Genomic DNA, 72,089 nt, shown 5'->3' with positions numbered 1-72,089 from the left:
ATGTGGCATAATTGCGAAACGTGTTTAGTCCCTTATTTGAGCCGAATCTGGGTTTAACATGATTTGTGGAGCTCCCTCTGGTGTTGTGATCGTGGTATTCACTGACCTTTGGGAAGTATTTTGCCATGTACATGGGTACCTTGGTGTGTGTGTGTGTGTGTGTGTGTGTGTGTGTGTGTGTGTGTGTGTGTGTGTGTGTGTGTGTGTGTGTGTGTGTGTGTGTGTGTGTGTGTGTGTGTGTGTGTGTGTGTGTGTGTGTGTGTGTGTGTGTGTGAGTGAGTGAGTGAGTCTCCATGTGTGAGAGTGTGTGTTTGTGTGGTTCATTCATCTTTGGGATGTCACTCAAATGTTAATTACATTAGAACTGGTGTGTGACCTGACTGTTAGGGTCTCCATGATGAAATCAGGTCCCTTCGTGGTCAGCCAGTATTGATTGGTGTGAGATTCCTTGGTCGTTGTGAAGTCTGGTGATCTTTGTAATCTACATGTTTGTCTTAGGGCTGTTCTGCTTCTTTAACTTTAGTAATTAGTTTATGCTATAATAATTAGCTGTTAATGTCTAATAACCATCAAAAATATACTACACAGGTTCTCAGACAGTTGAAGGGTCGGGCACACAGCGGGATCTCCTTCCAAAAACATTCATACACAGCATTGGGTCACACAGACGACAATCTTCTCCTCTTCTCTCTATCTCTCCTCTTCACTTACTCCTGTCTCCTTCTTCCTCTCACAGGTTTTACCATATCTACTTCCAATATTCTCCCACTCTGTCTTGCTTTTCTATGGCCCTTAATTATGCTCTGATTGCGCTCACCTGTCCCATGCACATCTAGCACAGGTGTCAGCATCGGGCTGACACGCTCTGCTCACCAGAGTCTCATCCAACCAGGAGGGGTGACCCAGGATGCCAGCGCAGCTTTCCGGGAGAGCTCATCCGCATTTCCATGCATGGCTCTGGACCTGTGGACGACATTAAATGTATGGTTGGAGTGAGAGAAACCAGTGGGTGACCCTTGCATTGTTTTCCTTGTTGCATGACATCCATACTAGTGGTGCATGGTCCGTTACCAGGGTGAAGTGCCATCCCAACAAATAATATTTCAGCTCTTCCAAGGCCCATTTGATCGCCAGGCTTTCCTTCTCGACTGTGGAATACTTTTGTTCTCTGTGCAGCAGCTTCTGGCTGATATATGTAATGGGATGTTCCTCACCTTCTTGTAGTTGTGACAGGATGGCACCCACCCCAGTTTCTGAGGCATCGGTCTGCACAACTAGTGATTTGGTGAAGTCGGGAGCCACCAACAAGAGGTCGGAACAGAGCACCGCCTTCAGCTCCACAAATGCCTTTTCCGTCTCGGTTGTCCACAGGATCCGGTCTGGCAGCCGGCTCCATGTCAGGTCCGTTAGAGGCGCTGCTATGGCAGAGAAGTGGGGGACAAATCGGTGGTAGTAGCTGGAAAGCACTATAAATGTTTGTACCTGTTTCTTGGGGACGAGGCCAACTCTGGATCACCTCAACTCTGGATTTCCTACCTGGGGTCTGACATGACCGTGGCCAATGGTGTACCCCAGGTAGTCTGCATCTCGGAGGCCAAATTAAATAAAATGTAACTTCCTGAAGTCGTTACAGAAACGTATCAAACCGTCTGGTTTTGGGACTAGCATGATTGGGCTTGACCACTCACTGTGGGATTCTTCAATAATGCCAGCGCTCAGCATGGCCTTTACCTCATTCGCGATGGCATCTTGTCGTGCCGCCAGAAACCGGTACGGTCACAGCTTCAACTTTTTCTCTGGTTCAGTGATTATCTGGTGTTGGGCCATCGTGGTGTGTCCTGGTTCGGTGGAGAACACGTCCCGGTATCTCTGGACCAACTCTTTCAGCTCTCGCTTCTGGTAATAAAATAATTTTTGTGCCTTTTCTCCCTTCCCCCAATTTAGTCGTTATGCCAATTCCCCCCTGGTCGTTACTGTCAGCACGGGCGCCTGAGCAATGGAGCAAATGGAGCAGGTGCATCCCCACAATTGAACTTGGGGGAGCAAACGTGTGCTTTTGCACCCCCACTTTTTGATCATATGAAAAATATGATATGTCCCCCCCCAATATATAACTGTAAACATAACTACGTAATTTCAATCAAATTAATAATACGCAATGACACTTAATAGCGAGTTTTTAAGTTTCCAATGATTGTGACCCCCCTGCCCCCCACATTTGAATGGTTTGATCAACTACCTCCCACGGTCCCTCCCCCCAGCAGTCAGTGGCGCATGCTGCTGCAGGTACAGGCTGAGTGCGTGTGTGTCACAGGCGACCGAGTCTGTCATTGGTGGCAGACTTTTCCAGTAAGTTGTTCAAACAAAGGATTATGTTAGACATGTCTTTACTTCTACCATGCACTCAATACAATAAAACACATTTATAATCATCACCTTCTCTTTTTCCGCTGCATTGAATTACAAATCACTATTTATGTTAGCTAGCTGTTACCTGACGTTTGCTAGCTAGCTACTGTAGTAACATCAACCAGTGTGTGTGTGGTTGACTAGCTAAGCTAGCTACCTGGTAGATCGAAGCCCATTAGAGTTTGAGTTTATTAGGATCCCCATTAGCTGTTGCATGACAACAACTAGTCTTCCTGGGGTCCAAACATTACATTCGACAATACTTTTACAGAACTGTAAATAAAAAACTTATTTCCGAAGTCCATTTTCCTTCAAGCATTGCCTTTCATATTTTCCATCAAATACCACTTATTTTCTGATTTTCATTTAATTGGAAAGAAAATAATGATAATAATAATAATGATAATAAAATAAGAATAAAGTACTTATATCTGCATATACAGATGCCAGCCTTCAATTATCTTAAGGTACAATACCTGAAATGAAAATAAAAGAAGAATGAATTATAGAATGATAGAAGATAATATGATAGAAGCCCATCTCCTGTAAATAACCTGCACAATAACCAGGTAACATGGCAGAAAAAAGAAAGAATACAGACATCAGAGCATTTTTCAGTACACCAAAAAGAACCCTAGTAGCCTAATATCTCAAAGACTTAAAGGGCGGGATCCACAAATAATGGATTGCACAGTGTTAATTTAACCCTTACTTACAATTCATTATGAATTGAAAATGGGGGACCCTGATGTAAACAAGACAAACGTCTTTCTCTGGTCTGCATCCCCTTAACAATTGTGTGTATTGAGCCGTACTGTATTGTACCCATTCTGCAATATGTTAATAACATTTTTAATCAATCAATAACAGATTGCAGAATGGGTGCAGTACAGTACGGCTCAATACACACAATTGTTAAGGGGATGCAGACCAGAGAAAGACTTTCGTCTTGTTTACATCAGGGTCCCCCATTTTCAATTCATAGTGACATTTATGACATACATGAATTGTAAGTAAGGGTGCAATTAGCACTGTGCAATCCATTCTTTGTGGATCCTGCCCTTAGACTAGTTGAAAAATGTTCATAAGAAAGAGGTGAAATGCTAATAGAAATGTTTCATAATGATGTTCAGTGTATTCATAAGTGTATTGCTCTCCTTAAGTGGAGATGGTCAACAAGCCATTTCTATAGTCTATTGTTGTTGAGTTTCGGCCTGTTGTTGTGTTCTATGTGCTAATCCAAACTATATCCCCTCCCCTCCCCCTCTGCAGGAGAAGGGTGGAGACCCTCGTGGACTAGAATGTATGTTGTAATGCTTTACCCTGTTCACCAACGATGCCTGGCGGACGACAGCTCCTGTACATGTATACATTTTGCTTGGGAATCTACCACACATCCTTTGCTAATTTGTTGAAATATCTTCACCATGTAGTGCTTCCTATACAAGGATGTTGTTGATGGCTGGATCCCTGACTCTTTGTTGAAAACAATTCCATGATTGGACAGCAAGATTGTCACAATGATAAATAACTTATGTAGCAGGGTGGATTATCCCTGCTTTATGAGAGTAGATGTACGCTGTCACCAGGTAGTGGGAACGCAGCAGATTTGAGTCCGGCTGAATCCCCCACTGTAGTGTAGTAGTATTAGAGTGGAGCTTTAGCAGAGGGAGTGGATGGGGCCTAGGATTTACTAACCTAGGGGTGGTGCGCTAGTACTTCTTGCCCTCCAGGGCGACTCGCAGTAATTCCCCACACACCCACACTCTTCTCCTAATACTTCCCGCACCCTCCCACACCCGGTGGCAGTAGTGATAGATGATATACTTCCTCCCCAAAGCAGTACCTTTCCTTGCTGATGAGCAGAGACCTGTCCCAATGATGCTTAGGCAGGGGGTGGGGAAAGGGTTAAACAATAAAATGCATTACCCGGGCAGAAAGGGGTTAATACAACAGACACAGTAACCGACACACACACAGTGCTCCCATTCAGTGTTCTTTACTGAAGAAATTGTATGGTTCTTTACACAAGGCACAATGAGCAAAGCTCTTCCCGCTTACACAAGGCACAAGGACTAAAGCTCTTCCCGCTTACGCAACCCAATGAATAAAGCGCTTCCCGCTTACACAACACCATGAATAAAGCTCTTCCCACACCGGTCAATACACAGTAATGGAACCCGTCCCTTTAAGGGTTGAAATGCTAGGCACCTAGTGCTCTCACTCTATGGTAGGGAACCAAAGCTCTTCCCAAACTAGTCAAGACACAGTAATGACACCCGTCCCTTTAAGGGTTAAAATACCTGTTCATGCACCCGTAGGTGGGGAGAGAGGGGAGAAAGAGGGAGAGGGGTAAGGGGCTACTGAATGGGATTTTATAAAGGAACACACGTTATCACACCACACATTTAACCAAAAGACAGTGGGCCCACGTTGAAAACAAAAGTCCTATCTATAGCCGGCTCCCCAAAATAATAAATGTCGGGGCGCCCCTAAACACTGTTACCAGCATCAGTTCAATGTACTGCTTCTCTTCGCCCTTAAAGGGCCCGTGCCGCACAAAGAGAAAGTTTACCGATAAAGTTCCAGCACTCGGAGCACTCACGGTAACAGGCTGGAGAGTACTTAACCAAAGCTTGGCCCGCTCCCACTGTTACGTCTGGTACTCTAGCGAGTGCCAGCACTTTAACTAGTGTTCTAACTATTGCGACAGTGTTGTGTTATTCTGTTGAGTTTCACGTTACGGCATATGGCCGTACGTGACGTAGACGTTGATGTTCTGACTTACAATGCATGTGTCTTGAGTTCAGTAAACACCGACATGCTGAAACTACGTGTTGTCTGATTCTTCCAACATAACATTGGCGACGAGAGATGGCTGAATTTTCTATCCCACCCCCTCCACCCTTCCTACCGCTGCCCGGTGAGCCGCCCGTCCCGTGGGCGCGTTGGATTTCCTCGCTCGAGACGTATATCCTGGCAAACGGTTTGGAATTGTCAGTGGTGAGAAAACGTGCATTACTACAGCACTGTTTAGGCGTGGAGGGACAGCGTGTGTGTGAAACACTCTGCACATTAGACAGTGACACATATACGTCAGTGGTGGCGCTCCTAAAGGGACATTTCGCCACTCCACAGACTGCACTCCTGCGTCGAGTTGTGTTCCGACGGAGGCATCAACGTACTGGCGAGTCAATAACGCAGTACGTCGCGGACCTACGGGGCTTGGCTAGCTCATGCAAATTCGGGGCATTACAGGATGAAATAAACTCAACTCATATTGAACACTGACAGTGATAAAATCAGGGAAAGACTACTGTTGGAAAATGACGAGCTGACATTAGCAGTAGCTATTAGACTAGCAGTGCAGGTGGAATCTGCTATGAACTGTGCAGCTAGTTTGTCTACCTCCCCCAGCCCCAACACACACATGCCAGTAGAGGCTGCGAGCACGCTCAGCTCAAGGGTGTCCCTCCTCAACGTGAGTGCTGACGACGGCAGGGACAATATACTCTTAGCATCCCAGTCACGTGACCGCTCACGCCAGCCGTGTGGGAATTGTGGCTCCCTTTCACACAACTCCAGAGCCCAGACCTGCCCTGCCCGTGGCAAAGCCTGCTCCAACTGCGGGAGGCTAAACCACTTCCACAAGGTCTGCAGGTCAGCCCCAGCTAGCGCTTCCAAGCCACCGACCACTATCATCCATAATGTCAGCTCAGGACGAGTGCCATTCAAAACATGCTCATTGGTGGTTGGTGACATCACACTGCCCCTCCTTCTCGACACTGGAGCCACAGTGTCTCTATTGAATTGGGCGACATACTCTAAATTCTTCTCCCACAAACCACTGGGCCCGCCCACCACCACCCTGCGAGGCTACGCCGACTCCAAGATTGACATCGTTGGCTCCCTCCAGCTGCCGGTGAGGTACGGAGAAAAGACACTGACTGCCTTCAATTTCAACATTGCACGCCGAGGGACCAACCTCCTCGGCCTCGACATCTTCAGTGGCCTTGGTTTCTCTCTGCTGGACACCACAGGCTCAGAGATCCACACCGTCACCGCTGTCTCCTGGCAGCAACAGTGGCCTGCACTGTTCAACGGCGTGGGCTGCCTCCAGGTCTTCGCTCACCAGCCCCTGCTAGACCAAAAAGTGACTCCGGTCATCCAGCCCCTTCGCCGCTCCCCCCTGGCTCTCCATGAGGACATTGCCACAGAGTTACAGAAGATGCTGGACGACGACATCATCGAACAGGTGAACGCTTCACCCTGGATCTCCAACTTGGTGGTAGCAAAGAAGAAGTTAGGGGGGCTGCGACTCTGCGTGGACATGAGAGCGGTAAACAAGGCCATCGTCCCTGATAAATACCCCCTGCCAACCACAGAGGAGCTCACCGCCCAGTTCCATGGGTCCAAGGTGTTCTCTAAGCTGGACCTTCGTCAGGGGTACCTCCAGGTGCCACTACACCCAGAGAGCCGCAACCTCACCGCGTTCATCACCCACAGGGGGGTCTTCCGTTACAAACGCATGGCTTTTGGCTTAAGCTCCGCCCCCAGCTGCTTCCAAAAGATCATGGCCTCCATCTTCGCCGGGATCCCCGGGGTGGCCATCTACCTCGATGACATCGCGGTGCACGGGGCCAACGCCGAGAGTCACGATGCAAGCCTTCACAGTGTCTTAAGTGCGATGGCGAAGCACCGCCTCACACTCAAGGGCGAGAATTGTGTCTTTGCCACCACGACCATTGACTTTGTTGGGTTCCGCCTCTCGGCCGACGGCATGTACCCGCTCCAGTCAAACACAGAGGCCATACACAGTGTCCCAGAGCCCACCTCAGCGGCTCAGGTGGCCTCTTTCCTGGGCATGACGGCGTACTACCTCCGCTTCCTGCCACACTACTCCGACACAACTGCACCGCTGCGGAAGCTGTTGAAGCAGGATAAGCCCTAGCTCTGGACGCCTGTCAGGCACTGGCCACAAACCGCTCCGCCTACACCGCTGGGCTGACCGCCTGCAGCAGTACAACTTCTATTTGCAATTCACGCCGGGCCGGGACAACGTAGTAGCTGACCTACTGTCACGCGCCATCCCCAGTCCCCCCACGGCCCCGCCCTCGACTCCCGATCGGGATCAGGCTGAGCATGACCTGGTCCAGCTCCTCCACACTCCCCTCCAAGAGACAGGAGCTCCAGGACGCCTCGTCTTCTGACCCTGTCCTCTCTGCGCTCTCAACCTACATCAGGCAGGGTTGGCCGGCGAGGACACCTGATGAGCTGCTTCCCTATAGCAGACTCCAAGACGAGTTGTCATGCTGGAATGACTACTGCGTCGCTCGTGGGCTCTGTACTGTGGTCCTGAGTGTCCTTCGGGCGAGTGTCCTTGCTATGGCGCACGAGGGCCACTTGGGCCACTTGGTCAGGCACAAACAGCGGTGTCGTGACTTGTTGTGGTGGCCAGGCATCGACAGGGAAATCGAGACCCTGGTCAAGGACTGTACTGCAGCACCTGCAGCTCGACGTCTGTGGTGAACTGCACGGGGTACCGCATCACCAGCGTTTCCTCATTGTGGTCTACGACCTCCACTCCAAGTGGCCTGAGGTGGCGCCCGCGGGCTCGGTCACAGCCGGGGTGCTAATTGAGATTCTCGAGTCCCTGTTCACACGCTGGGGCCTGCCCAAGAGGATCACGACAGACAATGGCCCCCAAATGATCTCCCACAAACTGGCCTCCTACCTGGGGGGTAAGGGGATACGTCATATCCGCACGTCGTTCTACAACCCGGCTGCGAACGGGGGGTGGAACGGCTGAACCAATCCCTGAAGAATGGCATCAGGGCCCACCTGGCACAAGGGTGCACATTCATCAACGGTCTCCAACAGACGCTCCTGCACTACAGGGCTACTCAACACGCCACCACAGGCGTCTCCCCAGCCTCCCTCATGCTAGGGTGCGAGTTTCAGCTGCCCCTGGTCAGGCTGCGCCCTACTCTGGCTCAGGCTCCAGCCCAACCGCTTCAAGCCACAGTCACCACCGCCAGCGGCGGATGAAGGACCGTTTCGACAGGACCCGACATGCGAGACCACCTACCATCGCCGTCTCAGACTGGGTCAGGATTCGGCGACCCCACCGGGACAACAAGCTCCGGTCATTCTGGTCAGACCCGGTCCAGGTCAGACAGCAGCTTGGCCTGGCCTTATTCAGGCTGGCTGATGGCACGCGTTGGCATGCTGGCCGACTGCACAGGGTGCAGGCTCCCGCTGGCCCGGGACAGGGTGTGCCCGCGGGTATAGCGCTGCAGGACAGACGATTCAATGATGTTGCAGCCCCAGCACCCGCGGCTATAGCTCTGCAGGACAGACAATTTGATGATGTTTCAGCCCCAGCACCCGCGGCTCAGCCTGAGGCTGCAGGACCTCCGCCGTTGGCTGTTGCAGTGCCCGGGCCCCGCCCACTCCGAGCGCGCAACAGGCCTGCACACCTGAATGACTTTGAGACTGAGTATCACTCCTAGGTTGAGTGAAGGGGGGGGAAATGTTACGTCTGGTACTCTAGCGAGTGCCAGCACTTTAACTAGTGTTCTAACTATTGCAACAGTGTCGTGTTATTCTGTTGAGTTTCACGTTACGCCGTACGTGACGTAGATGTTGATGTTCTGACTTACGTTACAATGCATGTGTCTTGAGTTCAGTAAACACCGACATGCTGAAACTACGTGTTGTCTGATTCTTCCAACATAACACCCACCACCGACCGTCCGTGTGGTGAGATGGCCGTCGAGAAGTCCCGTGGTACCAGGAGGCAGGGCTGGGTGGACATTAGGCAGGTGACTGCTGCAGGTGCGTGCAGTGCCGCGACATCCGTTGAGTGATCCACTGCTCGGCTGGAGAGGTGAAGCGACATGCGGACTAAACTGTGCCCTAGGCCTAACTGAAGCTAAGCTGTGGATCAAGCGATCCCCTGTCCAGGCACCTATACTTTAAATAAAACGCAACGTGTGCAATATCTAACACACTCTTCGGCAGTAGCTCGTCTGCTTCTTCGTTCCCAATGTCTCCTTTAGCATTAACTGAAAGCTAAGCTATCGCGTATTCCATTAATAACCCGCTTCGTAACTGGGTTTATATCCCGCATGCTTGATGTCCGGAACTCCTGCTCCACGCGACCTCTTCCGTCTCTGGAAAACGACGAAGAGGGTCAGCACCGCACCTCCAGTCCATCCTTCTTCACCTGATGTCCCCCCTTGCCCAACATCTCACCAGCTCCCCCTGGCGGCACTCCAGTGCATGCTCCACTGTTAAGTGTAAATGTTAGAATATGGAGGATCAACAGGAGTCAGTGGGCACAGTAGAGTAAAAGGAATTAGGTTAGACACATTGAATTATTGTTAGACATATTCAGGTGTCTACACTTATACATAGGATAAATAAAGAACATTTGGGGCTATTCAAATAAAAAAATAAATCCTGTTGAGGCATTTCTGTTGTTGATAAAAGGTTATTGGTAGGGGCTGGAGATTGACCAAAAAACCTCTGTGACACCAATGTAACCAGTGATTTTGAACCTGGGACCATAGGAGCCACAGGCGGCTGCACCAACCAGCTGAGCTACAGAGTCTGACCCGTTAGCAAGTGCTGGTTAACTGCAATTGACTGCTCTGTAGTTTACAGTCATCCTCTCCTCGAGAAGCCGCTCCTCGTATATTCTTTCATCCACGTGTGCACTTTCCTGGGGTTAAGGCACCATTGCTAGGTAAACCTGGATACAGATTCACAGGGCAATGAGATCCCACCGCTGTCACCAATGTAACTGAGTGGATTTGAACCTGGGACCAAGAATCAAGATGCAAGAGGTTTATTCATCATATACATACACAAGACATATAGTGAAATGAAGGTGGCCATTGCCCACTTCGATTGTGCAAAAAATACAAATAATAATAATAATAGAATAAAATATAATAGAAATAAAATAGACATGATAAAGATACTAAGATAAAATACAAAAGGCAATGAGTCCTATGTACACTTCTATACAATACAGTTCTACCCTATGTCACTATGCTATCCTAACTACAGTATACTATACAAAAACATCCAGTTATGTTTATGTTACTTTTTTCTTTCCTTTAAACTGACATGTGGTGTGTTTGTGTGTGAGAGAGTGCAGAATGTGTGTGTGTGTGTTCATGTGTGCTTCTGTGTGGAGAGATCAGTGTTCAATGTTCTGATGGCCTGGGGGAAGAAGCTGAGCCTGAGTCTCTCTGTATGCAGAGGCGCTTGCCTGACCGCAGCAGCTTGAACAGGCTATTTGGGTGGTGAGGGTCCTTCATTATTCTGCAGGCTCTGGATTTGCACCTCCTATTGTATAAGTACTGCAGGGGTGGTAGTGCAATACCCGTAGTATGCTCTGCTGAGCGCACCACTCTCTGTAGGGCCTCCTGCCCTGGGCAGTGCAGTTTCCAAACCAGGCAGTGATGTTCTCAGTCAGGATGCACTCTACAGCCCTGGAGTAGAATGAGTGGAGTATCTTCCCCGATACTCTGTGTACTTCCTTAATTGTCTCAGGTGATAGGGCACTGCTTTGCCTTTTTTACCACAGTGTCTATGTGTGTTGTCAGGTCCTCTGTGATGCATCATGCGGACCATAGTAGCCACAGGTGGCGGCTGCACCAACCACTTGAGCTAAAGAGTCCGTCCCGTTAGCAGGTGCTGGTTGAGTAGTTTACACCAGTATCTTTCTCTAAATCTAAACATCTAAATATTTATTCTATTCTGGAATGAAGGAATTTTGTTTGTGTTTTTGTATCGGCACTCAGCCGTAACAGTATTATGAACACAGGTAAGCGCATGAAAAAAATAAGAATGATAGAACATTTTAGGAGTAGGAGGGGGGAGAAGATATAGAAAGAGAGCGGACAGAACGAGGGAGTATAATGCGAGGGAGAAGGTGAGGCAGATCCCTCCCAGTAAATTGGACTCCTGCCTTATCCAATTCCTGTTTCAGACCCATAGCATGGATTGTGAGATGGGGAGAGGGTGAAGGGAAAGGGAGAGAGACAAGAAAGAAGAGAAAAGGGAAGATAAATCCATGCAGGGGAGAGCAGAGGAGACGAGAGGAGAGGGAGATGAGAGGAGAGGGAGACTGCGGCTCGCTCTCCCACAGGCAGACAGCAATCAATAAATCAATAGGAAACTGTGGTTGGCTAGAGAACGGCTGGGGCAGAGGCTGGAGGAAGGAGAGCGAGAATCAAAAGAGCTCCGAGATGGATGGAGCAAGGAGAGAGAGAATGAGAGAGGGAGAGGGAAAGAGAGAGAATGAGAGAGGGAGAGAGAAAGGGAAAGAGAGAGAGAGAGAGGATGAGGGGGGTGGGTGGCGATTGGTGTACAGAAGTGAGGCACTGAGAAGGGTGAAGAGAAGAGAGTGGGACAAGAGGTGAAGGAGAGCTGCGCATAGCAAGCGATGGTAGAGGGGAGGGATGAACATGGGTACAGGTCTGCTCTCTCTCTCAGCCCTCATCAGTGGTGCAGTGATTGCGCCTGGCACTGTGCAGTGCCCTGCTGTGGTCGGACCAATGAGCCCAGTGAAGCGCAGCTGTATCCGGGCGCCGGGGAGCACCGTCGGGCCCTCCGCCCGCTGGGCCCAGCTTGGTTTACTGCCTGGCTGCCTGCTGGCTGGGTGGCTGGCTGGCCTGACATGGATCTCAGTGGGTAGCGGTCTACAGCTGGACACACTCTTAGGGCAGGGGGCTAAATCTGGCTCAGGCTCAATCAACGCTTGCACCTGTCTTTTCCAAAGGGAATTAAACATAGTAGAGTAATGGTGTGTGTGTGTGTGTCTTAATTTGTGTGTTAATGTGGGAATACTGGTAATCTAGATGGTTTGACTGTGATCTGACTGCTCATTGTGTGGTTTTGGTGGACAGTATGAGCTCTATCTACTGCAGGTGAGGTTATAGGGTCTGAGGTGCATCACTGTGGGGCGAATTCACAAAGGGATTGCGTGACTTTTTTTCTGACGCTATACCGGCACAAATAGCTCTGAAACACAGTTTGTTATTCACAGAGGAGGAGGCGTTCCATCAGCATTGCGTCCGGTTCTATTTGCACATATTTAAATGAGGTAATATGGGTGGAACATGTTACCCTTTCTATGCAAATGAGCCTCATCCAAAAACACGCCAAATTCACAATGGCCGGCGCAAATTGCACCGTGCAGTTAAAGTGACGCTCCTAATGTCTACATCTCTGTATCTGGTAGGGTGTCTGACCGCTCTACCACTTCTGGTGCGGTGTACAGGAGAGTTGTATGCAGGGCTTGACATTAACTTTTTGGCTCACTAGTAGGGTTGCCACCTTTGACCAATAGAAATAAGGGACACGTATCAACGAGCGTGCGCATAGCGCGTTGCGAGAGATATTTTTGGGCGGTTTTGGGGCGTTTTTTGGGCGAAAATGGACGGATTTTGTCACTATTATTTTTTTTACTTTATTTCGGTTTTAGGGTTAGGCTTAGGGTTAGGTTATTTAATTATTTTGGGGAGCCAGCCCCCCAAACTCCTGAAATGCATAGAAATCTATGTTTATGTTTATGTTTATGTTTATTAAAGGATCCCCATTAGAGACTCATGAAAGAGCCTCTAGTCTTCCTGGGGTCCTAGACAAAAAAAATACATTACAAATGTACAACAAAGAATACGAATACAAATTTAAACAAAACACAAATTAAAAATGTATACAAATATACAAATTCACATTATAAAATCTAACATTCCAGTCAAACAAAACAAAAGATAAAATACACAGATAACAGTTACATACTTGACAAAACACAAATTAAAAATTAATACAAATATACAAATTCACATTATAAAATCTAACATTCCTGTCAAACAAAAAAAATATATAATACACAGATAACAGTTACATACTTGACATGTTTGCAAGATATCTCTTAATATTTGTTTTGAAAATCATTTTATTATGTATTGTGGATGAGTCATACTTAAAGTTTAAAGTGCTTTATTTGCATTTAACATTGTTTAAATAAATTGGCTGAACTATAGCCTCAACTTGAGCATACTGTATGCATATAAAGTGCTGTAAAAACAAAGCCTGGGAACACTTTTATTGAAAGAGGACAATAATACAATGAAAGACTTGTGTGACCCAAATTAAAAGATTAATAAAAAATAAAGTGCAAAGAAGAGTAGGATCCTGGCTGCCAGGGCAGGTAAATAGAAATACTGACATCTAGTTAAAAACAGAACCAGATAAATAAGATGTAATATCCCATACCGAATCAATCTCAGGAGATGTTTCACTCATGAAGAACTGTGACACCTGTGCTTGGGTCCTTTCTTTACGTTCTTATATTTCGGGAATGTTGTTCTCCTGATGCATGCTGTCTGATGTCAGTCAGTCAGTCCACCATGCGCCACAGAAAACACATACATACATACTCTGACACTATCAAGCCAGTGGTTTGCCTCTTCCCACTCAGGTCTGTATTTCTGGAGGCGTTTTGTCTTTTTAGGAGGAGGTGGAGTCACAGTGTCTGCTGTAGACATTTTCAAAGCATCTTCGAAAAGAAATCACGCAGCGCACAGACAGATGATTGGCACAATGGCACAGAACTCTTCTTAGTGTAGCAGCCTGAATATTCTACAAAGTATTCAGTAGTGCTAACTAACTGTTACTTTCCCTGTGTGTGTATAACGTGTGATTTACAGTGTTCCTTTGGATAGGCTAACAGTGTTCCTTTGGATAGCTCGCCCAGTCTAACGACGAAGCGAGGTGCTACTCTTCTCCGGATGCAGTATGGATTACTAGCAATAACATTGAGTCTTTGTTTCCCTTTCTGGAGCGGTCTTTGCGTGGGACCGGTGGAGGTTGCCAGCAGGGGCCGGAGTGCAGTGGTGGCAGGCGGAGCGGTGGAGAGAAGCAAGCAACGAGGAAGAGGGAATCACCTAGAGGTGAGGGGAACTGGAAGTTCTCTTCGGCGTTGGATGTAGCCGTGAGCGGTCGCAGCTACAACGGGAGGTGCTTTGGAATAGCCCCGTTAAAGAAGTGAAGCCAGAGAGCCCCGCCGGAGCGAGCGACAGGTGATGAGACATACTTGCTAGTGACGGGTTATCCTAGAAGTATCCGTGATAGTGTTTGAGTAAGAGAAACCGAACCCAAGGACTAACGTCTAAGCTAACGAGACTAACGTCTAACGTTATCGGGTTATAGTAGTTACTGTGTGCGGTATATTAGCATGCCGCTAACGGCTCCGTCTGACTTGAGTAGACTACCGGGCACGAGGCGCTGAAGAGACCGGTGGTGTAGCCAGCCACGTTGCGTTAACAGTATAACCGAATAGCAGGAGGGTGTGCCGAGACCCAAAGCTTAGCTGTGTTTAAGGTAGCACCAAGTATTAGCTCGCGCGACGGAAGCAAGTCAGCAACAGCAGCGGTGGACGGTAACCAGACGGTACAGAGGATGCCTCTTCCCACCAGCAGAGGACGCCATACAGCACGCTCTGCCCACTAACCACTACCTGTTGGCTGTGCTCGCGGATTGCCGACGCCATCTTGTCATCCGGACTAGCGGTGACAAGAGTGGGTCCGCCATGTTGGCTAAGTACTAACAGTACCACGTGTGTATCAACAGCAACGTCCATTGAAGTGAACGCTAATCACCAGTGTCTAAGGGGTACCCCAAACAATTTAAGCCGGCCTAGGTTAGGTTTTCTTTGGTAACGTGGGCCCACATTTATTGGTTATTTTTGTTATTGATTTATTGACTGTTTGATTCTGAGACTCCCAAAGTGTTTACGTTCTATGCCTGGGTTCCCCCAGTACAAGCGGGGTGGTTTTAATGTATTGAGCACTCTGTGCCTATGGTGGGAAGAGCTTCCCCTACATTAGTTACGAGACCATCCGGTGCCATATGATTAGACATTAACTTTGTAATGTATAATCTGCCCAGGCTTCACTAAACATAGTTTTAATTGGGATCATTGTGTGTGTCTCTTTCTCTGAGTTCCATTTGCTATTTTATTCTCTGGGTAAATATTGTGACGGCATAATTATTTAACCCTTACACCCCATTTACAGAATAGCATTTGAAGGGTCTATACAGGTGGTCAAGGAAGGGTACTGCTTAAAGGGAAGCCCAATAATACTATTGAACTGACAGTCACTGGGTGTGGGAGGGCTGTCGGAGGTACTGAGGGAGGGAGGGTGTGTGGGGAGCTAATGCTGACCGCCTAGGAAGGCGAGGGAGACCAGAGTACCAGTCCCCAGGTTAGTAATTCCTGGGCCCCATCCACTCCAGCTGCAAGCCCTCCAGTACGACGTTCCGGGCCAAAGACGGGGGTACTTATAAGTCCAATACTATAGTATCCTACTACCCAGTGTCTGTGTATTACTACTCCCACAAGCAGGGATAATCCACCCTTCTACATTAGCAACATGAAAGCGCTAATTCTCATTTGTTAGGGATAGTGTTGTCTGAGGACCCAATCGCGGAACAGAACGAGGGGAGAAAAGGCAGAAGAGACGTGGAGCCAGAGGTGAATTATATCAACAAATGTCTTTACTTCAAAAGAGGGCAGCAACAAAGATATTCACAAAAATACTTCCAAATGCAGCAGCAAAATACAAAACAAAGAAAAGCACAGCAGAAGACTGGCAGAGGGCTAAATACAAAAACAAATAATAATCTCAAAGAGAGCAAGTCCAAAAAACACAAAACAAAGTTACTGCAGGGAACTTACTATGAAACAGGAGAACAAGGACGTGGATAACAAACATGGGACCGAACATCAAACATGAACTCCAAAAATGAACCGACACTGGAGGGTAGGGAACACACACCAGATATAGGGAGACTAATCAATACATGGGACGCTAATTACCAACGAGGCACACATGGGGAGAACACAAGACCAAACACTCTGGGGAAATAACAGGGAAACAAACAAACTAACCACACAAGAAAAGACTGAACACTAGACAGATACAAGGGACAAATAAAACAATTACAAATGGAACAAGACTAGAGATAACACAAGGTTAAAACACATGGGAGACAATACAAACGCCAAGAGTAAAAGTTTGTCCAAAGGTGGGGGCTGGTGAGGAGGAGAGGAAAGTCTATGCAAGGGTGGGGGCTTTTGAGGAGAGGAGAAGGTCCCAGGGACAGGCGAACCCTCACAGGTCGGTGAGCTGCTGAGCGCACGCCCACCATACCAGAGTTGCCATGTCTGTTTATTTCCCGCAACTTTGACACAATCTTGCTTGTTTTTGTAGCTCGGCTGGCTAATTTCTCTCACTAAACTGGCAACCTTAAAATACGGGACAAAGGGCGTATCAGTTCAATACGGAACGCGTCTTTTAGTTTCCAATTACGGGACAATTCCGTATTTTAAGGGACGGGTGGCACTCAGCATTTTCACCAGCCAAAAATCCCCACACACGCCGATCATAACCCAACATTGTGATTATTAAAATGTCATGTGAAAATGGGCTCCAGACCCATTTTTTTTCACCACCGTGATGAATGAGAGAGAGAGAGAGAGAGAGAGAGAGAGAGAGAGAGAGAGAGAGAGAGAGAGAGAGAGAGAGAGAGAGAGAGAGAGAGAGAGAGAGAGAGAGAGAGAGAGACTAAGAAGATACTAAGAAGATCCTTGACTAGGTACAGACTCAGCAAGCACAGTCTAGCCATTGAGAAAGGTCGCCATAGGCAGACCTGGCTCCCAAGAGAAGACAGACTGTGCACCCACTGCACACAAGATGAGGTGGAAACCGAGCTACACTTCTTAACAACCTGCCCACTATACCAAGACATCAGAGACATATACTTCAACCTGCCCACTATACCAAGGCATCAGAGACATATACTTCAACCTGTCCACTATACCAAGACATCAGAGACATATACTTCCCACAAATTGCAAACACCCAAAAAGACTTTGAAAACATGGACAATAACTCAAAACTCCCATACCTACTGGGAGAAATACAAGAATGTGCAAACACAGCAGCAAGATTTGTGAGCTGCTTTGACAAGAAAAGGACATCCAACAGAATACAACCACCATAAAGACTGTCAACCATACAAGAAATTCCTTCTGTAATGTACTGATTTATTTTGTTTTCTCTGTTTGATTGTTTTGTTTTGTTTGGCTTTGGCAATCTAAATGTATGTTTTCCATGTCAATAAAGCCCATTTGAATTGAATTGAAATTGAGAGAGAGATAGTGAGAGAGAGAGAGCGAGAGAGAGCGAGAGAGAGAGAGAGAGAGAGAGAGAGCGAGAGAGAGAGAGAGAGAGAGAGCGAGAGAGAGAGAGAGCGAGAGCGAGCGAGAGAGAGCGAGAGCGAGCGAGAGAGAGCGAGAGAGAGAGAGAGAGAGAGCGAGAGAGAGAGAGAGAGAGCGAGAGAGAGAGAGAGCGCGCGCGCTTACTGTAGGTTCTAGGTTGAATGAATTGATGAACAATGTCGCCGTTGGAACGTTTCATTATAAGCGTCTTGCAAGTTGCAACACTGGTTAAGATATGAAAATACTTGCCACTGTGTAAGGATGCATTAGCCATTAGCTAGCTTACTTACAGAGACTTGTAGGCAGCTGTGTTCAACGAGCTGCCAGCTTGGTCCATAAACAAACGTTTTAATCCACAGTACACCAGTATGTAAACAAAGGTTTTAACCATCCACAACAGAATACTGCAGTCAAAATGTATTTCCGATGCTTGATTCTTCTCTCAGACCGACGCAATGTCTTGAAACTATTATGCTCCGAAAGCAAACTTGTGGTGTCGCTCAATGAGGAAGTGGGCACGGTGTCAGGTTTCACAGTACCACATGCCTTTTTTGTTTATCTCGTCATTCAGCTAATATCAGAGTGATGATCAGAGCCAATCTGAAGCAGATCAGGGCTGGTCTTTGCATAATGAACGTGTTATAGCCAATCAAAGGCAGAGATTTAATTTTTTTTTATAACGCACATGGCCACGGGGGAAAATACGCTAAACACACACACATACACACAGACAGACCTTTCATAGAATATAAGCCACTAGCCACTTGGGCGGGTAGAATGACAGAGGTACACGCCCCAGGGGGATTCTACCCACATCCGGCGGGTGGGCAGGTGCCAATGTCAAGCCCTGGTTGTATGCACTAATTGGTAGCGGTGTAACGGTACACAAAAACCACGGTTCGGTACGTACCTCGGTTTTGAAGTCACGGTTCGGTACGGGTTTTCGGTACAGTGGGGGAAAGTTTGGGTTCGGTGATGTAGTGTGCAGTAACTAATTGTACTTGAAGGGCTGTCAACGAATATTCTATATTGAAATTAATAATCGACTTTAAAAAATATATATATATTATTATTATTATTATATTAGATTGTGAAAAAAACAGCCCCCGGTATTCGTTCGGTACACTACACAGCCGTTCAGTACGGTACACACTGAAACATTTCGGTTCGGTACGGATACGTGTACCTTTACACCCCTACTAAGTGGAGGGTTTAGATTTGGCTGGTCGGCTGACTGGGGTGTCTGAGGAAGTACTGTATCACATTTGAATGTTTGTTGGGGTCAGTGTCTCTGCACAAACTATGGTGTATCTTTCTCAGTTGACGCCTCTTCCTCCTAAATGTGTCTGCACTGTGTAGGAACGTGATTTATCTCTCTTGTGCATCACAACAGCAGGCCTCCATCCACGCCTCGTGTGCATGTGTACAGTGGAACGTGGGACCAGCTCTGGTAGTGGCTTGGTGTCTCGGTTGTAGTAGCGCTGCTGATGAGACTGCAGGTCCTGTAGTCTGCTGTGCATATGCTGTGGGGTTGACTGCTGCAGCACAGCACTTGAACATGGGAGCGTACTCCGCAGGACTCTTCCCATCAGCATTGGTGCAGGTGACTCGTCCAGGCCTGTCACTGGAGTGTTTCTCAGTGACAGTAGTACTAAATGTGGGTCTGAACCTGGTTGTAGTGCTTTTTTTTTTGCCTGTTTCACAGTCTTTATGCAAGTCCATTTGACTGTGGGTATCCCGGGCTGGGAAACCACTTCAACTCATACAAAATGCAACAGCCCACCCAATTTACCAAAGTCAGCCCACGTTACCCCACTTATCAGAGAACTGCACTGGCTTCCCATTGCCACACAAATCCACTTCAAGGTCATGGACCTGGCATACTGTGCAGTGAAGGGAACGGCTCCCTCCTACCTCCGGTCAATGGTCTCTAACTAATACACACCCTCAAGACCCCTACGCTCTGCATATTCTGGCCGCCTCAGACCCAGTCATATCCGAGCTCCTGGGGGGTCATAAAAACGAAGCAGGCTATCCTCGCTCCACAATGGTGGAACGAACTCCCCACTGCAGTCAGAACAGCTGAAACCCGGCCAAACAATATCTGAAGAAAATTTTTAAATACTTACTTACTGTCTTTTTACTATTATGTACCCTAATACTATGCTACTATTCTTATAATTCTACCTATCTTGATATTATGTCTATACTACTATGCACTCAGAGTGTAACACTCAAGCTTGATATTATTTTATGAACAATGTCACTGATCCTTAGCTGCCATAGATGTACCCATCCTGGTGACATGGCATTTTGGACAAAAGCGTCAACTAAATGACAAAATTGTAAATTGAGTGTGTGAGCTTAAACTCCCATGATGGAGCGAATTACTTCATTTTGTTGAAGCTGGCAAACGTTGTCGCTCACAAGCTCTGGGGATTCCATGCCTGGCAACGACAGACTTCATGGCATGGCACACACTTCTCCACCATCATCTCAATGTCACATGTCATTCCAGGCCAATAGAAGAAGAAGGGTGGATCTGAAAGCTGTCTACAACTTTTGTAACAGGTGATGGAAAAAGTCAACAAATAATTATCAAACTGTATTACACATTTGTTAATGATGAATAGTCGTCACTGTCCAAATATCTAGTCGGTCACCGTCAATGTGTCAACTAGATCTCCCCTTTGGAAGGGTGCAGGCGATTAACTGTTTTAATACGAACCAAAGGAAACAATTTAGACTTTTGCTTGAACGTTATTTATTCGGATGTCATATCCAAACGGTCAAGTACTCCAGTGTCATTAACAAACAGCCACCAGGTTGTCAATTAGACAGCAGGTAGCTAGTAGCATTAGTTATTAGATAGCAGTCAGTTAACAGTCAGTTAGCAATCAGATTATTTACCTATACAAACAGGAAAGAAAACGGCATTCATGTGCTATGCATATATAAATCATAATTACGAACATAATCAGTGCATACAATGCAACGTACCGTACCGTTAGCCAGTTAGATCGTCCACGGGGCTTTTCACATTACAGGCCTATGGCTATGAGTGTCGCTTAAATAGCGCGTCGCGCCTATGCTGAAGCAGCTCACCTGTCCACAGTCTCAGACGCATGTTCCAGTGAATGCCCACTAGGCGGCACCCGACAATAAATAATACTTGTATAATAAATGTCTCTATAATAATAACGATAATAATAATTTCTCTGTAGGAATGACGTAGGATAATTCTCCATTCACTTTAGATTAGGGCACACAATAGCATCTGCAAATGAAAAGATACGCATTTTCACTGTGCATCACGATGTTTGCAGAGCTATATCATGAATGCATGAAAGGGGCGGGGGGGTCGTTTTTTGATGCTTTGATCGTCACCAACGGCATAGGTTTTGGAGTATGTTACATATGATTGTTGCGATCGATGTGAAATCATGATGGTTGGATCAAAGTAGGATTGATGTCATATAGTCCTTACCTTTACTAGGAGGTATCCCAAAAAGAATATTCCAATTGTCTGATAGCGATTTCCAGTATTGGTGTCCATCGTGTCCCCAACATAATCCGGCACAACACATGCATCGAGGAGCATTGGATGGGTGAACCGCTAGACTTCCCTGACCCAAAATACTGCGCCTGGAGGGAATTAAATGGAACACTTTAGATTAGGGCACGCAATAGCATCTGCAAATGATTTATAGATGTTTCATGAATATCTAACAAATGATTTGTTAAACATGAAAAAACAAGTCTGGTAATTTCTATTCATAAAAGCCAGATCGTTCATAACAGGTGAGTAAAAAGTCCACAAATAATAAACTATTAGACATTTGTTAAGGATGAATAGTCTTCACTTTAGATTAGGGCACACAATAACATCTGCTAATGATTTATAGATATTTTAAGAATGTTTTACAAATCATTTGTTGAACATGAACAAATAATCAAACAAATGATTATCTCCATCCTTGTAGTCAATGGCTCACGCTTTAAAAGATAGGCATTTTCACTGTGCGTCACAATGTTTGCAGAGCTATATCTATATTCTATATTATAGCTATGGAGACAATACTATGGCTCATTTGACAGTCACTATCTCTCGTCCAACATGTAAAAAAGAGTACAGCGGCATACGTTTTGGAGTACATGACATATGATCGTTGCGATCGATGTAAAATCATTGTTGGATCAAAGTAGGAATGATGTCATATAGTCCTTACCTTTAAAAAAGAATATTCGAATTGTCTGATCGCGATTTCCAGTATTGATGTCCATCGGGTCCCTGATATGAACTGGCATGCAAAATATGCATGAAGTGTGTTGAACACGTTCCAACGTGCTCGGATGAAGCGATTCACTCGCCTGACTCCAAATTCTCCACCCGGATTATATATAATGTAACACACAGTGTGAAATAAGGTTTCAAAGGGTGGGCGATACTGCCACCTAGCAGGATTCATCCGGCATTGCACTCTCTGCATCTCAGAATGAGTCCCAATGATACTCTGAGGTCCGCGAGACTGTAATGAATAAACAAATAGAATAAAAGAAAAAAACGATAAACAATCGAAAACCTGACTATACTTGGGTTTTGGCGCTCAACGCATGGCGAGATAACCCGACTATAGTCGTGGTTGGCCATGAATGAGTTAATGATGAACAAATCAAGTACAAACAATGTTGATAATGAGTTATTGAATTGAATTGAATTGAAAACCTTTATTTATCCCCACGGGGAGATTAAGATGTCCTTTACAGCATAAACTGCGTAACAGCAATTTAAAAACAGCAATTAAAAAACAGTTTATACATAACATACATAACACTTATTAGTATGTGTTAAAAACAAGATGGACAAGTACACAGGGATAAAAATAGCTAAAATAGGACTAAAAAGAGCTAAGAAAGTGGTGAAAAAGTCCAATCATGAATGTGTTGTTAAATAATTATAAATCATTTGTAAATGTTATACGAATATAGTTATAAAGGATTTAATAATCATTTACGAATGTATATAAATGGTTTGTTCGTGATTAGTTCATTATCTACAAATACCTTATAAATGTATTTATTTTTTATCCAATTTTTTCTCTCCTCTTTTTCTATTTTTCTCCCATCCCAATTCTGTCACATCTTTTCACCTGCCAGTGCGGACTCTCATTGGCGAGGTGTAACGTGTGGGAGGCTCACACTACCCCCGCCATTTCTTGTCTCTGCTGTGCAGGCGTCCCCAACCGACCTGTAAGAGTCGCTGTCCTCAACGTCCAGATTACCACCCATCAACTTCCACCCTCTAACTCTGCCAATTGAGTTAGTATGATGGCTGGCCCAAGCCGGAGGCAATGCCGACAGCCGCAGTCGAACCCGGTGTCTCTTGCGTTGGTGACGAGCGCAACGTCCGCTGCGCCACCCAGCCGCCACCTTATAAATGTCTTATAACTGAGTGTTATTATAAAGTGATACCGAAGACTCTTCTTGCTTTGGCCTTTGTTCTCTGAACACCTTGGTGAGCTAGATGTAGCCTCTCTAGATTACCTTTTTGAAGTTCTGGGGTATGATGATGATCTTGTCTTCAACCATCACGATACCGTTCTGTAGACTGATATTATGCTGATAGGTTAGTTCATTGATGTCATTAATATTTGACGTCAATATCTTCTATATCTGAGCACCCATTGTCTCCCCATGATGCAGGCTGTAGGACCGTTGGGGCCGTGGTTCTGTGTGTCTCCCTGCATCCGGCCTCACACACACACACACACACACACACACACACACACACACACACACACACACACACACACACACACACACACACACACACACACACACACACACACACACACACACACACACACACACACACACACACACACACACACACACACACACACAGACAAGCACACACATACACACACACACAAACATCTCCCCCACTCAGCTGTCGGGCCCCTTTGATTTGTTGGGGCTGTAGCTCCCAACACACACACACACTCACACACGGCTGCACCCTTGTAGGGGCCTGTCTCTCTCCCTACATCTGGAAGTCATCACCCCCTAGCCCCCCTTCTTCACACACAAGCACACACACACATACATACACACATGCACGCGCACCCCTCCCTTCTCTTCCTTTGTCCACGAAGGGTATAAATGTCAATGTGTGTCATCATTCTGTGCTAGGCTGAGCCCGTGGGCTGCAGGACTGTATCTGGTCAGCTGGTTCATAGATATCAATCCAAAGGACTTGGGATGGTTTGATAACCTAACAAGTGGAGGCGCTGCTGAGATTGATTTGGGCCAGCTGACCAACCAAGAAGGACGGAACAAGAACTCCTGACATCAGAAGGAGGAAAGGAGACATGGAGAAGAAAAGAGATGGTGCAGAAGATCCAGACATTCACACCAGCTGTCTGTGGCGAGTCTGAATCAGGGGAGAGATGCCAGCAGCAGCCCCTCAGACGTCCGAGACGAGACCACCAGACGACCCTCGACCAAGAGACAGGCTGGAGGAGACAGAGGACAGGCCGGAGATGAAGAGAGGCAGACTGGAGGAGGAGGCAGCTAAGCAGCAGGGGCCAGCTCGCCGCCCCATATCTCCTCCCAGCGAGGCCAAGCACCGCAGCATGGTACACATCATCTACGACGAGAGGGAGAAGGCGGCGGTGGGAGAGTGCTGAGGCAGAGCTGAAGAGACGGTGGGCCAGCTGGGGAGAGGCGGAAAAGATAGTCCAGAGACACTGAGGCAGCAGACCGGAAGGGACACTTTTGCTTATAGGACTGCGCCCGGAACGGGAACCAGCTCAGGAGGAGACCCACGCCCTAGAAGATGGGACCAGGGGTGCACTGTAATAGAGGGGGGGTGTATCCTAAATAGAGGTTAGGTGTACCTGTAAGGGGGGTTCGGGGGTAGGTGTATTCTTCCGAAAAGTTGCAAATCTGTGTCTCTCTCTTTCTTCTCTCTCTCTCTCCCGCTCCCCCACTCCCTCTATCTCTCTCTCTCCCCTCTCTGACCGTTGTTTATCCCTCCTGGTTTAGGTGTGATGCATGTAATGGATGACAATTGACGGGTACAGATCCATTAATGAACTGTTGTGTTGACAAATTTGATTTATATGTCAAAAGGGGGAATTGATAGGTTAGTTCATTGATGTCAGTAATATTTGATGTCAATATCTTCTATATCTGAGCACCCATTGTCTCCCCACGATGCAGGCTGTAGGACCGTCGGGGCCGTGGCTCTGTGTCTCCCTGCATCCGGCCTCACACACACACACACACACACACACACACATACACACACACAGACAAGCACACACATACACACACACACACACATCTCCCCCACTCAGCTGTCGGGCCCCTTTGATTTGTTGGGGCTGTAGCTCCCAACACACACATACACACACACACACACTCGCACACGACTGCACCCTTGTAGGGGCCTGTCTCTCTCCCTATATCTGGAAGTCATCACCCCCTAGCCCCCCTTCTTCACACACAAGCACACACACACACACACACACAAGCACACACACACACACATACATACACACACACATACATACACACCCACGCACCCCTCCCTTCTCTTCCTTTGTCCACGAGGGGTATACATGTCAATGTGTGTCATCATTCTGTGTTGGGCTGAGCCTGTGGGCTGCAGGACTGTTCTCTTCTCTGTGTTCGACAATAAAGACACAGTGAGAAATACAACTTTGTCGCTTGAATATCTGGTCAGCTGGTTCATATATCTCAATCCAAAGGACTTGGGATGGTTTGATAACCTAACAAGTGGAGGCTCTGCTGAGATTGATTTGGGCCAGCTGACCAACCAAGAAGGACGGAACGAGAACTCCTGACATCAGAAGGAGAAAAAGAGACATGGAGAAGAAAAGAGACGGTGCAGAAGATCCAGACATTCACACCAGCTGTCTGTGGCGAGTCTGAATCAGGGGAGAGATGCCAGCAGCAGCCCCTCAGACGTCCGAGACGAGACCACCAGACGACCCTCGACCAAGAGACAGGCTGGAGGAGACAGAGGACAGGCCGGAGATGAAGAGAGGCAGACTGGAGGAGGAGGCAGCTAAGCAGCAGGGGCCAGACCGCCGCCCCATATCTCCTCCCAGCGAGGCCAAGCACCGCAGCATGGTACACATCATCTACGACGAGAGGGAGAAGGCGGTGGTGGGAGAACGCTGAGGCAGAGCTGAAGAGACGGTGGGCCAGCTGGGGAGAGGCGGAGAAGATAGTCCAGACACACTGAGGCAGCAGACCAGAAGGGACATTTTTGCCTATAGGACCGCGCCTGGAACGGGAACCAGATCAGGAGGAGACCCACACCCTAGAAGATGGGACCAGGGGTGCACTGTAATAGAGAGGGGGATGTATCCTAAATAGAGGTTAGGTTTACCTGTAAGGGGGGTTCGGGGGTAGGTGTATTCTTCTGAAAAGTTGCAAATCTGTGTCTCTCTCTTTCTTCTCTCTCTCTCTCTCCCGCTCCCCCACTCCCTCTATCTCTCTCTCTCCCCTCTCTAACCGTTGTTTATCCCTCCTGGTTTAGGTGTGATGCGTGTAATGGATGACAATCGACGGGTACAGATCCATCAATGAACTGTTGTGTTGACATATTTGGTTTATATGTTAAAAGGGGGAATTGATAGGTTAGTTCATTGATGTCAGTAATATTTGATGTCAATATCTTCTATATCTGAGCACCCATTGTCTCCCCACGATGCAGGCTGTAGGACCGTCGGGCCGTGGCTCTGTGTGTCTCCCTGCATCCGGCCTCACACACACACACACACACACACACACACACACACACACACACACACACACACTCACACACACACACATACACACAGACAGACAAACACACACATACACACACACACATCTCCCCCACTCAGCTGTCGGGCCCCTTTGATTTGTTGGGGCTGTAGCTCCCAACACACACACACACTCACACACGGCTGCACCCTTGTAGGGGCCTGTCTCTCTCCCTATATCTGGAAGTCATCACCCCCTAGCCCCCCTTCTTCACACACAAGCACACACACACACACAAGCACACACACACATACATACACACACACATGCACACGCACCCCTCCCTTCTCTTCCTTTGTCCACGAGGGGTATAAATGTCAATATGTGTCATCATTCTGTGCTAGGCTGAGCCCCGTGGGCTGCAGGACTGTTCTCTTCTCTGTGTGTTCGACAATAAAGACACCGTGAGAAATACAACTTTGTCGCTTGAATATCTGGTCAGCTGGTTCATAGATATCAATCCAAAGGACTTGGGATGGTTTGATAACCTAACAATGCCGCATTGGCCGGTAGCTCTGTAGGTTTCAGTCAACACTGCATCCTTTCCTGTGTCTTTCACACACAGCTTGTAGTATGTTGTCTGCTGCAGTTGCCTCTTTCAGCTGGCTGATCGTTGACCTCTTCTTCTTCTCCACTCACTGTAGCACAGGACTGTGTGTCAGTGATATACATGTGCTTGCCTGGTGTGTATGTGATGTCCAGATCATTATCTTTGCAGTTGTAGAAGCATTCTCTGCAGTCATGCTGGTATTTTTGCTCAGCTGCTTCTTCACAATGACTTCCAGAGGCTTGTGATCTGACTGCACAATGACTGTCTTGTCGTAGATGTATTGAAATATTTGGGCTGAGAAGACTATGGCAAGTAGCTCTTTCTTTAAATTTGCATTGAGTCATTTAGCTGACACTTTTATCCAAAGCGACTTACAAGTTATGTACGACAAGTCAGCAGGAAGGGTACAACTCTTTGAGCTGAGTAACAATGTTCATCAATGTGTTGAAACTTGAGTGAGACATATATTAGGAAGAGTGCATGCTATAGATTCTATAGAAGATAGTAAGAAGGTTAGTGGGTTTCTTCTCTCATTTCAGATATATATTGAAGAAGTGTGTCTTTAGTCGACGGCAAAAGATTGGTCGGGTTTCGGCTGTGCTAATATGGTGGGAAGTTCATTCCACCATTGTGGAGCAAGGACAGAGAATACACAGCTTCTCTTTGATGACACAGCTTCTCTAAACACATTTCGCAATTATGCCACAACAATGTGGAACGCCCTACACACAGCCGTAAAAAAATTTGAATCCCTACCCACATTCAAAACTGCTCTTAACACTTTCCGTGCCAGCAGGGGGAGCCAAAAATAGCGCTTGAGTGCCAGCGCTGTAGTCAATGGAGGGCGATGAATGAATGAATGAATGAATGAATGAATGAATGAATGAATGAATGAATGAATGAATGAATGAAACATTTGCGAACGCATAAACTATATCTTAAATTATGGCTGTGTCTAATACGCCCGTCGCTTATCAATGACTTGTTTGCAGTCAACATTGTCGAAACGGATTGTTTTTTAATCGGTTTATTTCCGTTTGATACCATTTTGAAAAACGCTAGTTTTTTTAAACGTCCAGGAAAAAAAAGATTCTGCAGGAATCGCGCTTTACTGTAATACACAAAAGACGTTGTCATTTTTCGGCCTATTTATTAATCGTTTTCAAATAAACGCTAGATTATCGATAGTATATGTGTACTTATGCACGCTAGAGAAGCGGGCTGAAAATCGATTTTCTTATTTCCTGATCAGCACACACACACTCACAGCCACACACACACATATGGGACACACTGAGATATAGGTGAAAAGAGCTCTGATTATCCCAAGACTGGTAAAATAGATGCCTTACCTCAGATCAGATGTTCTCCAAAAATATTATTCCAATACCTGATCGCCATTCCAAATATCGATCACGTTTATTGATGCAACGCTGGGTACTGGAAATACCGATTCCACGATGTTCTGAGGGTGGGCAATGAGTGGGATAGTCTCCGGTTACATGCCTGACAAGTAAAATGTGGAATCCGGAATATTTTTTTCCCATCCATTTCATTCAGTCCAATCCAATACCATCCAGAGAGACGATAGGGGGTGGTATTTTCCCTGTTCGAGCTCAGACAGATCCCCACTGGTAACGTAAGGCTAGATTGATGAAAAATGAATGGAAATCGATAATAAAAAAAATTATTAAAAACGAGATTTCTCATCGGTTGGCACTCAACACATGGCATGAACTAACGAGTTTCTCGTGGCTGGCACTCAAAGTGTTAAAGAGCACCCATGTACATGTCAAAATACTTCCCAAAGGTCAGTGAATACCACAACCACTACACCAGAGGAAGCTCAACAAATCATGTTAAACCCAGATTCGGCTCAAACAAGGGACTAAACACGTTTCGCAATTATGCCACATCAATGTGGAACGCCCTACCCAAAGCTGTAAAGGAATGTGAATCCCTACCCACATTCAAAACCGCTCTTAAAGAGCACCTACGGGAGGCTGCAATTCGAAACTGGCCACCGTAAATGTCCAAAACCCCCACCACCTCCTAATAGACAGTCTCCTCCGCACCGCATGTATATATTCCCTCCCCGCCGTATGTATATTTCTCTCCCACCCACCCACCCCCTCCTAATGTACAGTCCCCTCCCCATCATATGTATATACTCTGTCTGGATCTAGGGGTAACAGTACTGTATATTTGAATACCGTTTATGTCACAAATGTATCAGTACTAAATACCTATATGTCCCTATGCCATAAATGTCATGTATGTTGTGACCACAGGGGGGCGGGGACGCTCTCTCGTTGTCGGAACACAGTGTGAGAAGAGCATTTATGCAGGTGAACACCAGGAAGGCTGCTGGCCCAGATGGTATAACAGGACGCATACTTAAGTCCTGTGCCAACCAGCTAGCCCCAGTGTTCACCGCCATATTTAATCAATCCCTGGCGGAGTCAGTGGTCCCTGCCTGCTTCAAGATGTCTACCATCATCCCTGTACCGAAGAAACCCTCCCCAACATGTCCAAATGACTACAGACCGGTGGCACTCACCTCTGTGGTCATGAAATGTTTCGAGAGGCTGGTCAAGGACCACATTTGTGCCTCCCTCCCCAGTGATATGGACCCTATGCAATTTGCATACAGGACAAACAGGTCCACTGACGACGCGGTCTCCCAGGTACTGCACAGCACCCTCTCTCACCTTGACCGTCAGAAGGTGGGCTATGTGAGACTGTTGTTCATTGACTACAGCTCAGCGTTCAACACCATAGTCCCCACCAGACTGGTGGACAAGCTGATCGAGCTGGGTCTGAGCTCCGCCCTGAGCGCCTGGGTACTGGACTTTCTGAGCGAAAGACCCCAGGCGGTCAGGGTGGGGGGTCAGACCTCCAACACCATCACCCTGAGCATCGGGTCCCCCCAGGGCTGTGTTCTGAGCCCCCTGCTGTACTCACTCTACACACACGATTGTGTGGCCAAGTTCAGCTCCAACTCCATAGTGAAGTTCGCAGACGACACGGTGGTGGTGGGGCTGATCTTGGACAACGACGAGAAGGCCTACCGGGAGGAGGTTGAGGTACTGGAACGCTGGTGCCAGGACAACAGCCTGCTCCTGAACATTGGTAAAACCAAGGAGCTGATCGTGGATTATAGGAGAGGACAGCAGGAGACACACACACCACTGAGGATTAACGGGGCTACCGTGGACAGGGTGAGCAGCTTTAAGTACCTGGGGGTCCACATCTCAGAGGATCTGACATGGTCAACACACATAGACACAGTAGTAAAGAAGGCGAAGCAGCGCCTCTACCACCTGAGACAGTTAAGGAAGTTCAGAGTATCGGGGAAGATACTCCAGTCCTTCTACTCAGGAGCTGTAGAGAGCATCTTGACTGGAAACATCACTGCCTGGTATGGAAACAGCACGGCACAGGACAAGAAGGCCCTACAGAGAGTGGTGCGCTCAGCCGAGCGTACCACGGGTATTGCACTACCTCCCCTGCAGGTTCTATACAACAAGAGGTGCAAATCCAGAGCCTGAAGAATAATGAAAGACCCCCACCACCCCAATAACAGCCTGTTCCAGCTGCTGAGGTCAGGCAGACGCCTGCGAACCCCAGCTACTAGGACAGAGAGGCTGAGGCTCAGCTTCTTCCCCCAGGCCATCAGAGCCTTGAACAATGAACATTGAGTGCCACAGAACACTGAACTATCCACACACAAGCACACATGAGCACACACACGACACGCACGCTGTGCACTAGCAGCCACTTTAACACTTTAACATGAGCGGGCACACACTCATGCCGCACTCACCCACACTTATTGCCAAAAGGAAAGGCCACTTTAAATTAGTATAGCAACAGTAACAGTGTATTGCACTACTAAAGCTACCTAGCATGTCCTATATGCTCTGTAAATAACTATGTACAGATACCGAGATGTCACACCATGTTACCTGTTACCTGTTATTGCACAATGTTGTTTTTATTGGATTCTATTATATGTTGTACCACTGTATTGCACATCGTTGCGGGCAAGACCACCCGCATTTCATTGTATACTTGTATGCCGTGACAAATAAAACTCTTGACTTGACTTGACTTGACTATGTCATAAATGTCTATATGAATTGAAAATGGGGGACCCTGATGGAAACAAGACAAACGTCTTTCTCAGGTCTGCATCCCCTTAACAATTGTGTGTATTGAGCCGTACTGTATTGTACCCATTCTGCAATCTGTTAAATAAAGTTTTCATTCATTCATTCATTCATTCATTCATTCATTCATTCACCTACGGGAGGTTGCCATTCGAAACTGGCCACCGTAAATGTCCAACCCCCCCCCCCCTCCTAATAGACAACCTCCTCCCCACCTTATGTATATATTTTCTGTTAGGATCTATGGGTAACAGTACTGTATATTTGCATATCGTATATATGTCACAAATGTAACAGTACTATATACCTGTATGTCATGCATGTCCCTATGCCATAAATGTCATGATGTCATGTATGTTGTGGGGGGTAGGTTGGGAGGACTGCATACCGCTCTCTTCTAATCTTCAATTCGGCTCTGAATTTACGACCTTGGTCCTCTTCTCTCCACAGCACAGAATTAGTTTTGGCTCCAAAACTGATAAGCGAGTAGGTTTGAGTAGAGACTGAGTTGAGTCATCAGGGCTTCAGGAAGGTAGTTAAGGGCAGCTCGGTAGGAGAGGGAAAAATGCGACTGTCTCTGGGAGAAGGGGGGGGGGGGGGGGGGGCGATGGTTTATGGTTGGCGATGGTCGATGGTTGATGAAATGATGTCTAGGACAGTGGGGTTCATGGTTGTTTTATGAGCTTTTTTTAGGGAGGTGGGAACCACCCCCAAGTTGAGGGATGAGTTGATGGTTGCAGTTAGGAATGGGAGGATGTCTGGTGCTATAGTCTGGAGGAGTGGGGAGGGTATCGGGTCCAGCTGGCATGTAGTGGGATGGTTTGACGTTACCAGTGTCAAGGCCTTGGCGTCTGTAATGGGAGAGAAAGATGACAGAGTAAAGGATGAGGTTCTTGATTCAGCATTTGGAATGGGTGGGGGTTGGGAGAAGCAGCTGTGGATGTTCTCCACTTTTTTCTCAAAGAATATGGCAAAGTCTTCGGCAGAGAGAGAGGAGGGTGGGGAAGAGGGAGTGCGGAGGGAGGACATGGTGGTGTGCAGTTTGCGAAGGTTCTTAGTCGAGGCCTCAATCTTATGGTGAAAGAAAGAAACGTTGGCAGTAGTAAAGGTTTTGGAGAAAGCTAACAAGGGGTTCTGATAGGGGGTAATGTCACCAGTGTGTCTTTCTATACTTCCTCTCAGCCGTTCTCAGGACCTGTCTCTCTTCTCTCACTGCATCCAACAGCCATGGACTGGGTTCATTTCTCAGCAAGGGGACAAAGCTTGTCAAAGGAGGTTGAGAGGGCTGAGAGGAGGGTAAATGTTGCTGTATCTGGGGGAAGAGCAGAGAAAGTCTCACTCAAAGGTAGAGCGGATAGGATGTCAGAGGAGAGGGTGGAGGGGGTAGGGAGCGTAAGTTGCATCTGAATGAGATGGTTTGGGTTGGAGTGGATGGTTTGGGGTTAAGCATAAGAGTTAGTGAATAAATGGTAAATGGTAAATGGCTGGATTTATATAGTGCTTTTATGCAAAGCACTTTACAATTTGTTCCTCATATTTTTACCCATTCACTCACACATTCACACACCGACGGCGGAGGCAACCATGCAAGGTGCCAACCTGCTCATCAATTAGGGGTTAAGTGTCTTGCGCAAGGTCACGTCAACACGCTGCCCGGGAGGAGCGGGAATCGAACCTGGAACCTCTGGATTGCCAGACAACTGCTCTATCCCTCGAGCCACTGTCACCGCCTAATAAAGAAGTGTCTGATACATGGAGGTGAGTTACCGTGGTGTTAATTATGCTGGAGTCACAGGAGAATATCAGATCCAAGGAGCTGCCTGCTTCGTGAGTGGAAAAAATAGAATAGAGTAATAAATAGGATAATGGTCTACTTAGCGATCCGATGGGTGGGTCGGTTTATTCCTTGGAGAACTCCCTCAGGAAAACTCCTTGACTTTGTCCGTCTTCGTCGGTCGACGGCGCTCCACTGGCTGAATGGAGGGACTTGTAGGATCAAGGCTGTGTACAGGAAACGAGTGCCCTCAATTGACTTTCTCTCTCTCACACGCACGCACGCACGCACGCACGCACGCACGCACACACACACACACACACACACACACACACACACACACACACACACACACACACACACACACACACACACACACACACACACACACGCACTGAATCTCCGTAGTGTTTAAGAACAGTGAGTCTCATTCCCGAACGGATTTACGCCCCAAAACTTCCTCTTAGGCAGATGTCTGCCCATTTAAGACATATTAGGGCTGGTAGCGCGATTCCCCAAAATTTCCTGAGATCAGATTTGAGGGTGGCTGAGAGCAGATTTAAGAGTGCTGAGGAGCACACTTATGATTGATTGACTAATTGAAAATTGTATTAACTTGACAGACTGTGTTCTCATAGTGATTCCTTCATGTTAACGCTACAGGCCTCCTTGGAATTAATTACTTAATCATAATTAAAATAAATATGACAATATTTGTACGATAAGAAATTACGCATTTGATGTCGGAAAAATAAATAATATGGATTCATCTTGTAGAAGGGTGGATTATCCCTGCTTGTGGGAGTAGTAGTACACAGACACTGGCTAGTAGGATTCTATAGTATTGGACCTATATGTACCCCCGTCTTTGGCCCGGAACGTCATTCTGGAGGGCTTGCAGCTGGAGTGGATGGGGCCCAGGATTTACTAACCTGGGGACTGGTACTCTGGTCTCCCTCGCCTTCCAAGGCGGTCAGCAGTAGCTCCCCACACACCCTCACTTCCCCCAGTACCTCCGACAGCCCTCCCACACCCAGTGACTGTCAGTTCAATAGTATTATTGGGCTTCCCTGTAAGCAGTACCCTTCCTTGACCACCTGTATAGACCATTCAAATGCTATTCTGTGAATGGGGTGTAAGGGTTAAATAATTATGCAGTCACAAGATTTACCCAGGGGTTAGAATAGCAAATGGAAAACGGAAGAAACAGACACACACAATGATCCCAATCAAGTCTACTTTTACTGAAGCCTGGGCATGTTATCCATTACAATGTTATTCCTTAATACATGGCACTGGGTGCTCTTGTTATCATAATGTAGGGGAAGCTCTTCCCACCATAGGCACCGAGTGCTCAATACATTAAAACACCCCGCTTGTACTAGGGGAACCCAGGCATAAAATGTAGACACATTGGGAATTCAAGAACCAAATAATCAAATAAACAAATAACTAAATAAAACCAAGTAAATGTGGGCCCACGTTAGCAAAAGAAAACCTAACCTAAGCCGGCTTAAATTGTTCGGGGTACCCCTTAGACCCTGGTTGTTAGCGTTCACTTCAATGGACGTTGCTGTTGATACACGTGGTACTGTTAGTACTTAGCCAAGATGGCGGACCCACTCTTGTCACCGCTCGTCCGGGTAACAAGATGGCGTTGGCGATCCCGCAAGCACAGCCAGCAGGCTGGGCGGACAGCAGGCAGTGGTTAGCTGGAGGAGCGTGCTGTATGGCGTCATCTGCTGGTGGGAAGAGGCGTCCTCTGTACCGTCTGGGAAACGTCCACCGCTGCTGTTGCTGGCTTGCTTCTGTCGCGCGAGCTAATACTATGACTACCCTAAACACAGCTAAGCTTTGGGTCTCGACGCACCCTCCTGCTATATCGGTTACACTGCTAACGCAACGTGGCTGGCTATACCACCGGTCTCTTCAGCGCCGCGCGCCCGGTAGTCTACTCAAGTCAGACGGAGCCATTAGCAGCATACTACTATACCGCACACAGTAACTACTATAACCCGATAACGTTAGACGTTAGTCTCGTTAGCTCTAGATGTTAGTCCTTTAGTTCGGTTTCTCTTACTCACACACTATCGCTGATACTTCTAGGATAACCCGTCACTAGCAAGTATTTCTCATCACCCGCCGCTCGCTCAGACTGGGCTCTCCTTCATTAACTTCTTCAACGGGGATATTCCAAAGCACACGCCCGCTGTGGCTGCGACTGTTCACGGCCAAGTCCAACGCCGAAGAGAGCTTCCTGCTCCACTTGCCTCCAGGTAACTCCCTCTTCCTCGTTGCTTGCTTCTCTCCACTGCTCCACCTGCCACCACTGCCACTCCGCCCCCTGCTGGCAACCTCCACTGGTCCCACTCAAGGACCGCTCCAGAAAGGGAAAAAGGGCTCAATGTTATTGTTAGTAGTCCATACTGCAGCCGGAGAAGAGTAGCACCTCACCTCGTCGTTAGACTGGGCGAGCTATCCAAAGGAACACTGTTAGGCTATCCAAAGGAACACTGTAAATCACACGTTATACACACACAGGGAAAGTAACAGTTAGTTAGCACTACTGAATACTTTGTAGAATATTCAGGCTGCTACATTTCCCCCCACTTTAAACTTGCCAAGTCCTCTGCAAGTTACTCAATGAAACCTGTCTAATGACATGAAAACGGTCCTTAGACCCACAGTTTCCCACATTGTTCTATTAGCTTCACACACTGTTCCACAGCCATCAGCACGTCGTCCTGGCGATCCCGAGCGGGTAGCCGACCTCTGGTGCTCCTCTGGGGCCAGGTTCGTCCAACCTCCCCTGCATCTGATTCTGCGTCAGATCCGTCTGTCTCTGCTGGTACATTTACATTTACATTTAGTCATTTAGCTGACGCTTTTATCCAAAGCGACTTACAAGTTCTGTACGACAAGACAGCAAGAAGGGTACAACTCTATCAGCTGAGTAACAATGTTCATCAAAGTGTTGCGTGTTACAGTGTAGGTTAGTTTATTAGGACAAGTGCATGACAGTAAGGTTAGTCAGGGTTAGATTTTTTTTATTTTTTTTTATTAATCATTTCAGATAATGGTTGAAGAAGTGAGTCTTTAGTCGACGGCGAAAGATTGGACGGGATTCGGCTGTCCTAACTGGGATGGGTAGTTCATTCCACCATTGTGGGGCAAGGACTGAGAATAGGCGGCTTCTCTTTGATGACCCTCCGGGAGCTTGGATAGGAGTAGGTCTGAGGCGGCCAGAAGATGCAGAGCGTAGAGGTCTTGAGGGTGTGTAGTTAGAGACCATTGACCGGAGGTAGGCGGGAGCGGTTCCCTTTGCCGCACGGTATGCTAGGTCGAGGGCCTTGAAGCGGATACGTGCAGCCTTTCTCGTTTCAGCTAGGCCCTTGGCCACGGCTCCACCCGGCGAGGCCTCTGAGGAGCCGCCCGCGGCGCCCTCCTCGCCCCCGTCTCTGCCGTCTTCTCCATCCTCGTTTGAGGGGACTGACTTTATCTCTCCTGACGTCTTCTCAACGTCCCCATGGCCACCCTCTGGGCCCGGCTTGACACTTGATGGTGAGCGTCGGCGCCGGTATGGGCGCCGACGAGGCCCCTGCTCTGGACCGTCTTTGCCGTCCTCTCCGGAGGGGACCAACTCTACTTCTCCTCCTCAACCCCCGTCCGACCTGTTCTCCTTGTTCTCCTCTCGGTCTCGCACCAGTCTGGGACGGGGGAAACCCCTTGGTCGGAAGCCTCTGTACTACTTCTGTCTCCTGGGTTTGTCTTTCCCGCGGTCTCGGTCCCCACTCCAGGACCTGTCGCGTCTCCTGTCGGGCTCCCTCTTCTCAGGCCCTCTCCTGTCAGGCCCTCTCCGTTCGGGCTTTCTCTGTTCAGGCCCCATCCTGTCCGGCTCTCTCTGGTCAGGCTCTCTCCTGTCGGGCTCTCTCCTGTTGGGCTCTCTCCCCTCCGGCCCTCTCCTTTCGGGCTCTCTCTGTTCAGGCCCCCTCTGGTCGGCCTTTCTCGTTTCAGACCCCCTGCTGTCGGGCTCTCTCTCCTGCTCTCTCTGGTCAGGCTCTTTCTTCTCAGGCTCTCTCCTGTCAGGCCCTCTCCGTTCAGGCTCTCTCTGTTCAGGCCCCCTCTGGTCAGGCTCTCTCCTGTCTGGCTCTCTCCTGTTGGGCTCTCTCCTGTTGGGCTCTCTCTGTTCAGGCCCCCTCTGGCCGGCCCTTCTCTGAGCAGGCTCTCTCCTGTCGGGCTCTCTCCTGTTGGGCCCTCTCTGTTCAGGCCCCCTCTGATCGGCCCTTCTCTGTTCAGACCCCCTCCTGTCGGGCTCTCCCTGAGCAGGGTCTCTCCTGTCGGGCTCTCTCTTGTTGGGCCCTCTCTGTTCAGGCCCCCTCTGGTCGGCCCTTCTCTGGTCAGGCTCTCTCCTGTCGGGCTCTCTCTGTTCGGGCCCCTTCTGATCGGCCCTTCTCTGGTCAGGCTCTCTTCTGTCGTGCTCTCCCTGTTCGGGCCCCCTCTGATCGGCCTTTCTCTTCTCAGACCCCCTCCGGTCGGGCTCCCTCTCAGGCTCTCTCAGATCAGGTTCTTTCTCGAACGGGGTCTTAGGGGGCTGGATCCCTCGGACCACTGTCCGCCCCACTGGTTCCAGCTGGGGCCCTTCCGCCTGAAGTCGCCGCATCTCCACCCAGTCGTACCCATGGTTCCTCTTCTGGATCACCATTCATCCGGTGACGACAAGCGAGTACGGGATGGGGCCCGTGACGGTGAGGGAGCCCCTCTCAGTGTCCTCCACCTCCGGTCCTGACCTCTTCGATGTGCATAACGGGGCGGCGCTCGTCGCAACGGCGTGGATCAGGCCCCGGGCGGGACCCTTCGTGGGGCGCAGGACCATCTCTTCCTCGGACCAGTCTATCGCCTCCATCATCAGGTCGATAAACGTCTGTTCCCCGTCCTCTCTCACGCGCCTCCTCATCTCCCGTCTCAGCATCTGGTCCCTCAGGCCGAACACGAACTGCTCCTGCAGCCGGGCGCCAGGACCGGGGACCTGTCCGGGGTCTCTGTCCTGAATGCGCCACATCCGCTCCTGTAGGTTGTACGCGAACTCCCGCACGGTCTCACCGTCTGACTGCCGGCCTACGAGGAACTCCCCCAGGCGGACACTGACTGGGGTTCTGTCTTATACGTCTCCTGCAGCAAGCGGAACAGGGCGTCGGGCCCTGGGGCGGTTCCCTCCAGGACGAAGCGCACCGTCCGCCTTACCTCGCCCTTTAAGTGCTGCTGTATGAACTCCGCCTGTTCATCACCGGGCACTCTGCTGGTCCGGAAATGGGCCTTCATTTCCCGGATCCAGTCCTCCACCGACGACTCTCCTCTCTCTCTTCCTCCTCCAAACTCGCTGCATTTCCGGTCCCGCAGGACATATACGGTCTGCGAGGGGGGCGGGCAGGATTCACGGCCCTCTCTGTTGAGGGCGGCTTGTGTCTGTTCCAGGGCCAGCGCCTGCTGGTCCAGGAGGCCTGCTTGCCGATGGGCTTTGTCCGCCAGGGCCTTCACCTGGGCGGTCAGCTCCTCCATGGCCTCCGTGCCCTCCTTCTTCACTTTGGTGGCAGCGTCTGGGCCGTCTCTCTGCTCCCACAGAGCCACCGGAGCGTACCGCTTCTCTTGGAGTGCCTGCTCGGTCAATTCCTTCACTGTGTCGGCCTGCTGCTTTAGGAGTGCCACCTGCATCCGATACTTCTCCTGCAGCTCCTCGAACTTCGCCGCCATCTCCTGCGCGGCGCGGGTCCCTTCTTCGGACGTCATGGTCTCTCTACTGGTCTGTGTCAAGGAAGTGGAGTAGGATGTTGATCCTGTTCGTGACGCCAAATGTAGAAGGGTGGATTATCCCTGCTTGTGGGAGTAGTAGTACACAGACACTGGGTAGTAGGATACTATAGTATTGGACCTATATGTACCCCCGTCTTTGGCCCGGAACATCGTTCTGGAGGGCTTGCAGCTGGAGTGGATGGGGCCCAGGATTTACTAACCTGGGGACTGGTACTCTGGTCTCCCTCGCCTTCCAAGGCGGTCAGCAGTAGCTCCCCACACACCCTCACTTCCCCCAGTACCTCCGACAGCCCTCCCACACCCAGTGACTGTCAGTTCAATAGTATTATTGGGCTTCCCTGTAAGCAGTACCCTTCCTTGACCACCTGTATAGACCCTTCAAATGCTATTCTGTGAATGGGGTGTAAGGGTTAAATAATTATGCAGTCACAAGATTTACCCAGGGGTTAGAATAGCAAATGGAAAATGGAAGAAACAGACACACACAATGATCCCAATCAAGTCTACTTTTACTGAAGCCTGGGCATGTTATCCATTACAATGTTATTCCTTAATACATGGCACTGGGTGCTCTTGTTATCATAATGTAGGGGAAGCTCTTCCCACCATAGGCACCGAGTGCTCAATACATTAAAACACCCCGCTTGTACTAGGGGAACCCAGGCATAAAATGTAGACACATTGGGAATTCAAGAACCAAATAATCAAATAAACAAATAACAAAATAAAACCAAGTAAATGTGGGCCCACGTTACCAAAAGAAAACCTAACCTAAGCCGGCTTAAATTGTTCGGGGTACCCCTTAGACCCTGGTTGTTAGCGCTCACTTCAATGGACGTTGCTGTTGATACACGTGGTACTGTTAGTACTTAGCCAAGATGGCGGACCCACTCTTGTCACCGCTCGTCCGGGTGACAAGATGGCGTCGGCGATCCTGCGAGCACAGCCAGCAGGCTGGGCGGACAGCAGGCAGTGGTTAGCTGGAGGAGCGTGCTGTATGGCGTCCTCTGCTGGTGGGAAGAGGCGTCCTCTGTACCGTCTGGGAAACGTCCACCGCTGCTGTTGCTGGCTTGCTTCTGTCGCGCGAGCTAATACTATGACTACCCTAAACACAGCTAAGCTTTGGGTCTCGACACACCCTCCTGCTATATCGGTTACACTGCTAACGCAACGTGGCTGGCTATACCACCGGTCTCTTCAGCGCAGCACGCCCGGTAGTCTACTTAAGTCAGATGGAGCCGTTAGCAGCATACTACTATACCGCACACAGTAACTACTATAACCCTGATAACGTTAGACGTTAGTCTCATTAGCTCTAGACGTTAGTCCTTTAGTTCGGATTCTCTTACTCACACACTATCGCTGATACTTCTAGGATAACCCGTCACTAGCAAGTATTTCTCATCACCCGCCGCTCGCTCAGACGGGGCTCTCCTTCATTAACTTCTTCAACGGGGATATTCCAAAGCACACGCCCGCTGTGGCTGCGACTGTTCACGGCCAAGTCCAACGCCGAAGAGAGCATCCTGCTCCCCTTGCCTCCAGGTAACTCCCTCTTCCTCGTTGCTTGCTTCTCTCCACTGCTCCACCTGCCACCACTGCCACTCCGCCCCCTGCTGGCAACCTCCACTGGTCCCACTCAAGGACCGCTCCAGAAAGGGAAAAAGGGCTCAATGTTATTGTTAGTAGTCGATACTGCAGCCGGAGAAGAGTAGCACCTCACCTCGTCATTAGACTGGGCGAGCTATCCAAAGGAACACGTAAATCACACGTTATACACACACAGGGAAAGTAACAGTTAGTTAGCACTACTGAATACTTTGTAGAATATTCAGGCTGCTACAATCTGATCACAGGGCAGCTGGATTAACCATATCTGAACCAGCTATTTTGGACAAATGTATAATTACTTTAATTACTCAGATATTCAAACACAATTATGCAATTATTGTGAAATGATTGAAAATAATAATTATTGAATGCCTTCTGTGGAATTTCTTATTTGTTACACATCTGTTTTAATGATTAATTATATACATTTGAAAGAATGCAGGTCAACATGCAATATATCCCATCGATTGGTATACAATGGGACAGACCTTTGTTTGATATAGCTATAAACCTGCATTCCTTTGAATATATCATTAATCAATTAAACTTATATTGAAATACACTATATAGCCAATACACCAACACTGAAATGACAGCGGATAAATAAATAAATAAGAACTAAAGCTAATCGCATGGAAATAGACAATAGCATTAATATTCCATAACAAGTCTTGTGTGCGCCAGTATGGCCTACGTGTCTAATGAACAGTATAGGCTTAATATATTCTAGTTACTTGTTTCATTAGGATTTAGTAGATACTATATGCTCTGCCTCTGCCCTACGTACAGTATAAGTACAGACTGTACCTATACTGTACGTAGGGCAGAGCATATAGTATCTACTAAATCATAATGCAACAAGTCATTAATGGAATAATAAGCCTATACTGCGTTCATTCATTACGCCGTAGGCATTAATGGAATAATAAGCCTATAACTGCGTTCATTCATTACGCCGTAGGCTACAGTATACTGCACGCGCGCGCGCGTGTGTGTGTGTGTGTGTGCATGTGTGTGTGTGCGCGCGTGCGCTGCAAGCAGGTGTACCACGAGCTGTACTATATATGATGACAATACATGAATCTAATCTCATTTCGATGGGTCGCGCAAGACTCGCAAGGCACTTCCGCATCCATTTCCACACAGCTGCGTCATTCAAATCAAATCAAATCAAATTTATTTATAGGGCCCGACAACACACGTTAATGTCCCCATGGGCCGTACAGGTCTTCTTTAAACAAGTCAAGAAGAAAACATAACAATAAGTCAAGAACAGAACAAGAACACCATAAGGTCCAAACATTTTTAGATGAATGCAAATAAATGAAAGAATGCAAGCACTCCCAGACATACCCCACGCAAAGGTAAGGAAAAACTCACTAAAACCTAACAATAGGGAAAAAAGCTCCACAGGCAGTGTGGAGGAGAGAAACCTTAGAAGGGCCATTCAAGGGGGGATCTCCCTTCTTAGATGTTGGTGATAGTAGTGTTGCAGACGGACAGTTGGTAAGCATGCACTCATGTGTGTAGTGAAACACAGATGAGTGCATGCAATAGCAACTGAACATTTTGAAAGATTAAAGATAGAGCTGATAGCGGATCTATTTGAGGCACAGGGGCGGCGCAAAGAGGGTCACGTCCTCCCCGTCTTAGTCACGGGACATTCAACACTCCGGTCATTGCTCAGGGACAGCCGAAGACAGGGAGATAGGGGGCGGCGCAGAGAGGGTCGCGAACTCCCCGACATCATCGCGGGACATCCGGCACTCCGGTCACCACTACGAGACCTCCGGAGACAGGGGGGCACGCAGAGGGGGTCGCAACCTCCCGGCCTTCATCACGGGACGTCCAACACTCCGGTCAACACTCCGGGACAGCAAGTCATAGGGGGACAGGGAGACGGGACAGGCGTTAGACAGCTCATGAGATTGTAGTGGGCGGACATAGCAATAGATACAAGTGGTAGGCATATATGTGAATGGAGTAGATATATGAAGTAAGCGTATTATGTGAATAGAATAGAAGTACTTAACCCAGCAATGAAACCGCGTTGACTGTTAATCTGTTAACAGTCTGTTAATACTGTTAATCAGTCGACTGTTAATTACTTTGCCTTATAAGGAGCTCTGGAGGCGTTGTTTTGTATGCAAATGACCTGAACGGGAACGCGCTTTCGCGTTTGAGACATAATGCCATTCCCCAAGCAGATGTCACAGGTGCGACCGTTTGCGCCACTTAAGACATATTACCAGCACGTTGGGGACTCAGAGTGAACTTGTCATTGATTCTGTCTCAGTCGGTTCCAAGATAAGTCTTCCAAGAGAACTCTTTGGAAAATTTTGGGGAATGAGACCCAGTGACCACAATTTAAGCATTGGAAAGTTCTCCATAAGGTGATTCTGGCAAACTCTGGAGCTGTTTAAAGCCAATGGGTCTCATTCTCCAACGGACTTAAGACAAAACATGTGCTCTTAGGGCCATTTAAGACATCTTAGATTTTGGGATTCCCCAACCATCCCTATGCTTGGATTCGGCTTTATTTGGGAGGAATCATAGTGATTCCTTCATGTCAACTCTACAGGCCTCCTTGGAATGAATTAATCATAATTTAAATAAACATGACAATATTTGTACGATAAAGAATTACGCATTTGATGTCGGAAAAATAAATAAAATCCAAGCTTAGGGATGGTTGGGAAATCCCAAAATCTAAGATGTCTTAAATGGCCCTAAGAGTAATTTTTTTGTCTTAAGTCCATTGGAGAATGACACCCATTGTCAATAGTCATTGTGCAATTAAGCTGTTGTATTGATGGCGTATTACATGGCCTTCTGCAGAGTCCTTATAGACACCAGAGCTGCCATACTGACTGATACAGACTGAGAGACTTGAACTAGCAGTTACACTTATTTGTGTGTATGTGCACAAACACACCTGGGTAAAAAGTCTCTTCTCCTCCTCTCCTCTCTTCTCTTCTCCTCCTCTCCTCTCTTCTCCTCATCTCTTCTCTTCTCTCCTCCCTTCTCCTCTCTTTTCTCTTCTCTTCCCCTCTCCCTTCCTCTCTTCTCCTCTCATCTCTCCTCTCCTGCCCTCTCCTCTCGTCCTCTCCTCTCCTCTCATCCTCTCCTCTCTCCTCTCCTGCCCTCTCCTCCTCTCCTCTCCTCTCCTCTCTCTGGGGTCCCATCCTGGACGAGGCTGCTCCCTCCCAGACACAGATGGCCCCAGATCAGATTTATCAGGGCCAGTAGAGCCCTCTCTAAAAGGTCACTCTCTTAAAAGCGGACCGATCAATGGTCCAATTCCTAACACTAAGAGGCAGGTTTTTGTCTGTATCTGACCACGAGTGTGTGTGTGTGTGTCGAGCAGATGCGGTGCTCTATACGCAGCTCTAGGGGCCAATGAATGAGATGGCCCTGGGTGTTAGTAATCGAAGGGCCATTCCTCAGACAGTCCTCTAATAACTGATAGTGCTACCTAGCTGGACTCTACTAAATATTTCAGCACGTCATTAGCTCATTACGCATCATTATGTACAGTATAGCATGTGTCCAGCCCCCACCCTGCACCAGTGGTGAGACTTTCAGCAACTTGGCCGTGTGGCGATCAATAACCAGCCAGACACTTTCAATCATCAGCCGTCGATTTTAGGCATCACCCATATACACACATGGATGTGTAGTTATCACACATATACATGCATGGACTGTCTATGTGCACATGTGATTAGGAATGGATGGGTGTGTAGTCTCTCTCTCTCTCTCTCTCTCTCTCTCTCTCTCTCTCTCTCTCTCTCTCTCTCTCTCTCTCTCTCTCTCTCTCTCTCTCTCTCTCTCTCTCTCTCTCTCTCGCTCTCTCTCTCTCTCTCTCTCTCTCTCTCTCTCTCTCTCTCTCTCTCTCCCTGTATCTATCAAGTAACGCTGCAGAAGATACAGTACTCTCTCTTACAATACAGACAAAAGATTATATCAATGGTATCTATTGAACTATCTACTGTATATCTCTTGAATATACCACGTTGGAAAATGTCCTTCAATCTACCTCACTCTGCTTCTTTTTTTCTCTTTCCTTTCTTTTCCTCGTCCATGTGCACAGGCGTTTCTGTGTCAAGTTTCTGTCTGAATAAAAGCTGTTGTATTGAACTGAATTTACATTCACTTCTCTCTGCTTTATTGATTGTGACCTAAACCAGTCTCAACTCTTAAAGAAAATGTGACCTTGTTCTCCTGTATACATCCCTATAGATATTATAGGACACGTGAGGACCGTTATCATGGCCACATGCACAATGCGTAAATGCTCATATCATCCTATCGCCCAAGCCTACAACCTATATGAATGAACACAACATTATAAGTTACCATCCATAGATAATTACGTTTGAAAACATTGTCCCTCTGAAAGCTAAATACAGTTCTTTGTCTGCGGTACTCATTGGTCCAATATACAATATACAGGATGCTGTGTGTATAAGGTGTGTTCAGATCTTTAAAAGTCTGCACTCATGCCTTCACCTGCTCCCAGGCACGCACACACACACAGTTTTTGTGTTTGTATTTTAGACTAAAGGTTTTCAGAGTTAAAGTGAGTATCAGCACTACAGGTACCAAGTTTACTGAATCTGTCAAGATCCATTATGAAGTATTTTGCTGCACTGCACCCCAAACGTAATGTGTTACCTGTATTTCTACCTGACAAATTATTTATATTTGTGTACTCAAATAAAATAGAAAAATAAGATAGAATTAAAATAAATAATCATCCTTTAGCATTACATTTATCTATTCTGAGCATGCAACAAGCCCTCAATGAGGGCTCAATGTTTGCAAACACACCTTACTTAATTTTTAGTGGTCAAAAACCATGTAGCCTACTGTATGCTGAGATGGAGTCAGTGCTCTATAGAGGCTCTTGAGGGGCTGTGTTTAACCTGAGTGTCTGCTGCATGGGAGGGAGATGGACGCTTCTTGAGGCAACCATGAAACCCCTTTGACACACTTCAGGAGTCACTTAACAATGGACAGGGTGTGTGTGGTTAAGTGTTTGTATGTGTGTGACTAATTCCCTATAACGCAGTGTGAGATTGAAGGACTGGAGGCCAAAGGGGGAAGGGGTTGGGGCGGAGCTGCTACTTGTTAAGAAGGTCAGAGGTCAGCTGCCGTGAATAGGCTCTGAAATCCCCAATTAATTACACAAACACACACACACACACACACACACACACACACACACACACACACACACACACACACACACACACACACACACACACACACACACACACACACACACACACACACACAAAATAGACATAATATGCCCAAAAAGACACACACACAGCAACCCCACACATTGTTTTCCTCCAGAATATTGCCAAAAAGACAACCATGTAATTATGTTAGTCCGTCAGTCAGTCTGTCAAATAAAAGAGCAAGCAAAAACATGAAAACATACCTAAAAGAAAAGACAGATAACCACAAATATTCATAATAAAATGTAATTTTTCTCTAGTAGCTTTGACCAGTAAATAATATTTTATGTTTTGGCATAATGTAAGCATGCCGTAGAGAGCTCCAGCTTGGGCACTATCCCCTGTAAGAAGAGAGCCACACCAACACAGTACATCTAGACAGTTAAACACCCGAAACAGTTGAGTAAGTTTTCTCTGAACGTCTCCCCTCTAGTCTGGTGTCTTGAAGCTCCTGTATCCCCAAGCCCATCCATCACCCTCTCCTCACTTCCTGCCCTTCCGGCGGTGGAGACACGGAGAAGGGAACGTTTGAATCAGCTAAAAGTTTAAAAGCTTTGCTATGAAGAGGAAATGCAATTTCTCTCTTTCGTTGCTCATCTGTCTTCGCTATGTCTTGCCGCATTGTCCATTACTCAGCAGAAAGAAAAGAAAACAGAAAAACTCTCCCTGTCAGAGAAATTAATAACTGCAATATAATGTAATCATAGTTAAGTTTGTTAACAGGAAAGGGGAAGGAGTAATAGGTTTACAGTGTGCCGTCCGGTGAGACGCCGCCATCATACTCAGGGTTGGAATCAACAGAGGCCTTTCAAGGAATGTTTAGAATGCTTAAAGCCTTTCAAGGAATGTTTAGAATGCTTAAAGGTGGGTTAGGCAATTATTATTTTTACCTTTTTCGTTGTAAATGGAAAAGAAAATGGAAAATGGAAAAGAAAACGATCTGGTCTCTGTGAATCAACAACCAATCATAATGAACAATGAAAATTGTTACACAGCTGATAGAGTTGTGCCCTTCCCGATGACTTGTTGTACAGAACTTGTAAGTAGTTTTTGATAAAAGCGTCAGCTAAATCACTAAATGTAATGTAAGTGGTGTTCCGGGGGGTTGCATTGGAGAACTAAATATGAACTGAACATGTTCCGTGTTGAAATGTACATTGAAATAGCCTGGCAATCAGAGGCTTTGAAATATTTATTCTAAAATTATAATTTTTGGAATCCACCTTGAAGCTGGCGCACCGCCAGCACACAGCAACTGACTTGAAGAGTGATGCAGAGATGGCTTTATTTCCGCTGGAGATTTAAGCTCACTCTTTAAGCTAATTTCTCAGAAACCGCCTACCCCACCTTTATGGTTGGGCTGAAAAAGGCATGGTCAGAAGGGAGCAGGCCACCACCCCCACAGGGCCCTCACCCCCAACCCCGCAGGGCCAACTAGTACAGTACCAGTTGGACATTTCCCATGTAATATCTCTATCCCAACCAAACTAGTAACTGTTTGCAGATCTGACTTCAACATAGAGCCTCAGGTTGGGCACGAAGACGCTTTGAGAGATGGTTTTAGAAAGAAGACATGTACATTATCAACTTTATTTGCTTTATCTTTATTGAAACATATATTGGTGTTCTTCAAATAGTAAAAATGGGTTTTCCATGCTTGATGAGACAGATGTTTATAGATTATTGGAATATACATTCTGGTTTAGTGTGTGATGTGTGAAAGAAAATGTATTTTTTCAATGTATATTTGGTTTATAAACTGATATAAAGAGACGCTTTAAGAGGGTAATATCATTATCATCGCGGGATGATATTGACGGTGGTGAACCAGTGGTTTCACAGGCACAGGCCGCGTTAGCAGGGTGTTTGTTTTGAATTCCGATCTAAGACACAACAAAGATAACGTGGACACAGAGGCAGAGCGTGATGGAGGTTTTGACAGTAGAAACTGCGTTTTGATGTGTGTGAAAAGTTATTAGCAGTTGTCATGACAGCGCGTCGCATGACAACCAGGAGAGGGGCGGGGGCTATCGTTGCTATGACGAAGATCTATAAGTCGAACAGTGTTTCCGGGTGTGAGGCAGACCAAAAGAAACGAATCCCACAGGAGGGAAGAGACCAAGAGACTCTCTCCTCTTATCACAGAGGGGGGGGGGGGGGGGGAGGAAGGATGCCACATCATCATTAGCTTCGGCTACCACGAGGATGGTCTTGGCTAACGACCAGGCCTGACCACTATTGGACTGAATAGCAGAGGGACGATAGACTGAACACACCGAAAGATCATTAGAATAGACTTTTCAAGGACAATACAATCTGTTAACATCTGAGCTGAGGCTTCTGTTTATAGAAATAAACATCGCTTCTCCTTGTAAGGTATTTCACGTTGTCAAAGTGTCGAATTCTTACGAAGGTGGAGAATTATTATGGTTTGCGGATCGTACTAACAGGGAGAGATAAGGATTATATTCAGCCAGTATATGAGACGTCAGGACCATTAAAATTACACAACGCAGAGGAATTGGATGGAGAGAGGATAACACAAGAAGACGTGATACTGGCCAGATTGATCAGGATCTAACACTCAGGTTGGGCACAAAGACGCTTTGAGAGATGGTTTTAGAAAGAAGACCTGTACATTATCAACTTTATTTGCTTTATCTTTATTGAAACATATATTGGTGTTCTTCAAATAGTAAAAATGGGTTTTCCATGCTTGATGAGACAGATGTTTATAGATTATTGGAATATACATTCTGGTTTAGTGTGTGATGTGTGTGAAAATGAAACAACAACAACAACAACAACAACAACAACAATAACAACAAAGAAAATTAGGGCTGTCAGTTTATCGGGTTAATTAGATTAATTAATTACACAGCAAATGATCGCGTTATGAAAATTAACAAAAAATGTATAAAACATTTATTTTAAATTTTTTTAATTATATATTTAAAAAAAATTCTCATTAATTCCATAAGAACGTAGAATACACATTTACAGACTTTTTTTATATGGTCCATTTGCATGTGTAACGGAGGTCCGTGAGTAATATCCACAGTCACGATAAAACGTGTGTGTTGTGAAGTGACTGTGGCAGTAAGAAGCGGGCTGCGAGTTACACTCACTTCCCCATAACAGGGTTAAAAGACACATAGATACGGTACCCAGGAGTGAATTCACCTCTTAGTGCAGCGGTCTATGTTGGGGAGACCCGTGTTCGACTCCCCCTCAGGGCATCGACAAATTACACAACGCAAGAGGCAGTGGCGGCCGGCCCATAGGGGGTGCTGGGGTGCCGCGCCCCCTGGTAAAGAGAGCAGGAGAAGAAGAAAATGTTTTATTTTAATTTTAATTTTAGACCCTTAAAAATAAACTAAACATGTTTAAAATGAATAATATTTACTCATTTTAAGTATGTTTGTGTTTCAAATGCACAATAACATTAATATATCAAATATAAATCATTGTTTTGTGATTCACATGACATCACTGTCTCTCCTGATATAGAGAGTATACCTCTAAAGCTGTGCACGTCACTGTATCATCGCTGTATTATCGCAGCCAATTAAATAGGTCAAGCAAATACATTTCTCATATCAGTGCGTTCAAATATGATGTAATCGGGGCGTGTTTTTCTAGTGCTCCAAGCAAGCAGGGTCACTGCTGTGTTGCCACACAGAACGGAGAGTTTGCTAGCTTACTAGTAGCTACCAAGGATCATGGAGGCAGAACATTCCAACCTCGAACATGCAGGTAAATCCCTCAAAACAATACCTTTTGAGAGATGAACACTGGAGTGAAAGAGTTTCGACCTCATCAGCCTGATATCTCAATTCAGAAACAATCAACAGACAGAGGAAGACAATAAACTCTGTCGTTTTCTAGCTGGTGGTAAGAAGTGTTTGCTAATTTGGCTAACAAGAAGCTATATGGCTAGCTGGATGCAGTCATGTAAATGCCATTGCACTTGCTTTCTCTCTCTCTCTCTCTCTCTCTCTCTCTCTCTCTCTCTCTCTCTCTCTCTCCTCTCTCTCTCTCTCTCTCTCTCTCTCTCTCTCTCTCTCTCTCTCTCTCTCTCTCTCTCCCTCTCTCTCTCTCCCATCCCTCCCTCTCTCTCTATCTCTCTCTCTCTCTCTCTCTCTCTCTCTCTCTCTCTCTCTCTCTCTCTCTCTCTCTCTCTCTCTCTCTCTCTCTCTCTCTCTCTCTCTATCTCTCTCTCTCTATCTCTCTCTGTCTACCAGTCGCAGACTGTGTGGACTGACTGTCACTCAAAGTGCTTATGGGCGGAGCCAGGCCATAACAGCCTGAAATCTTGAAGCTGAAAAATGATGGTTTTGAGTACTTGATTAGAAATATAAAACAATGAATTTATTTTTGAAAAAAACCTTACAGATGTCTTCAATAGACTCACAGGAATTGTGTAAAGTTGCCCAAATAGTGCTAGGAATAGCAACGCATGTCCCCTTTAAATAATAGCGCTGCCCGAGGCTTAGTGGCAATGCACCTGCACAGTCGCAGACCCGGCAGCGACAGGGAAAATGCACAAAACGGAACCTGACAAACAAGCCCAAAGCCAGATAGGTAGATATAGAGAGAGAAAGAGAGAGAGAGAAAGAGAGAGATATAGATAGAGAGAGGGAGAGAGAGCGAGATAGAGAGAGAGGGATAGAGAGAGCAAGAGAGAGAGAGTGAGAGAGCAAGAGAGCAAGAGTGAGCGTGAGAGAGAGAGAGAGAGAGAGAGAGAGAGAGAGAGAGAGAGAGAGAGAGAGAGATAGAGAGAGAGAGATAGAGAGAGAGAGAGAGATCCACGGCGGGAACAGAGCAGACCGCACCAAAAACTCACCCTAACGCAGAGTCAGGTCCAAGAGGAAGGAGACGACCTTGGAGAAAGTTCACCAGTCCCATCATCATATTGTCCCCCCCGTTGGGATGAACCCGACAACGTAGCCAACGCTAGCTAGCTAGCGTTAGCTAACGCTAGTTAGCTGTCCCTGCCCCCAGCCAAGCTACTAGCCGACATAGCTATAGCCTGACTGAAGGTTCCAACACGCAACAACTTTCATCCTCAGTCCATCCGCCGAACGTCCTCCCCGTCCCGGCACAACCCAATCAACACACCCGGTACCGACAAGCCCACGGCACGCGGTGCCATCTCCTCCGCTCCGATGCTGCACATCTGCAGCGCCGAATACACCCTGTACCTGGCTGTACCCCCTCCCCTCGTGGATAATACCGGTCTTCTTCACATCTCTCTACTGACTACCAAACCAACGCCAACCAGCTCCCCCTAGTGTTAGTCCTCCCACCCCACGATGCTTTGCATAAAAGTAATTGAATGAAACCAATAGTATATCTGCAGAGCCGCAGAGCCCGGAAGCGTGAATACTTTCGGCAACCAACATGCCCTTCCGCGTTGCTCTGATTGGCCAGCGATCGGCCAGCCCTCTACGCTTGTTTTCCCCCTACGCCGGTAACGCGTGCATGCGCATTTTCTTTTTGACGGCACTCACACGCCAAAGAAGCTTTTCGCCACACAGCCGCAAGCTGTGCAGGTTTTAATAGCAGGTTTTAATAGGTTTTGCCGCAGTGGCGGCAGGTTTTAATAGGTACAATTATGCATTCGTCACTACTCTCTCTATATCAACACATAGGTAATATTAATAGGTTTTGCCGCTGCGGCATTATGCATTTGTCACTACTCTCTCTATATTGATGCATAGCCACCAGCTAATATACGTTCCACAAACGCTCCACACCTCCACAAACATCCCGCAGCACAGACGCACACATCCGCACACAGCACGACAAACATTCCCCACATTTAACATTCACAAACACACAATATTGAAACATAAACACTGCATAACGTTAAACACTAACACTACGATACCCAGAGCTCATCGCGCAAACCAGAAGCGGACATACGTAATATTTCCTTGCCGCGTCATATGTTACCTCACCAGCAACTTATCTAATTTAACAGAATTAAAACATCTTTTCAAAATCTTTCTTCACATCTATATTTGTAAATTACACATAACCTTAGATCTTGTTCTTTAAACATTACGTAGGCCCCTTACCCGCTCGCGAATTGAACTCCACCCCATACGTTAAGCTAAAACCAAAGATCTTTGCCCATCACCCCGTTTTAAACAGCGTAAATATGAAATTTCTCTCAGTTTTTAAAGCAATCAACTTATATACGCCAACTTCCCCACACCTTAGCTAGTATCCCTCCGTTTTTAACAACAATCCGACGGTCGCAACATATTTAAAACACATAATATTCATCGCTAGTCATTACACGCCAAACCCCGCCGCTCTCGCAAGACGCTCGTATTTTCAAACCTCTTTGTCTAGTTTAGCGACACGACACGACAATTCAACATTACTTTTACAGTTATACTGTTTATTAAAACACACACGTATTTAACAACGACCTCAAGTACTTCCTATTCAGCTCCTGTATCATAACACAAGCGTATTTGTACGCTCTGTAAACGAGCACCTGGGGGGAGCCTCATGCGCATGCGTGGCGTAGGGGGTAAACGAGCGTAGAGCGCTGGTATTCACGCAGGAGAGCGCTGGCCAATGCTGGCCAATCAGAGCAACGCGGAAGGGCATGTTGGTTGCCGAAATTATTCACGCAGCCCGGAACACTATTCTACAAATGTGTCTAATGTTAAATATATAAGCATGTAAGCAAAACTAGATTTTAGGTCTGTGATGGAAAGTGATTGTTAACATTCTATTTATTTTTATTTAAATTTATTTATTCCCGCGAGGCCCTGTGCGACCGCACTGCTCGCACACCCCCTGAGGCCGCCTATTCTCAGTCCTTGCCCCACAATGGTGGAATGAACTTCCCACCACAATTAGGACAGCCGAAACCCGTCCAATCTTTCGCCATCGACTAAAGACGCACTTCCTTAACCAATATCTAATATATTTTTTTTTAAATAACTAACCTTACACTTGCACTTGTCTTAACACTTTTAGCGCCAGCCGTTTTAGTTATCATTGTACTCAATGGGCCACCGCTGTAAGAGATAGGGATTTTCACTGTGCGTTGCAGTGTTTGCAGGGCTATATCTATATTATAGCTATGGAGACAATCCAATGTGACATTAACAATCCCTCGTTCAACATGTGAAAAAGACTCAATTTTTTCATGTATATGTTCGCGTGTTATACCGTGGTGAATATTGTATAGTTTCAGAGTGATCCTGGCTAATTCCTGGTAACTGTGTTATGGAGCAATATGTGAATTTTGCTAAAAGCGTTCACGTTGCTTGCCTGGACACGCTACTATTTCCAAATCAAAGGTATATAATAGGTATTATGTTTCATCATGAATGCATGAAAGGGGGGGGGGGGGGGTCGTTTTTTTTATGCTTTGATCGCCATTAACGGCATTCGTTTTGAATACTACATACGTTGATTGCCTGGATCAATATGAAATCATTGTAGGATCAAGGTGGAATTGACATCAGATAGTCCAATTGTCTGATCGCGATTTCCAGTATTGATGTTGATCGGGTCCCTGACATGAAGTGGTACAAGATATGCCTCAAGTGTGCTGAACGTGTTTCGAAGTGATCGGATGAAGCGATTTACTTGGCCTGGTCTAAATTCTCCGCCTGGACGAAATTAGATGTGACACATAGTGTGAAATAAGGTTTCAAAGGGTGGGCGATACTGCCACCTAGCAGGATGCGGCCGGTATTGCACTCTCGGGTTCTCAGAATGATTTACTATGGTAACACAGAGGTCCGTGAACCTGTACTTTGCGCTCCATGCCTTTCGTCTGGTCCGCTAAGGTGGACTCCGCCTTCTCCGAGCTGCGTAGGCGCTTCACCTCCGCGCCCATCCTCGTCCAGCCCGACACGTCCCGCCAGTTCGTGGTGGAGGTGGACGCCTCGAGTACTGGGGTGGGGGCGGTCCTCTCCCAGCGGTCCGCTCTCGACCAGAGACTACACCCCTGCGCCTTCTTCTCTTGCCGCCTGACCCTGGCGGAGATCTGATATTGGGAACCTGGAGCTCCTGGCAGTCAAGCTGGCCTTGGAGGAATGGAGGCACTGGCTGGAGGGTTCAGAGATTCCCTTCCTGGTCTGGATGGACCATAAGAACCTCGCCTACATCCAGACGGCCAAGCGCCTGAACTCCCGCCAGGCCCACTGGGCGCTTTTCCTCGGCCAGTTCAATTTCACCTTGACCTACAGGCCAGGCTCCAAGAACATTAAGCCGGACGCCCTCTCCCGGCAGTTTGTCCCCGAAGGGGGTCCCTCACACCCTGACACCATCCTTCCCTCCTCCTGCTTGGTGGTTTCCGCTACCTGGGAGATCCTTTCCATCGTCCGAGAGGCCCAGCGCGCCCAGCCTGATCCAGGTAACAGCCCACCTAACCGTGTTTTTGTCCCCGACCTTGTCTGCTCCCAGGTGCTCCAGTGGATCCACGCCTCCCGGTTCGCCTGTCATCCTGGGGTCGACTGTACCCTGTCCCTGCTGAAGCGGCACTTCTGGTGGGCCTCCATGAGGGAAGACACCCGTGCCTTCATCCTTGCCTGCACCGTCTGTGCTTGTGGGAAGGTTTCCCACCGACCGCCTGCCGGGCTCCTCCGTCCGCTGCCTGTTCCTGGCCGGCCCTGGTCACACGTCGCCCTGGACTTCGTCACCGGTCTGCCTCCCTCACACGGTAAGACGGTCATTCTCACCATTGTCGATCGGTTCTCGAAGGCCGTTCACTTTGTCGCTCTCCCCACACTTCCCGCTCTGCTTCAGAGACTGCGGACCTGATGGTGCTTCACGTCTTCCGCCTCCACAGGATCCCGGTGGACATGCCTCAGTTCATCTCCCAGGTCTGGAAGGCCTTCTGCCGAGCCCTGGGGGCCACGGTCAGCTTCTCCTCTGGATACCACCCGCAGACCAATGGCCAGTCGGAGCGGGACAACCAGGACCTGGGGTCCGCCCTCCACTGTGTCACGACCCGGGACCCCTCTGGCTGGAGCGCCTTCCTGCCATGGATCGAGTACGCCCACAACTCCTGCCTACACCGTCCGGCAGTTACTGGACGTGCGTCGTTGCGGTCGCGGCTTCCAGTACCTGGTGGACTGGGAGGGCTACGGCCCGGAGGAGCGCAGCTGGGTCTCCCGCCAGCTGATCCTGGATCCCGCTCTCATCCTGGACTTCCATCGGGCCAACCCTGACAAGCCTGGAGGGTCGCCAGGATATATATATTTTAAATGCACTCACCACACAACAGCCAAAGCACTATTACACACTATTACAGTATTACACTATTACACACTATTACACTATTACACACTATTACACTATTACACTAGCACACTATTACACTATTACACACTATTACACTATTACACTATTACACACTAGCACACTATTACACTATTACACTATTACACTATTACACTAGCACACTATTACACTATTACACACTATTACACACTATTACACTAGCACACTATTACACACTATTACACTATTACACTATTACACACTATTACACTATTACACACTATTACACTATTACACACTATCACACTATTACACTATTACACTATTACACACTATTACACCATTACACACTATTACACACTATTACACTATTACACACTATTACACTATTACACTATTACACACTATTACACTATTACACTATTACACACTAGCACACTATTACACTATTACACTAGCACACTATTACACTATTACACACCACTTCCCAGTATATTGCTAGCCAATGTACAATCAATAGACAATAAACTGGATGACATCCGAGCAAGGATTCAATATCAAAGAGACGTTAGGGACTGCAATGTCCTTTGCTTCACCGAAACATGGCTCACACCGGAGGTTCCAGATCACGCAATTCAACCAGCGGATCACTTCTTTATCCATCGAAAGGATCGGACATCATCAGAGTCCGGTAAACAACGTGGAGGAGGTATTGCCTTCATGTTTAACAAAAATTGGAGTGATCCAACGAACGTGAAGGAATTATCCAACCACTGCTCCCCAGAACTGGAATATATAACCATCAAGTGTCGTCCTTTCTTCCTCCCGAGGGAGTTAACGGCGATCGTCCTGGTCGGAGTGTATATTCCACCGCAAGCCAGCAACAAGGTTGCGCTCTCCAGACTACACGACGAGGTAAATAGAATACAAGTGGCTAACGTTAACGCCGCCATTTTAGTACTGGGAGATTTCAATAGCGCCAATCTGAGAAAGGTATTGCCCGACTTCTATCAGCATGTGACTTGCAACACCAGAGGCGGTAACATCCTAGATCACTGTTACACGCAATTTAAAGGTGGCTACAAGGCTCATTCTGATAGTGGCTTTGGCAAGTCAGATCACGCATCCATTTTCCTTTCACCAAAGTACAGACAGAGAATTAAAAGTACTCCCGTAGTCTCGCGAGAGGTGCAGAAATGGGATCTGACGTCAGAAGAGACGATCCGGTCAGTGTTTCACCACACAGACTGGATTGTGTTCCGCGACACAGATAACATTAATGCCTACACGGAGACAGTGCTGGACTATGTCTGTACTAGGGTGAAATAAACAATCCCCACTACCAAAATGAAAGTTTACCCAAATCAAAAACCCTGGGTAGACAAATCCGTCCGTGAAGCTCTGAGAGAGCGCACCAAAGCATACAATGACGGCCTAGTGGCAGGCAACATGAATGACCACAAGGTGGCGCGACACAACGTAAGGAGGACAGTGTCAGAGGCCAAACGGCGCTACAGGGATAAAATTGAACTCCAGTTTGAACAAGCTGACTCTAGAGCTATGTGGCAGGGGCTCAAATGATGACAGACTACAAAGGCGCCTCCCTCAAACTGAACAGTGACATCTCCTTAGCAAACGACCTCAATACCTTCTATGCGAGGTTTGATGCTGGTAATAACAACACCAGCTCACAAGCCTCGGCAATGGGGGGGGGGGGGTCGGCTGCTGATGGAGGCGCAGTGTTCAGGGTAACAGAGCATGAGGTGAGGCGGACCTTTAAAAAAGTGAATATCAGGAAGGCAGCAGGTCCGGACGGCATCCCCGGCCGCGTCCTAAAAGTCTGTGCCGACCAACTGGCCCCAGTATTCACTGACATATTTAACCTGTCCTTAGAACAGGCTGTCATCCCCACCTGCCTGAAGAAGTCCACTATTATCCCTGTACCCAAAAAATCCAAGCCTGCTTGCCTCAACGACTACCGCCCTGTAGCTCTCACCTCCATAGCCATGAAGTGCTTTGAGAAGCTAGTAAAGGGCTACATCTGCTCCTCCCTCCCCATCAACATGGACCCCCTGCAATTTGCATACCGCCCCAACAGGTCCACGGAGGACGCCATATCCCATGTGCTGCACACAGCAGCATCACACCTGGACAAGAGGCAGGGGAACTATGTGAGAATGCTATTCATCGACTACAGCTCGGCATTCAATACCATAGTCCCCTCCATACTCATAGCCAAGCTCAGGGACCTGGGCTTGGGCTATGACCTCTGCCAGTGGGTCTTGGACTTCCTGACTGGCAGACCCCAGGTGGTGAGAGCAGGCAACTGCACCTCCTCATCCATCACCCTCAACATAGGGGCCCCCCAGGGCTGTGTTCTGAGTCCCCTCCTCTACTCCCTGTACACACACGACTGTGTGGCTCAGCGGAGTAGCAATACAATCGTCAAATTTGCTGACGACACAGTGGTGGTGGGCCTGATCTCTGCCAACGACGAGAGGGCCTACCTGGAAGAGGTCAAGGTCCTGGCGGGATGGTGCCAGGAAAACAGCCTCTCCCTGAACGTCAGCAAAACAAAGGAGATGATTGTGGACTTCAGGAGGTCGGGGGTCAAGGACTACAGCCCCCTCAGCATCGACGGGGCACCGGTTGAGAGAGTCAACAGCTTCAAGTACCTCGGAGCCTACATATCCGAGGACTTGACATGGACCACACACATTAACAGTATGGTGAAGAAGGCACGACAACGCCTCTACTTCCTCAGGCGCCTAAGGAAGTTCCAAGTCAGCCAGAAGATCCTTAAGAACTTCTACTCATGTACAATAGAGAGCATCTTGACCGGCAACATCACCTCCTGGTTTGGGAATAGCACTGCAAAAGACCAAAGCAGACTACAAAGAGTGACACGTTCAGCCGAACGCACAATTGGAGGGGGGCTCCCCACCCTCCAGAACATTTACTACAAGCGTTGCAAGGGCAAGGCTAAGAGAATCATTAAAGACTCCAGTCACCCGAACAACTGCCTCTTCGAACTGCTGCGGTCAGGCAAGCGATACAGGAGTCTCAAGGCGAGCACAGAAAGACTCAGAAGTAGCTTCTATCCCCAGGCCATCAGGCTGCTAAACGAACAATGAATGAACACTACACAACAACAACCACCAAACGCACATAGCACACACATCCACACGCACACACCCACTTTAAACAAACACACTGTAGCACCCACTCCACACACTTTATAGCACACACCCACTTTAAACAAACACACTGTAGCACCCACTCCCCACACTTTATATTTATGGATGAAGGATTGCACTACAACTCGTACACCTTCAGAGTAAATTCTGTAAATTGTACCTAAAATTGTACCTCATCCCATTTCTGCTTTGCACTAGATAGTACTGTACATTAGTACACTACATAGTATTGTGTATTGTATATTATATGGTAACTCAGAACATTGTACATATGTCTATACCGAACACTGTGACCTAATTTTCTTCTTCTAAATTCATGCTATATTATGTTATTATGTTATTTGATACTATCTTGTCTAGCACAGTCTCTGGAGCGTAACAGTAAGAAGCATTTTGTATGAAAGTATTCTGTACTTCTGTATGACAACTATTAAAGAACTTGAACTTGAACTTGAACTATTACACTATTACACTATTACACACTATTACTGTTGTGAAGGATCAGATTAAACCGAATATATATATTTATTTATGGATATATATTTAATAGTATTTGTATATCGTTTGATATCCCCTGTATATTCCTTGTACAATATGCACTGAATATCCCTTTAGTCTACTAACAGCCCATAATAGTTTCATTCTACCATTGGACGAGAACCTGGCGCCAGCAGCCATGCCCCTTGGTTCAAGTTCAATCGTGCCGCCCAACATGTCGTGGCAAGCCCGGTTCCGCGTAGGAATACGTCTGGCGAAATACGAATGGTACTATTTGTTCACAGCGCATATATATATGGCGCAAGTAAAGTAGAACTTTCCTTTTAGTCCATTATTCCTTTACCCTCCAACCTAGTAACAGACGCAAAGCCTCACCCACGACGCACGTGTGGTGTAGTAAGGCCTACTTGGCCTCAGAATAGGCATTGAGACATCGTGTGGATTAATAGTTGAATTGTCATAGTTTGGCACTATACCGTCGAGTTGGACGTATTTCTATTAAGCTAATAATAGTCTATTATGTATGGTGCATCGTTCGGTTAGAGTTATAAAGTGAGCAGTACCCCCATCGTTCCTGACGTTATCTGGAGTCTTAACCAGGCTGGGCAGACCACGTGTGGTGCTTGCATCCGAGGAGCTCCGGGCCAGGACGAGTGGACCTGTACATTGGATTACTTTACCCGGACGACGGCGAGCCTTCCACGGCTTGGATTATCTACATGCTTTGGGTGCTTTGATTATTCCATGGATAACGGCCAACACTGCTGAGTGTTGGAACTACCCCCCGGAGAGGAGTCAAGGTGAGACGGCGCTCTACCCCGAGTGAGGTCGCCTCACGTCTCTTCATCTGTGGACCGGCAGCTACCGTCCACCAGAGGGTCCAGCTGTATTCATCTGCGGACCGAGGTTCTGTGGGCATCGTGTTCAGGACTCTGAATTCTCCCAAGAAATCGTCGGCCAGATGGGATACCGCCAGCGGCTCTTCTAACCCCCCCCCCTACTGTCTTACAACCAGCGGGACCCCCCCCCCTTAGTGTATCCAGCTATAATCATTTAAGTACCATCGCTATAGTTCTCTAAAGAACCGGGTTGTATACTTACTCCCTGCGTAACCAGAGATTGGACATTCAATGTTGATTTACCTACGAATACTCATTTGCCATACAAGTGCATTTCAAATCATAAATGTCATTAAGTGAACGTTGTATATACCCTTTGCTATATAAAATATTCGATTTATACATTTGTGTGGACTTCGTTTCATCAGGTGGGAAAGTGTTCATCATATCTATATCATGTACTGGATGGCCAGAAGTTAAAGTACAAGAGGTAGTGGTTTAATAATACCATACTTATCAATACAGTCAGGGAATTGTACCCCTCAGTTACAATTACACTATTACACACTATTACACTATTACACTATTACACACTATTACACACTATTACACTATTACACAAAATGTGCACATTTTTGTTTTTCATTTTGGGATATGTTGGGGTACTTTGGGGTATTTTGGGGTACTGTGGGGTATTTTGGGGTATACTTTGGGGTACTTTGGGGTATTTTGGGGTATTTTGGGGTATTTTCTGGTACTTTGGGGTATACTTTGGGGTATTTTAGGGTATTTTGGGGTATTTTGGGGTATTTTCTGGTATTTTCTGGGACTTTGGGGTATACTTTGGGGTATTTTAGGGTATTTTGGGGTATTTTCTGGTATTTTCTGGTATTTTGGGGGTATACTTTGGGGTATTTTAGGGTATTTTGGGGTATTTTCTGGTATTTTCTGGTACTTTGGGGTATACACTATTACACTATTACACACTATTACACTATTACACTATTACACACTACCACACTATTACACTATTACACACTGTTCTGAAGGATCAGATTAAACCGAATATATATATTTATTTATATATATATATTTAATTGTATTTGTATATCCCCTGATATCCCCTGATATCCCCTGTATATTCCTTGTACAATATGCATTGAATATCCCTTCTAGTCTACTGAACATCCCATAATAGTCTCTATTCTACCATTGGACGAGACCTTGGTGCCAGGTCGCCATACCCCTCAGACCAAGTTCAATCGTACCGCTCAACATGTATGGACAAGTCCTAGTTCTGCGTAGGAATATGTCTACCGCACCACTAATGGTACTATTTGTTCATAGTGCGTATATATACTGCGCTATTAAAGTAGAACTTTCTTTTAGTCCAGTTCCTTACCCTCCAACAGAGTGACAGACGCAAAAGCCTCCCCGCGAACCACGTGTGGGCAGTAAGGCCAATTCGGCCCAGTATCGGCATTGAGACATTGTGTATATTAATATTTGAATAGTCATATTTGGCACTATATCGTCGAGTTGGACGTATTCTATTAAGCTAATAATAGTCTATTCATATATAGTGCCTCGTGCGGTAAGAGTTCTATAGTAATCAGCACCCCCATCGTTTCGGGCATCAGCTGGACGCTTATCCAGGGTGGTTGACCCCACGTGAAGCTGCACCCGAGGAGCTCCAGGCCAAAGAGCGAGTGGACCTGTATATTGGATTATTCTACCGACGACGGCTAGCCTTCCCCGGCTTGGATTATGCTTTGAGTACTTTGATTATTCTATGGATAAAGGCCAACACTGCGGTGTGTTGGAAATACCCCCCCCGGAGAGGACGACAGGTGAGACGGCGCTCTGCACAGTGAGGTCGCCTCACGTCTCTCCGTCGTGGACCGGAGGACGCCGGCCACAGAGGGTCCAACTGCATTCATCTGTGGATCGAGGATCGTTGGGCACCGTGTCGCACAACTGTGGACTCTCCCAAGATACCCTCGGCCAGACGGGATCCAGCCAGTGACTCTCTAACCCCCCCCCCCCTCCAGCTGTCCTACAAGCAGTCGGAACCTTCCCCTAGTGTATCCAGCTATATAATCATTCAAGTATCATCGCTATTGTTCCCTAAATATTCCAGGTTGTATATTTGCTTCCTGCGCAATCAGAGATTGGACATTCGATATTGATCTACCTACGAATACTCATTTGCCATAAAAGTGCATACTATTTCAAATCATAAATGTAATTAAGTGATCGTTGTACATACCCTTTGCTATGTATTAAAACTCAAACTTTCGATTTGGTACATTTGTGTTGGATCCGTTTATCAGGTGGCTATGTTTCTTGTTTGTTTCTTTAATAGTTGTCATACAGAAGTACAGAATACTTTTGTACAAAATGCTTCTTACTGTTGCGCTCCAGAGACTGTGCATGACAAGATAAGTATGAAATAAAAACATAGTAAAAATTAGAAGAAAAAAAAGAGGTCACAGTGTTCAGTTTAGACATATGTACAATGTTCGTAGACGTAGTTACCATACAATATACAATACTGTGCAGTGTACTAATATACAATACTATATAGTGCAAGGCATAAATGGACGAGGTGCAGTTTAGGTACAATTCACAGTAGGTGTACGAGTTGTAGTGCAAATCCTTTATCAATAAATATAAAGTGTAAGTGTGTTTGTGTGATCTAAAGTGTGGAGAGTGGGTGCTGCAGTGTGTTGTTTGTTTGAGTGAGTGTGTGTGTGCGTGTGGGTGTGTGTGCTGTGTGCATTTGATGGTTGTTGCATAGTGATTATTGTTCGTTTAGCGATTATTGTTCGTTTAGCAGCCTGATGGCCTGGGGATAGAAGCTCCTTCTGAGTCTTTCTGTGCTCGCCATAAGACTCCGGTATCGCTTGCCTGACGGCAGCAGTTCAAAGAGGCAGTTGTTCGGGTGGCTCGAGTCCTTAATAATTCTCTTAGCCTTCCCCTTGCACCGCTTGTTGTAAATGTTCTGGAGGGTGGGAAGCCCCCCTCTAATTGTGCGTTCGGCTGAACGTGTCACTCTTTGTAGTCTGCTACGGTCTTGTGCAGTGCTATTCCCAAACCAGGAGGTGATGTTGCCGGTCAGGATGCTCTCTATTGTACATGAGTAGAAGTTCCTAAGGATCTTCTGACTGACTTGGAACTTCCTTAGGCGCCTGAGGAAGTAGAGGCGTTGTCGTGCCTTCTTCACAACACTGTCAATGTGTGTGGTCCATGTCAAGTCCTCGGATATGTGGGCTCCGAGGTACTTGAAACTGTTCACTCTCTCAACTGGTGCCCCGTCGATGCTGAGGGGGCTGTAGTCCTTGACCCCCGACCTCCTGAAGTCCACAATCATCTCTTTTGTTTTGCTGACGTTCAGGGAGAGGCAGTTCTCCTGACACCACTGTGACAGGTTCTCTACCTCTTCCAGGTAGGCCCTTTCGTCGTTGGCAGAGATCAGGCCCACCACTACTGTGTCATCAGCAAATTTGATGATGGTGTTGTTGTTCCGCTGTGCTACGCAGTCATGTGTGTACAGGGAGTAGAGGAGGGGGCTCAGAACACAGCCCTGGGGGGCCCCTATGTTGAGCGTGATGGATGAGGAGGTGCAGTTGCCGGCTCTTACCACCTGGGGTCTGCCCGTCAGGAAGTCCAGGACCCACTGGCACAGGTCATAGTTCAAGCCCAGGTCCCTGAGCTTGGCTATGAGTTTGGAGGGGACTATGGTATTGAATGCTGAGCTGTAGTCGATGAACAGCATTCTCACATAGTTCCCCTTCCTCTTGTCCAGATGTGATGCTGCTGTGTGCAGCACATGGGCTATGGCGTCCTCCGTGGACCTGTTGGGGCGATATGCAAATTGCAGAGGGTCCAGGTTGATGGGGAGGGAGGAACAGATGTAGCCCTTCACTAGCTTCTCAAAGCACTTCATGGCTATGGAGGTGAGGGCTACAGGGCGGTAGTCGTTGAGGCAAGCGGGCGTAGATTTTTTGGGTACAGGGATGATGGTGGACTTCTTCAGACAGGTGGGGATGACGGCCTGTTCCAAGGACAGGTTGAAGATGTCAGTGAATACCGGGGCCAGTTGGTCGGCACAGACTTTTAGGACGCGGCCGGGGATGCCGTCCGGTCCTGCTGCCTTCCTGATATAGGTGGGAGTGTTCAACATATTCATACCTAGTACTGGGTGGCCAGAGTCTAAAGTACAAGAGGTAGTGGTAGTAAGTATCATATCTAACCATACAGTCAGGGATTTGTACCCCTCAGTTACAATTGGTCCTTCGAGCCGGAGGGTAATCAGTGTAATATTAATATAGTGTTATTAATATTAAAATGGCCTATGATGAACACTCCACGAAACGATCCTCCTAACCAACAACGCCCGCGGCGCAAACGACAGCTCCCTCAGTACCTAGAGGCTTACGCTGTCAGTCAACAACCTAGTCTTCTACCAACAGTAAACGCGGTAAAACTAGAAAGTAAAATTATGTCTAACCCTAACGACCAGGCTACCCCGACCATAGAGGCCCCTATGGGTTCTAATGTAACTGACCAAGCTCACGGTGGGGACCAGGGGGAACCAGACATGACTTTACACCCCGCCAATACCGAAGAAGTAGTCCCCGACGAGTCCCGGGAGGAAGACAACACTACCGAGAGAGAACTCGGCACGGAAGAAGATGAGGAGAGCACCGTGGAGATAGAGCTCCAAGACTCCGCACGGAGTACCCCAAGGGACGGCTCCCCTATACAACCGTCTTCTCCCAGCGAGGCAGAGAGGACACTACAGCAGGCATTCCTCGTCAGCCTGAAAGCCTCTACTGAACGCGATAGACTCCAGGGTGAACGCGATCGATTGCAGATACAGCAACGGAGCGAAGAAGAGCACATACGCCTGGAAATAAGATGCATTCAGATGGAAGAGAATATGGCAAGAGACCGGGCCGACGCCCAGCGCGCCGCCACCGGTGCCCAGAGAGAATCGGATCTCACCAAGCGCGAAGCCGAGCGCGACAGAGCACAAGCGCAACTAATAGAACAGCTGATCAGAAGGACAACACCCCCTCCCTCCACCAGAGGCTCCAGGAACTCGTCTAGACATCACTCCAGGGCGGCATCCCCTAGCCGAGTAAGCGACCCTGAACTTGACCAACAGACGAGGTCTATACCCCCCGCAGACCCCCTTCCCCAACCGGTCCAAGCGAGACCCAGCCACCGGGAAGGAGCAGCATACACTGCGGAGAGGCTAAATCAGAGACTACAAGCCCTGGATGACCTAACGGAAGACGAAGAGGAAGAGGAGGAGAACCACGCCCGACGACAGCACAGTACTCTACCGGACCAGGAGGTCCAGTACAGCCCAGGCTATACCCCCGCGGAGCTGCGCTACAGACCCCCGACGCTATTCACGGGTGAGCACGACGCACGACCCGCACCGAGGAACAGCACCTGGACCAGCGGGCCATGGTACACAGCCGGTACCAGCCCACGCCAAGGAGCAGGAGGAGACTCGCCTAGGAGGCCTCTCCCCCAACGCTCGCCGATGTATCAACAATCCGCGTCATACATTGGCACACCTATGGTACCAGACTTCACCCAGGAGAACCGGGCCCAGTATACGGAGCTCCGCATGTGTCTGGAGACAATGTTGGTGGATGTCATTGATGAACGCCATAAATACGCGATACTACTGAAGCATTTAAAGGTACCCCGCGCGCACAACATAGCGCTCGCTTACGCCACTTCCACGACCCCATACACCGCAGCGCTGGTAGCGTTGGACCAGAGATATGGACGTATATGGGATTACGTGATCCAGGAGATCAGGCACATCGACCGCCTACCCCCAGCAACAGACAATCGAGCACTGGACGACCTGTCCATCAGAGTGCAGTCCCTGGTAGGGATGCTGGGAGCGCAGAGGGAAAAGGGTAGGCATGAACTATACGCCAACTCAAATGTAGAGAGGATCTTGGAGAAGCTACCGCCCGCCCGACAGGAGCGCTTTAGGCGGCAGAGAGACCACCGAGACCCTAATGGCCCCGAACCGAACCTCCTCGATCTAGCCGACTTCCTGGCGAGAGAAGTCAGCAGCTTACGGCTAGATACATTCGGACGGAGCACCCCTGGCTCCAGAGAAGGAACCAGGAGACTAAATGATGGAAGAAGATCGGTGACTGTCATGCACCAATCGGAGTCAGTGCCAAGCAGTAGGAGCCACAGTACCCCCTCAAGAAAGGAGAAGTGGAAGATAGTGTGCCCCTACTGTGAGAAAGAACACTGGCTGTCACAATGTGACTCATTCCCCAAGATGAATGCGGAGGAAGCGAGTCAATGGATAAAGTCCAACAGACGCTGTTTTCGCTGTGCGCGATCACACATGGCAGCCGAATGCCGCTTAAAGAAAAAGTGCAGTCGGTGCGATGGAGCCCATCTGGACATACTCCACGACAGTAACAGACGGCGGCCTCCACCCGCACCATCAAGCAGCAAAGCAAGCGTCATGTACATCGACCCCGCCAGCAGCAGCGGAGCCAGAGTGCTCTTAAAGGTAGTCCGTGTGACATTGAGCTACCAGAATAAAGTCATGGACACTTACGCCGTCCTTGATGACGGGTCAGAGAAGACCCTTCTGCTCGCGTCCGCTGCGGCCCAGCTAGGGCTGCTGGGGAGCGAAAACCAAATGACAATTCGGACAATAAGAAGAGATTTGAAAACGATAAAGGGCGAGAATGTCTCATTCTCTATCGCAGCAAGCGGCCAGCCCGAGCGACGGTACAGGATTACAGACGCTTTCACCAGCCAAGAAATAGGACTGTCGCGGTACACATACCCCGTAGCCAAGCTGATGGAGAAATATGTACATCTACGCAAGCTACCGATCCCACTCATAGACGGTGCTACCCCGACACTGTTGATAGGCTCCGACCATGCAGACCTCATTGTCCCGATAGACCGGGTTCATACCGGACCCAGAGGCTGTCCTGCAGCAGTCGAGACCCGCCTAGGATGGACTCTCCAAGGCCCACTCGCCAAATCTCTCAACCGAACCACAGCCACTAGCTGTCTCCACTCCCGAGTCACAGAGGGAGACACCGCACTCCTGCAGCATGTAGAGAGGCTATGGACCTTAGAACAAATGCCCTTTAAGAACGAAAAGAAAGACATTCGCTCTAAAGACGACATCTACGCCATTAACCTCCTCGAGACGGGAACAAAGAGAGTCCCAGTCAGCGGTGTGTTGAGATACGCCACGCCACTCCTGCGGCGGGAAGGGATGCCTACCTTTCACGCAAAGAAAGACGCCACAGAGCGGTACCTACTAAACACAGAGCGGCGCTTAGCCAAGGACCCCGCCCAAGAAAGTGTATACCGCGCTGAGATTGAGAAGCTCATCACAGCGGGACACGTCACAAAGATTGACATTAAAGAGGCCGACCAGACGACTGAATCGTGGTACGTGCCCCACCACAAGGTTCATCACAACGGCAAAGACCGCATCGTGTTTAACTGCAGCTACCAGATCGGATCCCAAAATCTGAATAAAGAGCTATTGCCCGGTCCTACACTTGGCCCCTCCCTACTAGGCGTACTACTCCGCTTCCGCCAGGACAAGGTGGCTATCAGCGGGGATATCAAAGGGATGTTCCTGCAGGTGAGATTAGTAGAGGAGGACAAGCCCCTGTTGCGGTTCCTATGGAGAGAGAGGCCAGGAGATGAGCACCCAGCCATCTACCAATGGGAAGTCCTCCCTTTCGGAACTACATGCAGCCCATGCTGTGCTACATTTGCATTACAGAGACATGTCGCAGAGGACCCAGCAGCGGACGAAGAGGTCCGACACAGTGTGAAGAACAGCTTCTACGTAGATAACTGTCTACAAAGCGTTTCGACCCAGGAAGAAGCCGAGGCTCTCCTACTTAAACTCCGCGCCTCTCTGATCAAAGGCGGCTTTGATCTCAGGCAGTGGGCCAGCAGCGATCCGCACGTACTGTGCAGCCTCTCCTCCGAGGACAAGGCAGCGAGCAGCGAGACCTGGATGGCCACAATCCCAGGAGAAGCCCAAGAGATGACACTAGGACTAGTGTGGCGCTTCAAAACAGATTCGCTCCACTATAGACACAAACCCCTGACCACGGAGCAGGGAAGGTCGACGGCAATACCGACCACCAGACGGAGTGTGTACAGAACACTCGCCCGACAATATGACCCGTTAGGATGTATACTACCGTACACCACCAGGGCAAAGATGATTGTACGAGCATTGTGGGACAAGGACCAGGGCTGGGACGACCCCATTCCCGCACACCTTGCATCCACCTGGAGAGAGTGGGAGATGGAACTCCACTCACTCCCAGGCGTTAATATACGCCGAAGCTACTTCCCACCCACGGTGAGGCCAGAGACATGTAAAATGGATATACACGTCTTCAGTGACGCCTCCGAGGTCGCCTACGGATCAGTAGCCTACTTGCGGGCCCAAGAAGAGGGGGGAGAGATCTACACAGCATTCATCCTCGCCCGCTCGAGAATAGCCCCACGCAAGCAACAGTCTATCCCACGTCTAGAGCTCTGCGCAGCCCTCGCAGGAGCGCATCTAGCCACGCTCATCCAACGTGAGCTCACCATTCCGGTGCATAGAACAATCCTGTGGTCAGATTCCACGACAGTACTCGCCTGGATCAAATCGGATTCATGTAAATACAAAGTCTTCGTGGGAGTCAGAGTCACTGAGATTCAAGAGTTAACCGGAGAGTTGGCCGGAGAGGCAAACTGGCGCTATGTTGATACAAAACACAACCCAGCTGACGTCATCACCCGGGGAATGTCCCTAGATGACTTAACCCGTCGTAACATCTACAGTGACGGACCAGCATTCCTCAAGCTCCCGGAAGGAGATTGGCCCACGCCCACCCCGAGGGAAGCAAGTGACGAGGAGGCTGAGAATAAGAAACCTATGTTCTGTGGATTGAGCACTGTTGTCTCCGCAGACCCCAACATAGACGATTGCATTACCATAGAGAGTGCGCAGCAACGGACATTCCTGCGGCACCACCCAGAGATTCAGTCCCCCGCTGATATGTCAGCAGCTGACTACGAGGAAGCAGAACTGCTTCTACTGCAACGAGCCCAGAGAGACTCGTTCCCCGATGAACTAGACTGTCTACAGGGAGGAAAGCCCGTCCCATCAGACAGCAGATTGATTCATCTGGCCCCCGAGAGTGACACACATACCCTCATCAGAGTGGGTGGTCGCCTGCGGAGAGCCCCCAATTTACCGGATGACATTAAGTACCCGATCGTATTGAACAGCCGACACAAGGTCACAGAGCTGATTATAAAGAAATACGACGAGGATGTACACCACGCAGGAGCAGAGAGAGTCTTCGCGGAGATCAGACGTCGTTACTGGATACTTCAAGGAAGAGAGGCGGTGCGACGCTTCCAGCGAACCTGTCTAGACTGCCGAAAGTGGCGCGCGCAGCCCAGCATACCACGGATGGCTGACCTACCTCCATGTCGCCTCCGACTCGGCGACAAGCCATTCCACTCAACAGGCATGGACTGTTTTGGCCCGCTGCACATAAAGAAAGGAAGAGGCACCGAGAAGCGGTGGGGTATTGTATTCAAATGCATGACCACCAGAGCGATACATATCGAGCTCCTTCCGACCATGAGCACAGACTCATTCCTTATGGCCTTCCGAAGATTCACATCACGGAAAGGAAAACCGTCTACATTATTGTCCGATCACGGGACAAACTTCAAAGGCGGAGAAAGAGAACTGAGGGAGAGCTTCCAAGCTATGGGCCCAGAACTTAAGACCCACCTCGCTCCAGCCCAGATTGACTTCCAATTCAACCCCCCAAACGCACCCCACTTCGGTGGAACTTGGGAACGAGAAGTACGTTCTATAAAGACAGCCCTGTACGCAGTACTTGGGGCCCAGACTGTGGCGGAAGAAGTCCTAATGACAGTCCTCACGGAGATTGAGGGAGTATTGAACTCAAAGCCCCTCGGTTACGTCTCCAGTGATGTAGCAGATGTCGACCGAGTCACCCCCAACACCCTCCTGATGGGGCGGCTAGATCCCGCGTTACCCCAGACAATGTACCGGCCTGAAGAAGCGAACGGCCGACGAATGTGGAGGTACAGCCAAGTATTAGCCGACAAGTTTTGGAGCAGTTTCCTACTGCACTACCTACCGTCTCTACAGACCCACCAGAAGTGGGTAAAAGAGAGAGACAATTTGACGGAAGGAACAGTCGTCATGATTATTGACCAGTCACTGCCCAGAGCTATGTGGCCGGCTGGCCGCGTAAGCAAAGTGATCACCGGTGCCGATGGCAAGGTCCGAGCAGCTGAAGTACTCGTCCAAGGGCGCACTTACACCCGTCCTGTGGCGAGGCTCATAGAACTGCCCCGACTCCCAGACACAATCGATGATGACCATGACCCTATGACTTTGTGAGTTGACTGACCCTTACAGCGAACCCTTGAGTGGTAGACAGTGCGGTTAATCTGTCTCTGCTTAACTAATTAGGTTGGGACCAATTAGGGGGCGGCTGTTCTGAAGGATCAGATTAAACCGAATATATATATTTATTTATATATATATATTTAATTGTATTTGTATATCCCCTGATATCCCCTGATATCCCCTGTATATTCCTTGTACAATATGCATTGAATATCCCTTCTAGTCTACTGAACATCCCATAATAGTCTCCATTCTACCATTGGACGAGACCTTGGTGCCAGGTCGCCATACCCCTCAGACCAAGTTCAATCGTACCGCTCAACATGTATGGACAAGTCCTAGTTCCGCGTAGGAATATGTCTACCGCACCACTAATGGTACTATTTGTTCATAGTGCGTATATATACTGCGCTATTAAAGTAGAACTTTCTTTTAGTCCAGTTCCTTACCCTCCAACAGAGTGACAGACGCAAAAGCCTCCCCGCGAACCACGTGTGGGCAGTAAGGCCAATTCGGCCCAGTATCGGCATTGAGACATCGTGTATATTAATATTTGAATAGTCATATTTGGCACTATATCGTCGAGTTGGACGTATTCTATTAAGCTAATAATAGTCTATTCATATATAGTGCCTCGTGCGGTAAGAGTTCTATAGTAATCAGCACCCCCATCGTTTCGGGCATCAGCTGGACGCTTATCCAGGGTGGTTGACCCCACGTGAAGCTGCACCCGAGGAGCTCCAGGCCAAAGAGCGAGTGGACCTGTATATTGGATTATTCTACCGACGACGGCTAGCCTTCCCCGGCTTGGATTATGCTTTGAGTACTTTGATTATTCTATGGATAAAGGCCAACACTGCGGTGTGTTGGAAATACCCCCCCCGGAGAGGACGACAGGTGAGACGGCGCTCTGCACAGTGAGGTCGCCTCATGTCTCTCCGTCGTGGACCGGAGGACGCCGGCCACAGAGGGTCCAACTGCATTCATCTGTGGATCGAGGATCGTTGGGCACCGTGTCGCACAACTGTGGACTCTCCCAAGATACCCTCGGCCAGACGGGATCCAGCCAGTGACTCTCTAACCCCCCCCCCTCCAGCTGTCCTACAAGCAGTCGGAACCTTCCCCTAGTGTATCCAGCTATATAATCATTCAAGTATCATCGCTATTGTTCCCTAAATATTCCAGGTTGTATATTTGCTTCCTGCGCAATCAGAGATTGGACATTCGATATTGATCTACCTACGAATACTCATTTGCCATAAAAGTGCATACTATTTCAAATCATAAATGTAATTAAGTGATCGTTGTACATACCCTTTGCTATGTATTAAAACTCAAACTTTCGATTTGGTACATTTGTGTTGGATCCGTTTATCAGGTGGGAGTGTTCAACATATTCATACCTAGTACTGGGTGGCCAGAGTCTAAAGTACAAGAGGTAGTGGTAGTAAGTATCATATCTAACCATACAGTCAGGGAATTGTACCCCTCAGTTACACACACTATTACACTATTACACACTATTACACTAACACACTAGCACACTATTACACTATTACACACTATTACACTATTACACTATTACACACTAGCACACTATTACACTATTACACTATTACACTAGCACACTAATACACTATTACACACTATTACACACTATTACACTAGCACACTATTACACACTATTACACTATTACACTATTACACACTATTACACTATTACACACTATTACACTATTACACACTATCACACTATTACACTATTACACTATTACACACTATTACACTATTACACACTATTACACACTATTACACAAAATTACACTATTACACTATTACACACTATTACACTATTACACACTATTACACTATTACACACTATTACACTATTACACTATTACACACTATTACACTATTACACACTAGCACACTATTACACTATTACACTAGCACACTATTACACTATTACACACTATTACACTATTACACTATTATACACTATTACACTATTACACACTATTACAGTATTACACTATTACACACTATTACACACTATTACACTATTACACAAAATGTGC

The sequence above is a fragment of the Notolepis coatsorum genome, assembly GCF_963971535.1.
Source record: "Notolepis coatsorum genome assembly, chromosome: 20".
Lineage (NCBI taxonomy): Eukaryota > Metazoa > Chordata > Actinopteri > Aulopiformes > Paralepididae > Notolepis > Notolepis coatsorum.
This window is presented reverse-complemented; position numbering follows the sequence as displayed.